The 71461-nt window shown below is 38.9% G+C and overlaps 4 protein-coding genes and 2 long non-coding RNA genes across 8 annotated transcripts in view; 3 read left to right on the top strand and 3 right to left on the bottom strand.

The window, feature by feature from the left end:
• Positions 1-16939: 16939 nt before the first annotated feature.
• Positions 16940-27060, bottom strand: LOC110063227 (uncharacterized). Of its 2 annotated transcripts, XM_020770194.2 has the most exons (6): positions 26723-27060; positions 23815-23973; positions 20844-20902; positions 20687-20749; positions 18219-18299; positions 16940-17642 (listed from the first exon to the last, which is right to left on the bottom strand). In XM_020770194.2, the coding sequence occupies exons 2-6, from the start codon at positions 23961-23963 to the stop codon at positions 17167-17169; spliced, it is 828 nt and encodes a 275-aa protein (XP_020625853.2). In that variant the 5' UTR covers positions 23964-23973; positions 26723-27060; the 3' UTR covers positions 16940-17166. The 2 variants fall into 2 exon arrangements, with proteins under 2 accessions (XP_020625853.2, XP_020625846.2); XM_020770187.2 differs by lacking the exon at positions 26723-27060 and having other exon boundaries at positions 23815-24151.
• A 2239-nt stretch (positions 27061-29299) lies between these two features.
• On the bottom strand, positions 29300-40125 carry LOC110060177 (uncharacterized). 2 transcript variants are annotated; one of them, XM_020766933.2, is made up of 7 exons: positions 35336-40125; positions 34468-34821; positions 33703-33899; positions 33026-33191; positions 31314-31507; positions 30225-30458; positions 29300-29592 (listed from the first exon to the last, which is right to left on the bottom strand). In XM_020766933.2, exons 1-7 carry the CDS (start codon positions 35727-35729, stop codon positions 29554-29556), a joined length of 1578 nt encoding a protein of 525 aa, XP_020622592.2. In that variant the 5' UTR covers positions 35730-40125; the 3' UTR covers positions 29300-29553. The 2 variants fall into 2 exon arrangements, with proteins under 2 accessions (XP_020622592.2, XP_089154092.1); XM_089297966.1 differs by lacking the exon at positions 29300-29592 and having other exon boundaries at positions 29618-30458.
• Positions 40126-40357: 232 nt separating this feature from the next.
• Positions 40358-45283, top strand: LOC110062352 (cytochrome P450 1A1-like). Its single transcript, XM_020769230.2, has 2 exons — positions 40358-40502; positions 43432-45283. Exons 1-2 carry the CDS (start codon positions 40358-40360, stop codon positions 44838-44840), a joined length of 1554 nt encoding a protein of 517 aa, XP_020624889.2. The 3' UTR covers positions 44841-45283.
• A 2680-nt stretch (positions 45284-47963) lies between these two features.
• LOC149106672 (uncharacterized) lies at positions 47964-51346 on the top strand. Its single transcript, XR_016209984.1, has 2 exons — positions 47964-48966; positions 50392-51346. It is a non-coding gene; the product is annotated as an uncharacterized LOC149106672 (long non-coding RNA).
• Positions 51347-52947: 1601 nt separating this feature from the next.
• Positions 52948-58412, bottom strand: LOC149106673 (neurocan core protein-like). The gene is made up of 5 exons (XM_089297374.1): positions 58068-58412; positions 55769-55883; positions 55072-55185; positions 53973-54080; positions 52948-53318 (listed from the first exon to the last, which is right to left on the bottom strand). The coding sequence occupies exons 1-5, from the start codon at positions 58410-58412 to the stop codon at positions 52948-52950; spliced, it is 1053 nt and encodes a 350-aa protein (XP_089153500.1).
• Positions 58413-68821: 10409 nt separating this feature from the next.
• The window catches only part of LOC149106674 (uncharacterized), a 3020-nt gene continuing 380 nt past the window's right edge, over positions 68822-71461 (top strand). Inside the window, exons 1-2 of the long non-coding RNA XR_016209869.1 lie at positions 68822-69268; positions 71443-71461. The exon at positions 71443-71461 is cut by the window's right edge and continues 380 nt beyond it. This is a non-coding gene — a long non-coding RNA (uncharacterized LOC149106674). The remainder of the gene's footprint in view (positions 69269-71442) is intronic.

Below are 71461 nucleotides of genomic sequence, written 5' to 3' on the forward strand. Positions count from 1 at the left end.
ATTCAAAATTCTTATCAAGCGATTACTTTTACAAACAGGCTTTTGTGGTGGAGGGTGTGGAAAGGATTGTTCCAGTTTGGACTCATGTAAAGGGAGTAGGATGGGGGTAGGGGGGGGGGGCAGGGGAACTTGTGGCAAGAAAGCAAGATCTGGGCAGTAAAACAGCGAACACCTACGCTTACTAGGTTCAATTAGATGACTTTGGATGGTTCATTGTTTTTTTTTTTCACAAGCACGTCCTTGCCTAGTAATAAAAAGGATCGGAAAAGGTTTGAACTGCGTGTAATATATTTCTCTTTAAGGTTACGGCCATGAATAGCGTACCTTTATCCTTTTTTCTTCGGCAAGGTCGAAAATTAATGTGCTGCTGTATTAGAGACATCAGTGGACCCCAGTGTATTGAGAAAAGAAAAGGATAGGCTGCTTAGTGGTCAGTCTTCAGATCAAGAGACCAGGATCATGGTCTCTTGATCAGATACAATAGAGTTGGTGTCAGTTAGAAGGTTCTCTGATCAAAGTCAACAAAAAGCTTGGCGGTCAACCACCTCAACCTCGTTCGCACCAGACTGCTCCACCCCCTGGAGCCGGGGGAAGACCCTGGGAACGAGGTTGCTAACCGCGCCGCACGTTACTGGTGGACGCTTCCATCATTTTCGACTTGTAGCTGCTTGCATCAGGTCACTTGGATTGGTGAGTGGTGTAAGCAAGCATCAGGCTGCGCCAGTAAGGACCGCCTCAGAGCGATTCCTGTCAAGATGGCTAAATCCACCGTGGTTAGGATGCTTGTAATTGCAGTCTTGTTATTTATTCTCGTGGAATGACAAGATAAGTGATAACTTGGCACGATGGAATGCGTTCCCCTTTACGTACAAGCGCATGGTATATCATAGTTTTTATGTGTTTTAGTAACTGATTTATGTCTTGACTTGGGTCTGATTAAGGTGATTCCCTAGTAAAAGAACCCGCCATAGATTTCCGATGAAACTTGGTATGCTGTTGTTACAGGACAAGGATAAATCAAAAACGTAGTAAAAAGAGGGGGTCACCGTGCTTGTTTTCACACCACGATTCTGATAAATACGGTTATTTAGGTGACTTTGGTAATCTCCGTGCGCAACAAATAAACTCGATTATTTTTCAATGCAGCGTGTTATATCACAGACTTCGACTTTCTTTGATTGTTTATTCATCTACGTCCCAGAAAAAAATGTCTTCCAATACCCTGCATTTTTTCATTCTTTAAAGGAAACATAATTTGGACATGCGCTGTTGGGCCCGTTATGTCTTCCTCTGTAGTATTTATTTCATTTGCCAAAAAAGTAGCCATAGATTTCTGCTAATTTTTTTTCTCAGTTATTGAGGATATTGTTCTCATTGAAATTATGAAATAAAAAAGGGGGTCACTGTGCTCGTTTAAGAGAAAAGAAGCATTTATTTCGCTATCGAGCTTAGTTTGAGGGAAATCTCTTACGTTTTGTACGCGCACGCGCTTATGTGCGAAAATCGTGCGCAGTAGGGATGCGCAATGCAATACTAAGGAATCACCTTAAGCATCGGTGGTATGCTACAATTTTGCTTTGGTTAAGTACAAGCTATATCGGAACGTATTTTTCCCTGACCCAAGGACTTTTTCATGATCGATCTGAACCGAAATCACGCTACCCTGCGAGGTAGAGATTGCCTTCCGACTTTCTGCTCGACGGTGGATACGAGGGGGAACCTCTGCTCGCATCTGCTGGAATTCCTATCGTGCATGCGCGAATAGGTCACAATGTTGCGTGTGTCGCACTTTGTCATCAATTGTGGCAAGTTACTTGAATCGACTTTTTTACCTTTTATTTCTTAGAAAAACCAATGAAATTTCGCAGAAATCTGCAAATTAACGATCAACAAAGAAAGAGACGAATTAGACCAAAATTGGCTTCATTCAAAACCGCGCGGTCCAGTGCGTGCCTCGCAAACTACAAGCTAGCTGCAGATAAACTACCCTGACAGACAGAGATTCATTTCCGTTTCTGCTTGATGAGAGACGAGAGGGAACCTCTGCTCGCAACCGTCCGATTTCAGTTTATACCATGCATGCGTATTCTAGGTGACAATGTCGCATGTGCCGTGCTTTGTCATGCGAAATGTTTATAGGCAACTGTTGTTATTTTGTTATTTTCGGGTCAATTGTGGCGAATTACTTGAATTTCGACTTTTCCACCGTTCTGAGAAAATTTCCAAAGTTCTGCAAAGCAATCAGTGACAAAGAAATAGACGAATTAGACCAAAATTTACTTCATCCAAAATCACGCTGTCCACCACGGGCTTCGGAAAGTTAATCTGCAAGTTACCTGAAGAAAAACAACCTTTCGCATAGCAAAGCACGACACATCGGACATTGTAACGTAGCGCATGGACAATAGGAATTCTTGCGGATGCGAGTAGAGGTTTCTTTCCTTCTCTCACCGAGCAGAAAGAGCGGTTAATGTCTGTGTCGCAGGGTATATTTAGGCCTATTTTGTTTCAAGCGCACAACAAGGGATAGTTTCACCGAGATCGCGAGATTTTTCTTTCCTCCGCCCCAAGTCAACCAGCTTTTTCTCTGTCATGCCTTTTTGCTTTCATCTTGTGGTTATTTCCTTACCTTTGCTGGGAGCTGGTTATTTGGTTACGTCCGAGTTTCACTCTACTGGTGTAAAAACGATAAAAGAATGAATAAATAAACGGCCACGTCACAAAAGCGTCCAAATTATCTCCAACTCAGTGTCAGCAAACCAAGCTCAGCCAATCCTGCGCGCTAAATAGATCCAGCTTCATAATTCAGATAGCTTAAATGCAGTGTGTAGTTTTGCTGATCGGTGCATTGGTGAGTCATTGGTGGATTCTCGGCATGTTAGCTGGTTTCAAAGATCAAATCCACGAACTGGCAAAATGTTCTCTCAGTAATTATAAGCGTATTTTTGAAGATGTTTCCTAAACAACAAAAACTGCGCAAAAGGACTATAATTGTATTAAAAAAATCCTGCTCGAATAACAACAACAACAACAACAATAATAATAATAATAATAATGACTTTATTATCGTGTCAATTACATCTAGCAGTGGAGAATCCCTATTGCTAGTAGGGGACACCTAACTAGAACTATCTAAAAATAATATACTGAAAAGTCCTATAAGAGAAATTAAAATCATGAGTCACAAAAGATGGCAGCCACTACATCCATCTAGGATGTTGCCTAGATCTAGCCTCCGTACGTGGTTCTTAAACTGCTTGAGATTTATCACCGATCTTTCTTTATTTGTTAGTTTGCTCCATAGTCTTGGGCCTAGATATCGAATTGAATGTTTTCCATACGTAACAGTGTTAAATCTAGGTAAATGTAAATCTCTCTGCCGTAAACTATAAGTGTGGCTATTAGTATAAAACGTGTTTCAAATAGTCCGCGGGCACAAATTAGGTCTAACCTTATACATTAAATTTAACACATTATAAATTAAAATACATTAAATTTAGTCGTAAGAAGGAGCTTTTAGTCAGTGCATCTTGTTTTGATATTCAGCAATGCTTCTTTAAGAATTATATATGAAAAGTACAAAATGTATTTGTGTGATTACTCAATTTACTTTCGTGATCATGAAGCATAACTGAGGTCTGGGCAAAGTACAACATTTTTACAACTTCGCGTGGAATTTGCCAGAAAGGGGTAGTGGGATCGTTATCCAATTGCGTAAGCCGAAGATTTTTAGATTTCTAGAAGAAATTAAACTTGTTTACAAAAACGTTAAAATCTCTCTATGGAAAATACCCCTTTTGTTTGTACGGAAACGACGACAAAACTAATTTGTTAGAAAACGTAGCGATGCTGCTTGACAATACATGCGAAGTTCGAAGTCACGGCAGATTCTTTCAATGGCGCTTTATTAGGATGTGACTCTGCAAGCATCAGTTTAACCTCATATTTCGTTACCTACCAAACAAAGGCGATTGAGACATAATGCAAACCTTAATATATTTACTCTTTATCGAAAACTATATTTAAATTAATAAATTTGTTTTTATGTTAATAAAAACAAAAACAAGGAAAAACAGCAAAAAAAAAAAAAAAAAAAAAAAATTACAATGTACTGCTTGGGTTTTGTCATGATGTGAAAAGCGAATTTTAACGAACGGGTATCTACGCAACATTACAATAAACCAAGAAAAGATCAAGGTAAGAGAGTGATTCCCCCATATAAGCCTTATACCCAAGCTAATCCCTCTTAAGTTATTTTTTTAAGACATTGTACCCAGTTCTTCCGAGACTGTCCTATACTTTCCCGTTACGTCGATGTTTTCACCTGGAGGATTTGTTTATGTTTCGTTTCGTTCATAGAGCGAAGGAAAACCTCCAACGTTGTGAGGATGTCTCCTTTGATGTCTTAATATCAAAGAAACAAAGGAGTTTCGGCCCTCGCTATGTTTTAATACATTTCGAAATTTAAAAAGGAGTTCAAATAAGAGACAGATGTTCTCTGCAAAAACAATAAAAACGGAATGAACGACAGGGAAACTACCATACAAACGAGTATAAAGCAAACAGACCCCCGAACACATCGTAACTGAACAAACAGAAAGTGCAGACAGACGCTCCCCGGCCAAACAACAATAGGCAATTTAAGCAACAACAACAACAACGTTAAGGACAAGGTTGATTAAAAATAGACTTTATATTCAACCCACGAATCTTTCAAGAATTTAGATTCCTTCACTGCTTGTCTATCACTGCTAAAGATATTCCAAACAGATGATGCAAGACAGCGTAGACATTCCAAAAAGAAATTTTAATAATTGGCGTTCGTAGTTCACGTTCTCTAAGCAGAATGTGGCTATTTCACGTTGCTGTTTTGTATAGAACGGCAAAGGAATGAACAGAGGATTATAACGCATGCGTTCACAGCAACTGTTCTCGTTGCCGTTGCCGTCGTGGTTTGCTGTTAAACTCCTTAAAACCGAATGAAAGGTAAAAGAATGAACAGCTAAGCGAGCTCAAAGCAAACAAAAGCTTAGCCCAGCCCAGCCCAGCACAACCCAGACCGCTGAGAATGCAGAGATGTGTGCTATGAAACGTTGAAAATCAAACATATAAAATGACTTTTCACCACGTTTCCAGGCGGCCATTTCGTGGTCATCTGTAGACCTGGCTTCATGCCTGCCCTTTTTAATTCTTTCTAGTTATTTCAGGTAGCCAGTTCTCAAGGAGAAATATAAAACTTGAACCTTGGTCACGAGGTTTGGAAAAATTTATTCTATACGCATTTTTCCCCTCCCTACCCCTGTGCAATGTTGACAAAACACTTTCATCCTGTTCATCCAACACAATTTGCCCAAGGTTGTTGTTCGCTTCGTCTCATAGTTGCGAGAAAGTCGCTTCTGCTGTCCACGCATTGCGCGAGTAACATCCTTGGAAGAACTGGGTACCGTATCTAAAATAACGTTAACTTAGGTGGGATTATCTCGGGTATGAGGCCTATATGGGGATTGACTGTCTTACCTTGATCTTCTGTTGGATAAAATGGTTATGACCCTCATTTTGGGGGCAACTTGAACCGCTGTGTGAAATCTTCGAACAAGGCTAGTAGAGAGCGCCCAATTTTGTTCCTTTGGCTCCTTAAAAATTCTCAATTCCGCTGAGAAGACACAAATGTCTGTCGCGATTTAACAGACTTGGAAAGGCCATGAAGATTTTCCAAAGCGCAGGAAACAGCTTGCAATTCATATAAGCATACTGTTCTAACATAAGACTTTGGGTTGAGTCTCATTCTGTCCCATAAGACTGTAGGTAATCTCTATACTGGAGCATTAGGCACAGCTGCTTTCTATTCTAGATGTCATCAAACTCACGTCCGACACAATTGTAATGCTTGGTTGCAGTCATTTTCTTATCCAATGTTGTGCATTTTGTGAGTTGTGATCCATTTTTGAGTTATTTTTTTGTAAAAAAAATACCTCTTAGTCGGCGCGTCGGGTATGTTATGGACGGGTCAATGGGTGAGTGAGTGAGTGAGTGAGTGAGAGATTTATGTATGTCACACCAATCAGATTGGATCTACTATGAACAGCCAATCAAATTTCTTGTTGTAAAGGTAAATGGTACGTGAGAAACACAAGGTATGTATAAACACAAGGACTTTGGTAATTGAAAAATAAAGAGTGACGTGTATGTTGCCGGTTTGTGATTTTTAGTCCGGTTTGGAGGGGAGTGTGACAGTTGCATACGTACATTGGGTTGTTTTAGAGTGCATAATTTTCAGTGTAATGGTGGCTAGTTATGAACGAGATGAGTCTTGAGTTTTGAAGCAGTTCATGAGTAGTAGGCAAATGGCACTAGATATTTTTATTTTTAATTACAAAGGGTAACTTGATACTTTTGTTTTTCACAAGGAGTTAATTCAATTAGAGGTCACGAATAGTCGGTTCTAGTTCTTAGGACATGTTTTAGAGGAGACGAGACTATTTAGATTTGAAGCAGTTCTAACGTTTACAATAGTAAGTGCAGGTAACGACTGTTTTGTTCTTATTGCATGCAAATATAACGAGATATTTTTATTTTTTAGTTACAATGGGTAATTTGACACTCCTGTTTTTCACAAGGTAGTAAATTCAATTAGAGCTGACGAATCGTCGCGACTTGTTCCCACGAGATGTTTGCTATTTTTACTTTTATTTTACACTTTTGTTTTTCATATGGGAGTAAATTCAATTAGAGCTTACAAGTTATCGGCTATTGTTCCCAGGATATTAAACAAAAAAGAAGCTTTCCTTTCTAGAGTGTTTTTACGTCTCTGCAGGAGCAGTTTAATATTTTTATTTGATGGGCATTTTATGACATTCTTTTCAGCCCGATATTTTTAAAGGTAAAAAGTATGAAAACTGTTCAAATGTTCTTTGAAGACTGTGTGGCACCAAGTTAAAGTGCAATTTAATTAAATCAGACTTTCAACGTGTCAGAGAGGTTTTTTCTCTTTCTTTAAATTTTCGGTGAAGTAGTGTTGTTGCGTTGTGCTGTGAAAAAAGGGTAAACTTACTACTCGTATAAAATGCGAAAAGTTCTCTTAACTTGAGTATTTGTGAGCAAACATTCCTCTTGGGGGCTGGAAGGGCTCCCGAGGGGGTACTCCCAGAAAAATTGGTTGGGGGTGTGCGGCCCGCTTCCCAAAACCCTTACCCTGTTTATGACCAAAATCTGCGATATTCCCTACCCTGTTTATGACCTGACCAAAAATTCGAAACCCTATTTACGACCTGACCCTCAAATCAAAACCCTGTTTCAGACCTGCGTTATAATTAGCTCCCTAGTTCAAACCAATGTTAAATTACTGTAAACATATAAATTTGTGAAGGGCTTTTGTTGATTTTCTTTTCGATAATGATGAAAAAGTGTCTTCTTCTTAAAGCATACCCATATCAAGGCTAGAGTGCAAAAACCGTACCCTATTTATGACCAAAATGGCCAAAATCAGCTAAAATCGATACCCTATTTATGACCAAAACGGTTCAAAAACCATACCCTTCGGGGCCGCACAGACCTATATAGCCCATATAAGGGAGTTCCCCTCCCCCCGGGGAAAGGGCTACGTGATCGGTGAGTGAGGGAGTTATGCATGTGCGCGTGTCAGACCAATCACAGTGTGGGTTGTATCAAAGAACGAATAAAATTGCCTGTTAGAAAATAAGATGGTATCGACATTAATCTGGAGACGTGTCAGATTACTGTAGTTTGTTCAGTCAAACATTTTATGGCTTAGGGCCTGTTCGCACTACGCGAAATTTTGTTTGATTTGCCAAAAAAATCTGTCAACACGCAGCCATTTCTAGTGCGAACGATTTTTTGAACCCACCAAAATTGTTGCAAGCGCAACGAAACTTCAAAGATTCCGTCGACTAGCTTTGGAGGCTGTAAAAATTTTGTCAGGCGAGAAAATCCTTTGTTCCTTGACATCCATCCGTCATTGGGTCATCAAATTTTGCAACATATGGATTACGAAGCGAACGTGACCGTATGATTTCCCGCCATTTTAATTGAGCTAGATGCATCCGCACAGAAGCAACATCGATCCATGGTACTTCGATTATTATGGCTCGCAATGCTGCCAGGATCAAGATCAGGGTGATCAAAGTTATTATGATTCCCAAATTGCTACGCAACAGCAGTACTTCTTACAGTTTCTATCGCAGCCAACTCGAGAGGATTCACAATGCATCATATCCGCTGAACACAGCATTCACATCCGTAACATCTACTGAAGATCAGACGACCACTGCAGCTACTGGAAGCACAGAAAACACGAAAAAGGGAACAAAGAGAAAAAACGCCAAGTATGAAACCTTCCCCTTTACGACATGTCACGACATCTTGATGGTAAATTGATCAAATTACTAACTGACATCCGTCACTTTAAAAAAAATTTCGCATCTTCATGTGCGAACAGGATTACGAAAACACAAAATTGGTGATTACAAAATTTTCATTTTTTTTGCAAACGCTAAACTCAAATTTTCGTCTTAGTGCGAACAGGGCCTTACTATTTAGTTATCTTACCATTACCGATGTAACATCGTATGTACATCATAAACTCCCAGTTTCTTTCTTGCTGTACATCGCAACCAAAAAAACTTGTCAAATCAACCAAATCAGTACTGTGAACAGTTCCATGAATGCTCCTATCTCCGAGACTTATAGTTCACAAAAAAATAACTCTTGCACGCCTTGCGTGCCTATGTTAAAGTTTAGTAGACTTAAATCTGAAAATCGAAAAATCGGCAAGTCTTAAACAATCAACTTTTTTCTTAACAGTTGTCTCGATCAGCTGAATTAAATAAGGAATTCATCGTAAAACTAATTTGAAAAACAAAGGAACACGGCACACCCATATTGTTTACAGTAGGAATCTAGCGACTCCCCGTAATTTTGAGCGGCATTTTTGAACATGAAAATTCCGTAGGTCTTGTTCACCTTTGGCTGCAGTAAAGTAAGCATTCAAAGCAGTACTCCCTCCCTTCTAATCTATCCGGAAGAGTTTCGAATATGTCGCTAACTTCTTCTGGTGCACCAGCGGACTATTGTAACAGTGGTCTGTTGCATGTTTCATCTTTCACATCATGAGTAGCAAGGTTTTACGGCCCCGCAAATGATCCCGGCCCGCAAATGATCCCCAAATTGTACCGCAAATGATCCTGGACCTAAAATGATCCCCAGATTGTACCATAAATGATCCCGGACCGGAAATGGTTGCCTCGCCATAAAATTTGGAAATGTGAGGACTCGGGAATTTGGACAGTGGATTTTAAATTTATGGAATAGCTTTTTTAGCGGAGCTCCGGTGGCCCGAGGGGCCGCCAAGCGGAGCCCCATACTCATATAGAAAAGAAAAGGAAACCCATGAGTTGATTTTCTCATGGTTATCATGGCTAGCGGTATTGTTCGTGGGCGCGTACGTATGACGGCGACGACGACGGAATCGCGCAACATGGCGGCCATACTCCAAATAATAGGTTGACAGAGATTTACATGATTTACCGTGTACTTCTTTGATATTGGACATCCAAGTTATGATCAATTGACACCTGTCAAAACAAGGTAACCGCTGACCAGTATCACGTGACCATATCGTGGGCTCAAGTTCACAGCTCCTCGAAGTCGAGTGTTTTTTAAAGTTGACCGCTGACCAAGTGCTGGTTTTCGATTGGATCGCGAGCTCATCCCAGGTTAACTTGTTGAATACAGAGCAAGATTGTTCGGAAGCCGGTTAACGCTAACCCAGGATTAAAAGTTAGCCGAATTATAGCTTTTTCTTCTATAGCTGGTTTTCACATGACGTCACTAAAATTCGAAGTACAAAACTATTGATCTTCCTGAGATTTTACTTAAATGATGTATAAGAGCAGCTGAAAACTAATATTCATACAAATTTTCGCACCGAATGGGTTCTTGGTTTGTGATACACTACGCTTGAATTTCTAAGCTTTTGCGTGACGCGGCATTTACATGACGGCCTAGCTATAGAGAGCTGTCATGATGGTTAAAAAAAGTGACTTATTTCGGGGAACTTGGCTATCTGAACAGTTCATGTCTTAGAAAAAGTATTATTTTAATGTTTTAGATTCCTCGAGGGATAAATTCACGCTTTTGTAGCAAAACTCAGTGTCAGAGGTTTCTGTTGGTTTCCGGCCGCCATGTTGGTGCCCATACGGATGGGCACCAGCATGGCGTCTCCATACAAATCTCTATAAATTTGGGTAAAAAATTTCTCCGCATATCTAGATCTCGCATAAGAAAAATTGCTGTGACCAGAATTTTGGCGAGAGTCTTTGCATATTTACCTTCTTTCATTTTCCAGATTCTGGACTTTATCTATTGACCGGTTTTGATTTTTATTTTGATCTATTTTGAATTGTATGACACTGAAAAACAGCAATACAAATGTTTTTTGCTGCTTTGTTTTGTGTATATAGTGATTATGCCACGTTCGATATATCAATATTCTAACATCGATCCGAGGCTTTCGGGTCAAAATTGCAATTTTTTTAAGTTTCCTTTGTCTTTCAATTCCCAAAAGAGACTTGGATGAAAAGAAAACACCACCAAACATAGAAGTTTGTCCTGAAAGTCTCGGAGCCATATAAGAATATTGATATATCGAAGGTGGCTTATTACCGCTGGTGTTTGCAGTTTACTTTTCTCACGCTTAACTGGCTTTTTCCTTGTTTCACAATAATAATCCTTAAATATTTCTGGCATTCACGGTTTTCTGCGTTTTCCAGTAATAATACAATATTTTGATACAACAGTTACTATATGAAACGCAAGAGAATGTGCAGTATGAACGATTTGAATGCAAATTTCACAACTTTAAAATGATATTCAACGCCAGGGTAAAAGTTCTAAGCGGTTAATAAGATGGCAGAGGCATCTTCGAAAATTCATGTTGTTTTTTTTTTTTTGCAGTGCGTTTCCTAAACGAAAAATTTATGCAGTCGACACAGTCGTCAGTTTCGTATTTTGGGCAGTATGACAAACTCTTTTTATTGCTGCTTTTATGCCTAAGGTACTTGTCCTTTCTTCACCTAGGATAATTAAGAAAATATGTATCCATCCATAGACTTTTCATGGAGTCCACGCCATTCCAAACTTTTTGTGGTGGAATCAGTTCCGGTCCCGGGATCATTTGCGGTACAATCTGGGGATTATTTACGGTGCGAGGATCATTTGCGGGCCGGGATCATTTGCGGGGCCGTACATCGTACATTTCGAAACGTTTCAACCATTATTTCCCAACGTGGACCGACTGAACCGTTGTCTTCGTGTACGGAGAATGAATTAAAAATGAGATAGAGGTAAGACATTCGCCACTTCACACCAGCAATTGTAGAATTGTACCTTGTAATTAACAAATACAGCGTAGTATGAGCGAAAAATCGGGACTTTGAAAACTGGCCGCTTAATATAGGGTGGTCGCTTAATGCAGGGAATTTATATACAGGTTCGACTGTACTTTCTTCAGGTCAATACTTTCTCTTCTAAAGTTTTCTTTTCAGCATTCTTTGCTTAGGAGGCTCAGTGATGAGATAATCGCATGTTACTGGGATACTATTTCAGCGATTTTTTGTAATTTTGCTTAAAGTGCTACCGCATTTAACTGTGAACCTTCACTTGTACACGGAGCAAAATGAAGATGTGAAGTGAATTGTTAAGGGGCAAGGAAATTATAATTAGTTTTTAGCAATTTTCCCAAGACATAATAATTGAAAAACGTCTGCCAGGGTTTTTCAATTTGCACATGTCATCATAACCTTGTATGTCTATCCTATTAAATCTCTCTTTCAAAAGCTTCAGACATGTATTTTTTCTGACCAATGGAAACTAGACCATTATATGTAGGTTTCCATCAATGAATGTCTTTTAGGTTTTTACCTTTTGTCATCATACTCACGACAGAGCTCCCTTAAGAGAGCTCTTGTGTTTGTTCCTGCTTATCGCGGCGACTTGCTTTGTATGGTGCCAAAGGTAACTCAGGCCCTTTCATGATAGGCGTTAGTGGTAATCCCTTGTTGAAAGGTGAAGTAGGGTGGGGGACGGACTGTAAGCTTCAACACGAGCCACTTTCTGTTGCTTTTTTGGGGATGCACATGCACAAGATGTAATGAGATGGCTAGCTTAAAATATGCCCTTGACATGGAGTAGAGCTTGATCGATCTTAGCAGTTCCTTGATGGTTCCAGTTGGTCTTGAAATGAAATTTTAGTAACCTTAATTTAAAGGAGCTCAGTCACGGTATTTTGAGTTATTTTGGTCTTCAGTCTTCAGCTGAAGATAGAATAACACCAACGAGTCTTATAATAATAAACCATAAAGAAACAAGGATGGAGAAGATTGCACGGATTACAAACGTTTTACAGAGATTACAGAGAGATGAAACTCTTTACGTTACGCCAATTGTCGAATAAAAGAACACTAATAACAGTGGCTAACTCAACCTTTCCTACCCTTAACATCTTCTCCAGGTTTTCGGCAAATTAAACAACAGCTCGTCAGTCAACCCAATGTCAAATTTATGGGTCAACTTATGTCCACATAAATTGTAGTTAATGTAACAAACATGAGCGATCACTGTGGGCTGTGTGACATATGAAGTAATCAGATAAACGATAGGGTTTCACGGTCCAAAGTCTGGTGGTGATTACATGCGTTAGTGAAGCAAACTGTAGGCTGAGCCAATCATAGATCAGGAATGGTTTAACATTTATTTTAGGATTCGTACAAGTACAGGTGCTTAACAATAGGACATAAGTCCCCTACTTGGTTAATACACCCACACCCAACCCTCTAAAAAATATCCCGAAAAAATCCTTCCCTGACCCGACTAAACTACAAATCAAATAATCTAAATAACACAAATACAATCTAAAATATACTAATCAACTTAACAAGTACAGACAAAGAAAATATTAACACGGCGACACTTAGGACAAATTAATTTAAAAGATCGAAAATTGCCACCATCAAAAACATTTTAAAGTCTAGTAAAATAAGATGATTTCTCTTTCAATCAATTCCCAGGCATCAAATGGGAGTCTCGTGTACACTCACCCCTTCCTACTAGCTGGATTGCCTTGTTCTAAGACACTCAGAGTTTACTTAACTTGTTATACGTCAGTGATTTTTCCCTTGTTCTACTTCGCGTTCAGTTCAGTCGTACGCTCGCATTCCTGGGGTAATGTTCTTTCCAATCTGTATCGCGATCCCGAAATGTTTCGGACCGCATAAACCATGCCGCCACGAACCTGTCCTCGGCGGCCGACTTCCCTCAAGGTTCACAGCCAATTGATCCAACCGTATGCGGAGTCCTTCCATTGCTTATTTGCGTTCTCAATGCCTGCCACACCGGATACCGTCGACTGAGGTTCGAAACTTGATATGCTCGAACGCCGGTTTCGGGACTTCAACACCTCATCACTCGGAAACAACATCAAAACAGCAGCCCAAGCTGGTGATGAAACCTGGTCTTGAACAAACGTTCAAAGACATGACTTCACAGACATTCAAATGCAGGCGATACAACGGCTAATCAAAGATACCGTTTAGCAGCTCAGTCTAGTCGAGAGTTGGGCTTGCACTGTATCCACGCTATGGATGGGGATGTCAGTCGGCGGGCATTGCACTTCCCGCAAGGGAGCCCGGCCGTCTACTTTAAACACAAAAAAACAAGGTGGCCGGTGAGTTTTTTTAACTTATTAAAGTTCTCCCTAAGAACCTGCAGCTGTCACTGTACGACCACAAGGATAACCTTGTCGTATCCATAACTATGAATTTAAAGGCTAGAAGGAACAGCAAAACCGACGGCCTCCACTTTAATCACAGATAGTAAGGAGCTTGACCTTTTCGAAGTATCTGTGAAGAGGATTTAGATGAATTTTTTAACAACTATTTGATTTATAGTAAAACAACTAGATTATGAGCTCGAGATTTCTACGAGGTGATAGTTGATGAGGCCGAAAATTTACTTCAAACAACGGCTTCCAATTATTTCTCGACGTATTATTTAACTTAACGTCTTAGAAAGATCGCAGGAATTGAATTGTCATTTAAAATTGAAGTTATGTGCACGCGCACATCAGTATTTCAATAATTTAAACTTTTTTAAAGTCAAGAAACCGTAAATGTCCTTCGTTTAGTCTTCTCACGAATTTAGTTATCCGTTTTGCATTAAAACTTTCCTCCAAATCTTTGGAAATGAAATGAAATGAAAAAAACGTCGCCATTTCGTAGACGACCTCCAGCCACTGCACACTAATGGCTGATAGTGTGCAATGGCTCAGCCAATCAGATTACAGCATTTGCATTAGTATACTAGTAGAATTCTACTAATACGCGATAGAAATCTCGAGGTCATAATCTAACTACTTAATAGAAACAATCGTGAAAGTTTGGGAGAACTCGAAAGTGCTGTGGAAACCACTCGCCTAACGGCTCGTGTTCCCACAGCGTTTCTCGTTCTCCCAAATTCTCGTGATTTGCTTAAGGTCCTTGTTTAGCAGTGGACAGCTGCATTTACAGTGCGGTAGTATGCCAGTTTTGGAAGAAGCGAGAACAATGGATTACGTCACGAACCATAACATGATCACCATGGTGATTACGGCCCCGCAAATGATCCCCGTACCGAAAATGATCCTCAAATTGTTTCGCAAATGATCCCGGGACCGGAACTGATTCCACCGCAAAAAGTTAGGAATGGCATGGACTCCATGAAAAGTCTATGGATGGATACATATTTTCTTAATTATCCTAGGTGAAGAAAAGACAAGTACCTCAGGCATAAAAGCAGTAATAAAAAACGTTTCTCATACTGCGCAAAATACTAAATTGACGACTGTGTCGATTGCATAAATTTTCGTTTAGGAAACGCACTGCAAAAAGGAACGTGAATCTTCGAAGATGCCTCTGCGATCTAATTAGCCGCTTAGAACTTTTCCCTGTACACTTCTTATACTTGCGTCCTAGATAGCCACGGGCTCCCGCAAATTAAGTCTCTAAGATTCCTTCGTGCTAGTTACCGTAGTAACAATGTAGTCAATCCGCTTGGGAATTCTTAGTTGTCTCCAAATTTGAGAATATAGTGAACATCCTGTGTTATCAAACATCTCAGGCCCGGACCCAACAAAGTAATTCAGGGAAGGATCCAGCTAAACTACAAACTTCATACACAGGATTTCGTAACGCGTAATATCATTCTCAATGTTGTGAAATTTGCATTCAAATCGTTCATACTGCACATTTTCTTGCGTTTCATATAGTAACCGTTGAAACAAAATATTGTATTATTACTGTGAAACTCAGAAAACTGTGAATACCAGAAATATTTAAGGATTATTATTGTGAAACAAGGAAAAAGCCAATTAAGCGTGAGAAAACTAAACCGCAAACACCAGCGGTAATAAGCCACGTTCGATATATCAATGTTCTAACATGGCTCCGAGGCTTCAGGACAAACTTCTATGTTTGGTGGTGTTTTCTTTTTATCCAAGTCTCTTTTGGGAATTGAAAGACAAAGGAAACTGAAAAAATTTGCAATTTTGACCCGAAAGCCTCGGATTGATGTTAGAATATTGATATATCGAACGTGGCCTATTGCAATTGGTTGTGGCTTTGAGGTTTTCTCGCGTGTCCTAAACTTTATAGTGATTGGTTCAGTACCAAATTAACCTTCTGGAATCAAATCCAAATGTTCACGGTTTTCTGAGTTTCACAGTCATAAAGAAAAGAAATTGCATAAATTTAAAATCCACTGTCCAATTTCCTGAGTCCTCACATGTCCAAATTTTATGGCGAGGCGACCATTTCCGGTCCGGGATCATTTATGGTACAATCTGGGGATCATCTGTGATACCGGAATCATTTGCGGTGCCATACATCTGTACCCTTTTTTTTTTTTACAAGCTTAAGACCCTCGTGTTTTACCGAGCTCTTAGTTTTTTTCTACAAGTTTACTGTATAGCCATTGGAAAAATCGATGGTTGGTTCTAACCGCGGCTCTATTCTTTGTGGTTCGAGCTTATCTATGACTGAGATAAATTTCTACTCAAACATATATTTGGAATCCTCCTATACAGTACCATATTAGTATCGCGCGTTTCAGTCTCTGATCGAGCCACGAACAACATCAACTGAGATTGTTTGATTAAGATGTATTATGAAAGCTGTTTGGGTGACACAGGTTAAAAAAATTCAAAATTCATTTGATGTTTCGCACCTCGCTTAAACCTCCCGAACGATTTTACGAGTGTCGTGTATCGGAAGTCACGTTCATTGATTATTAGTACTCATGCATGGCAATAGTTCATAAAAGGTGGGGTAGAGGAATTTGTAAAGGAATTATATCAGGCCTAATTTTTCAAACAGCCCTGGCCCGTTAAAGTTAGAGAAGTTGGACTGAAGTAAATCTCAGAGTGTTCATAAATGCCTGATCGTAGGCTCCTAGCATGGTGCCTTCTCTAAGCAAAGCTGCATGTTAATAAGGCAACATGAAATTAAGGACGTCAGGAAAGATTTCCCTACTGAAATGACTTTCTAACCCATCCCTTATGCGATCAGAAAAATGTTTATTGGAAACGAACATCCTAGCGGTCCCTTATTTAGCATCTGTGGTCCACGTACTAAACAGCTTGGCACTAATTAAAACGGCATACAGACTATGTTGATCAATGATGTGCAACCCTAGTGACCTGAACGCTTGTTTGAATTACGAAAATGCTCGTGTATCAGCCTCCGCATTCAAAATTGACCTTGCTCATGAAGTTGATTAGCAATAGCGAGCGTTTTCAATCTAGGAGTAGGTATCAATTGTTGATTTAGCCAATTCTATGAGGAGTTCTTGAGATAGTGAAAACTGAATGGCTGTCAAGCAAAGAAGAAAGCGCTTGAGTGATCTCACTTGAGTTTATTGTTGTTATTTTATTCGCTACGTCCATGAACATCTTTAGTTCTGACTGAATTAAAATGTGAGCTTTATCATGATGTACATGTAAGCCTAGCCTTTGACTAAGAATCTAACACATAACATATTAAATCACAAGAGTCTGCAATCACTGTTCAAGAACTTTTTCTGTAGCGTTAGCTTGGTTTCCACTGTAATGGCAGTCTTCCGTCACTTGGTGCATACAGCGCAGGTCAACTCTCTCCCATTCACGTACGGTTTACACGGAAGTGAGCCACACACCCCTTCCACAGGGTACAGTAATGCACCATCTTTGTTGGCCTTGGTACCAGGGACATACTCCGCATCCTCGTCAACACATATGAAGTCACGTTGATTATTGTGTTTGTAGTATTCAGTCATCAGGTACCCATGATACTCCTCGGTCCAGCCAGATGGACAATCATTTCTCGCGGGCATCATAAGCATTGAGCCTCGTGTCTTAGTGAAGCAAACAGCACACACTGCCTCGTAGTCATGGATGTTTTTAAATGGGTTGAAACCGCCAGCGACTTGATACTCGGCGCCATACACGTATCCAGCAGCTTGATGTCCGTCTTTGTACTTGTCGTACTTTGGATTGAGTGGGAGACAGAGATAATTCGCTCCACCACCTTGGTGAGTGTGATACTCACCACCAATTATACCTAACAGATTAACAAGACGGGAGCATTAATGTACAAAGCCGCAAAACTAGGAGGGTAGGAAATGGTTCATGCGTGATGAGTGATGAGAGCAAATGAAACATTATAGTAAAAGTAACCAAGTTTAGCTAAAAGACAAGCATAATTTGTGGATTTAAGTCTCTTATTAATTCAAACTAAATTTTTAAATGAAACGGGATTTTGACCTCTCCCCCTCTCTTTGCTCCTCTTCCTGAAGCATTATTCTTCCCTTTGTTATCACAGGGAAACGCATTTCTTGATCGAAATACCTTTGGCACCGTTTTGCTTTTCTATGATAGCCGTAAATATATCGAATTCATAATTATTTTTTGTTAAGCTGACGACAGCTCCTCGTCAGCAAATGTGATGTGTGCTGGTCATAATTTGAACGGTTTGTAAGGATACAGTATAACTTATTGCGTCATCAGTGGTTCAGCTGGTGGGTTAAATATTAGACACCTGTCATTCTCGAGATAAAGACAAAACAACTCTTCTTTCCTTTTTGTATGTGGCCATTACAGATTAAAAATTTTAAAGCATTACTGAGCTAATTCCTACCTTTGTAAACAGTTTCAGCACCACTCGGACAGGTGGTCCTTCCCCAGCGCACATACTTCACTCCAGACTTTCCTGATTCTCCTGCAAAATTAATTAAACTAGCTGCTTAATTCGTCACAACATATTTGTCTCTTTAATCATGACAATTACAACTTCCTCAAATGTGATTGGTTCATACACTGCTATATTTTGCTCTAATTAATGTGCAAAGTTGTAATCGGACAGTGTAACCGGACAGTTAGCCGTAATCGGACACCTGTAATCGGACACCTGTAATCGGACACCTGTAATCGGACAGTTACATGAGCCAATCATTTTAAGTCCTCTCCACTAAATCCACCAATCACAGCATTAATTACAATCACTATAGTAACCAATTCAAGAGACTGACTTTCTAAAATGGTGGCGGTTTAGTCTCTGGTGACTGTTTTGAAAGAAACTTAACTGCCATTTTGCAAGCTAGTCTCCACATTTTTAATTATGATATTTAAAAATGACTATTAAAAGCTCTTTTTCAAATAAAACGTTTACTTCTGTGGGAAATTGTAACTGTTATGATTAATTGATAACAGGACATCGTGTCGTTCAATTCAGTCTGTAATCACACTCGTGATTAACAAATCGGACTCCCGCTTCGCGGTTGTCCGAATTTGTTAATCACTCGTGTGATTACAGACTGAATTCCACTCAGTCCTATTACCATTATTAATCGTGGTTCTCCTACGATATTGAATTGTAGTTGGTATCTCAGCGTTTCAGAAAGGTTGTATATAAAATGTACTACTTATGTAACTGGTCTTGTAACTATTTTTTTTATTTGATATGAATTTAGATCACCGGTAGGTGAGAGAGCTTCCTGTAATAAATATTATTATTATTATTATTATTATTATTATTATTATAATATTATCAAAAAACTATGTGTTGAATTTTCCTCCTAAAAAGGGACGGGATGGGCTTTACTCCTCCCAGTCATTCGTTCAGCTAATGTGGAAGACTTCCACCACTTGTTAATTCTTTTGCAACTTTTGCGACTTTTTCACTGCACTACTTTCCTTTTTACTAGTTTTATTAGTTGATGCTAGTTAATCACTGTACATGCATGCACCTATAGAATAATTTTAAAAACTACTATTATTGGAGCGGTTTTCACTTGAGTGACACGTAGGGGCCAAACCACCCCCCTAATGTTTCATGAAGGCTATATTTGCTTGGTTTATATATTTCTGAACCAAGTTTGGCAGACGAGCTTTCTTTGTTCTCCAGTTTATTTTAATTTGGAAGTTGTGACAAAATGTCAGATTATGACGTCATAATTGATGACGTCACCAAAACGTGCTATAATTTTTTGTAAAATCTGATAAAAAGATTATGTCATTGGAAAGGCCTTGACTTGAGGAGTAAAATGCCGGAAACCGTTTTTTGCTATGATGATTATTTTTCGAGATATGGTAAGTTAAATATTTTCCCCCCGGAATTTGCTTAACCATACTGTCCTTCTTAAGTCAGTCTCTCTGGTTTTTTTTTTTTTCAGTTTTATTCTAGGAAGGCTAATAATCTAGAAAAATAGAAAGCTTGATGTTGTCAAAAATCGTATGGTTTTAGAAATTTGATTTTCGGCTTTGTTGGGATGGTATTAACAGTAAAAAACGGGTGACGTCACAGGTTATGACGTAACAAAACTAATTTTAACGCAGTAACACTAGAGGGATAATTTTTTACTCCCATTTTCTTCTTTATTTTTGCTTTAGTCATCTGGCACATCACATGTGCAACATAGCTGCATTTGCTGGAACAAAATTACGGCTCCAATTTGGGGATTTTTCTCAAGGGGGGGACCCCATATTTTGCAGAGTTATTTTTCATCTTTAAAAATGCCATATTTCATTTAATTTTTGTGATATGGACAAAATTTTTTCAGGTTTCAACTCCCCTTGATGTGCTCGTTCGAACACATTGTAAAGAATATGCATATTAAAAACTTCAAAAGTGGCAAAAAACATGACGTCATCACTGTGACGTCACAACTTTGACATTTACTGACATTTTTCACGTAAATATAATTGGCAATAGGTCTCCTGCTCATCTGCCAAGTTTGGTGTAGAAAGAGTCAATACTTTTCAAGTAATGCGAAATAATGTGAAATACCCAAGAACTGACGAAACATTTGGGGGGTGGTTTGGCCCCTACGTGTGAAGTAAACCCAAAGCCTAAGTAATCACTCCGGTCAATCACAAAGAAAGGAAGAACATCTAATGAAACAATAAAAACTACAAATACAGGAAGCCAACGTAAAGCGCAGGAACACCTCTGCCAGAAAGTCTTGATTTCTTTCGGGTTTTTCTCTGATTGGATGAAACATAAAAGCGAGTTTTCTTTTTTTAACAATTAATGAGCGAGGTGATGCAAAACCAAATCCATGGCGAATTACTTTCCACACTCGAGTCATAACAGCTGTGGCAATATACCTTTTGGTCCAGGGGGTCCAGGACGCCCCATCAATCCCAGTCCATAGTTTAGACCGTCCCGTTCTGAAACAGAAAAAAAGAAACAGCGGCTGAAAAATCTAGATGCCAGTCAAATATATAGCAATACATGCTCTGATAGGTTATAAATTGTACGCACCTTGAAAGTACTTGGCCAAGAACTTAAAATTAGTCCTGGGTTGGAGCAATGCTTCCACTCTGCAGAAATGTAATGTAACAAAGAATAAAGACGTTTCTCTGGTTAAAAGAAACTAATAAAATCTAAGAAAGATAATTCTTAAATTCTTGTAGTTAGTGCAAAACTATTAAAACAGTAACAACTAAAATAATTCATTTCCACAAAAAACTCTAACAAATACCCATATCTCACTATAGAACAACGAACTGATGAAAACTACACTTAAGTAAAGCAAACTACACTCACCTGATAAAAAAATACACTCAACTGATACAAACTACTCTCAACTAAAACAAACTACACTCAATTGATACAAACTACACTCAACTGATACAAACTGCACTCAACTGATACAAAGTACTCTCAACTGAAATAAAATAAACTCAATTGATACAAACTACTACAAACTATACTAAACTGATACAAACTACACTCAACTGATACAAACAACGCTCAACTAATACAAACTATACTCAACTAATACAAACTACACTAATACAAACTACACTCAACTGAGTAAAACAACACTCAGCTGACACAAACTACGCTCATCTGATATCAACTATACTCAACTAACACAAACTAAACTGACACAAACTACCCTCAACTAATAAAGCATCAACTCAACTAAAAAACACTACACTCAACTCTGAATACAACCTACACTCAACTAACACAAACTATCACTCATCCAATACAAACTAAGCTCAACTAATACAAACTACACTCAATTGACAAACACTACACTCAACTAACACAAGTAACAGTTGCCTTATCCAAACTACACTAAAATAATACAAACTACACTCCATTACTAAAAATTTCACTCAAATGACTCAAACTACACTTAACTGGTAAAAACTACACACAACCAATAAAAACTATACCCAACTTACACAAACTACACTCAAAAAATAAATTTCAAACTACACTCAACAGACAAAAACTACGATCAGCTGATACAAACTACACTCAACTGATACAAACTACACTCATATGATACAAACTACACATAACCGATACAAACTACACTCAACTGATACAAACTACACTAAACTGATACAAACTACACTCAACTGATACAAACTACACTCAACTGATACCAACTACATTCAGCTGATACAAACTACACTCAACTGATACAAACTACACTCAACTAATACAAACTACACTCAACTGATACCAACTACATTCAGCTGATACAAACTACACTCAACTGATACAAACTACACTCAGCTGATACAAACTACGTCCACTGATACTATTACACTCAACTGATACAAACTACACTCAACTGATACCACTTACATTTAACTGATACAAACTACACTCATCTAACACAAACCACTATTAACTGATTCAAACTAAACGCAACTGATACAAACTACACTAAACCGATACAAACTACACTCAACTGATAAAAACTACACTTAACTGGTACAAACTACACTCAACTGATAAAAATTGCACATAACTGATACAAACTAAATTTAACTGATACAAACTACACTCAGGTGATACAAACTACACTCAACTGATACAAACTACACTCCACTGATACAAACTACACTGAAATGATACAAACTACACTCAACCGATACAAACTACACTTAACTGATACAAAACTACACTCAACTGATACAAACTACACCTAACTGATACAACTTACATTTAACTGATACAAACTACACTCATCTAACACAACCTACTATTAACTGATTCAAACTAAACGCAACTGATAAAAACTAAACTCAACTGTTACAAACTACACTCAATTGATTCAAACTATACTCGACTTATACAAACTACACTCAACTGATACAAACTACACTCCGCTGATACAAAACTACACTAAACTGATAAAAACTACACTCAACTGATACAAGCTACATTCAGCTGTAAAAACTTTGTTCAACTGATACAAACTACACTCAACTGATACAAACTACACTCAACTGATGCAAACTACACTCAACTGATACAAACTACATTAAGCTGATCCAAACTACACTCAGCTGATACAAACTACACTCCAATGATACAAACTAAACTCAAATGATACAAACCTCACTCAGCTGCCACAAAATACACTTAACTGATACAAACTACACTCAACTGATGCAAACTACACTCAACTGATGCAAACTACACTCAACTGATACAAGCTACACTCAGCTGAAAGAAACTACACTCAAATGATACAAACTAAACTCTAACTGGTAGTAACTTCTTTCTTCTAATTTAGAACACATTTTGAAAGTAATGTTGATTCCTGTCTAATTCTTGTGTAAAGGACGGATATACAAGTAGGAATTTTTGTCCTTTTGCCACCCTCTTTGGATTTTTTTTGAATTTTCTTAATCAAATATCTTTTGATAGGGCATCGTGAAGACAAGTATCGACGTTTGGAGATTATCTAAATTGTTTTCACTCTATCTGAGTGAGGGCACATGATGAAACTTAAATTTACCTTTGGTAATCTGCACCCACGTTAATCTTTAGATTTCTGTCTTTTAGAAATTTTTATTGAGTTCTTGTTATAGTCCAAATATCTAGTCAGTATTAATAGAAAATTCTAATTGTTTTTCTGTTTTTTGTTTTTTTTTGTTTTTTTTTTGAATCTGGTCTATCTTTTATGAACGCGCTTTTTCCCTAGCAAGTGTTTTATTTATTAAGTTTGAAACGTACCCAGCTCTTACACACTTAAATCAGCTGTTATTAGTTATTACTACGTTACTCCTTTCGAGTATTAAGAATCAAATTTTAAACAGTAAAATTTCCGCAATTGGTTCATTTTTTTCATTATGAAGGGACTTATCCGTAAAGAGAACAATGTGCGCTTGTGGCAATTAAGAATTTTTTTTGGATTTGTGTTGCGTTGAATTTTTTTTTTCACTTTATCCTTTGAAAATCATAAAACTGATATACTTACTTTTGCTCCAGGTCTTGTAGTCGTTGTAGAATATCCTCCGTCGAATTTCTTTTAACGGCTCTACGTTCTCGTAGTGGCTGGCCGCGTTTCTCAGCAATCTCCATACCACCGATGAAGTTTTGATCTTTTCCTCGACGAGTTTCCTCCATGGCAGAAATGCTGTGAAAGGCAACGGACATCACGAGCAAAGCCGCGAAAAGTACGCCGCCAAGAGATGTGCGGGAAAATGTCATAGCCAAAACTGATATTTCGTAACCTTTGCTTAAAAATGCACCGACTTTCAGTTGCGTTTACCTCAACAAAGCTGAAGTCAAAAAATCAATACCTTCGACGCGATGGGTAATTAGGTAAGAACAATACATTAGGTCATCGGCGAGAAATTTTTCGCGTTCGTTATTACAAGCCAATTACAATGAAAAACAAATTTTCATATTATTATTTAGATAAATTTATAAATATTGTGTTACTTGTACTACATGATTCATAGGACTTCTTTTTTTCGGTTATAAATGAAAAAGCTCAGCTATGTCTCTACATTGTTCCACTATGCTGAGGAACTGTAATACTGAACTAGTCGAGTCCTAAACAGACCACAACCGTTAATGATATCACATTTGAACCGCAATTTGCCTTTCTGGTAGAGACAAATATATAGTCACGTTCCTGTCCAAGGGCTATTTTAACCTAAATTGTAAACATCAATTGACTTGTAATTATCATGTCACATCGGTCAGTGGCAGGTACATCTCTGGAAAGTTACATCATTCAAGTTACCATGGAAACACACTTTGAATGGCGGAAAATTACTCTATCCCATTCAATTAATCAGCCCTGAGTCGATTCTAAGTGGTTAAAGATTGAAATTCTTTCGAGAGTAACACATATCAAGGACGATCTTTGACTACACGATCGGAAAAGGAGAAAACGGTAGTCTAGAAGCGGAAAGAAGCCTCAAAAATGTCAATAAAGTTATGTTGTAGATTACTTCGCGAGTAAGAAAGCACACGTTTTGTTTTTGTTTTGTTTGTGTTTGTTGTTGTTGTTGTTTCTTTTTTTTCTCATAACACCCGGATAACACCAGTTTACAACTAGTCGACAGAATTCCCCGGCAGGAAAAGTCTATTTGATTTTTTTACATATTCACCAAACATCTAGTAAAGGAATTGGGATTTTACCTAGGCTGCTGCTCATCGTTCTAACCCAGGAGGGACGACGGTCACAATCATACAAAACGCAAATATAGCACAATAATACTTAAGATCGATATCAGCCCGCTTCACCATTAAGTTAATTTGATTATCACCACATGCAGGTATACTGATCATCGTTGACACGTAAATTGTAATAGTTGCAAGCTAAAAGTCTAGATCTATTATGTCTCTCAATCAGTTATGATGACACTTTTCACCGAGGGATTCAGAGGATTTTGTCGGGATTCTTTCATATCACAATGAGGCATTTGCGACTCTCCCTTTATTTCATTATCTCATACGCACCTTAAGGAACATTTTGCCCTCGATCACTTGGCGAAGATCTCGAATATTGTCAAGCCTTTTTATAGAATTGAACCTGAAATTGTTCATGGCACATATATGTACACAATTCCGTCAGTGGATACGTTCGATGGCTGTGCACATGCAGTTTCTAATTTTAAGGTGTTTTTTCTCTATCTCTACCACAGCTATACGCCTGGGATGTTGACACAAAAAAATCTGTTTAGAAAATGAAATTATAACCCTTTGCTAGTAGCGATGTATTCATCATTCAGCTTAATTGCATTCGACCTGTGCTAGGCTCGTTTTTTTATCGATCCTAACTTTATGCAATCGCTGATATAAATCGATCGTTTGATTACTTCGCGTTTGTCTTTTCTTAGCCGGCTCAAAAAAGAAATAAATAAATAAGTAAATAAATCAGCGAGAATATGCACCGCAGCGTGTACTTTTAGCTTATTGACGAACTATGTTGTGTTGTTGACAATGCAGCTGAGTGAATGCCAACGGTGTCGACCAAGATTATGTCTACCTCAAAACTGATCAGCCTAAAGCAAAACGAAATATTTATAAAATGTAGTGGAATAATTGCCTTTTTTTATGTACAAATTGGCAACTCCCCCCATTTTACAACTGTTTGAAACTTTTTTCAAACTGTATAGCCTCTAGCGAAACAGAGAGCGTATTCTGTCGGATCTCCATGTTTTTAATATTTTTGATTGAATGAAAAAGCGAGCTACTTCCTTCAAACGTTGAATTAAATCACGAGGATCTTGGTAAAGTGTTTTGATGTGCGATCTTGTAAAGCTAATTTTAACTGCCGAACGTGAAAGAACAACGGCAGAGGGAATTCTGTCCAGCAGTCCCTAAATGAATTAGCTTAAAACATTGGTCTATGATCGTAATGGCATTTCTTGCCGTTGCGTTACCTGACTGAATGAAAACGAGAGACAGAAGTGTCATCAGTTGAGATGAATATCAAATGAGCAATTGATTTTAGCTGTTTCGTCAACTTTTTACTGGCAATAAAATTCTTGCAGTTGTGTTCCATGTTGATTGGTATCCTACTGCTGTGAAAAAACTACTATGACTGTATTATCTGCTGACTGACGGTTTGAAAACTGGCAAGCACTGTTTGTTGGTTTCAAAGGAACGTTCAAACATAAGCATGCCGCAAATGGAAGATACAAAGAACAGTTTAGAGATTCCCCATGATATTATTTTCATCTACTGTCTTGGTACTTTTTTGGCGGAAGCGGTTTCAGGCCTAGGATTCCGATATTTTCGTTTCACTTTCATGGGTTTCATTCATTCTTTCGAATATTTGGATCATTTATTTACTTTTTCGCAGGTGTTAATGAAAAGTAATCGTGTGAAAAAGCGAAAATGGCCAAGAAATAAATCAATTCACGTACCTTAATCATCCTTGGGTTCCATACAGTTCTCCTCCACCCTTGCAGATTGATCTGGAGCTATAATGTCCCTTGTTCAGTGTGCTGCGAAACTCGAGACGCCGCTGTACTGAATGAGTCTGATCCCTCGCTGGTCGCGGAAAAAACTTTCGAATTCTGCTCGAGCTTACTTATTTCGATCGTTCACATTCAAGTTAATAAACATGATTCCAAGTAGAAATCCCACAACGCAGAAGAAGAACAGAAATAATAAGACGAAACGCGAAACGCGGTCATCAAACCGTTTTTCTGAAAGCGCCATAAACACAGTTTGCGCACTGATTCAGCTGATACATTGACTTTTAAGAATAGAAACGAGCTAGTGTGTTTGCTCAATAATGTAAAGCATTTATGCAAAATTACTCACTAGACGGATTAAAAACCTGACACCTATTGTTTGTGTTATGTACCTTTAGATTGAGTGCAAATATTTTTTCTTTTCAGTCTCGATGCCTAAGCTTATTTGATTCTTGTTTGATTCGGTACCATTTGAATGTTATAAGATCAAATAATTTTTGCAACTGGTTGTTTTGAGGAAAACGAAACAACGCTCTTAAAAAATGTGGGTTGAAAATTAGGCCGGGAAACGACGTACTGTTGACAAAAATTTATAGGTCCCTTACTTTAGTTTTTTTATGTATAAAATTTGGAAGGAAAGCGGAGAAGATGAATGTGCGCATGTCCTTTATTTCATTTACTCAAAGGAAAACTAATGGTGTAGCCCTTGAAGTAGATTTCTTTGGCTTTCCCACAAGTTCTGCATATTAGATAGACCATGAAATGAAATAGAACCTATTTGCAGTCTATAGTTTCAGAAAATTAGGATCTATAAGGAAAAAAAAAGACTGGGCTAGTTTTATTTTATTCCGCGAACCAAAAATACGATCTAGAACCTGGCGTTCTCAGCTGGTTGCTTGCAAGTCGAATGTCTTATAATTACATTATTTTTTGAACTTTTTAGGTCTCGTAACTTGACGCTGACGATGTTACAGTGGTCTATCCTGTTTTATCAGAATTCTGCTAGTATACCAATGCGACTGAACTCTTAATATGATTGGTTGAACTGTTCCTACAGTATCATGGCAGCATTTGTGGCTGGAGACCGTCCACACAATGACAGAGGGCAGATTGACCGTCTTGCGACTTTAAAACCTCAAAATTTTGCAATGAACTGAGGAGTTCATAGTTTCAAACTGAACAATTAATCCAGTCCGCGCGATTTTGCTAAAAAATACTGCGTTGAGAAATGATTGGTCATAATTATGAAGGAAATTTACTAGAGTTCTACTTAAAAAAATTGGACTACATTAGACTATTTGCTCGAGAGTTCAGAGTTGTATGATGTGCTGGTCGATTCTTCCTTCGAATTCATCAACTATCACCTCATACAAATCTCGAGCTCATAACAACTACGACCCATAAATATTACAAAAACTAAGCAATTTCTACTTGGTAAGTTCATGTTAACCGTTCTCTGCAAGAACTGAAATACTAGGAAATATAAGGCATTATCTTTTTCTCAAGCATCTGAGCGGGCCAGAATCCTAAATCCTCAAATTTGATTGGCTAATCATACGCACGTGACCGGTCCAGCTTTTTACGATACGGCCCACGGGCCGGATTTTTTCCCCACTGCCTAAATTTCGCTCCTAAAAGTTAGCGGTAACCGTCAATCTTTTGCCTTTTTTACACATCCATCGACGATTAGTCGACGCAAGTTTATCTCTGTTCACTTTAAAATGGCAAGGAAAGTCACTGCAAGTAAATTCAATTGAGTGTTTTGAAGTTGTGAGAGTTTGCTGGGTTGTTTGTAGCTTGGCACTGTAATGGTGCGTAATCCTGTGTTTCTCTCGCCGTAAAATTTGAGTCATTTTCAGTCCAGTTTACCTCTCTGATCGTTGCTGTATTTAGGAGAATTTCTGTGGAATACACTTAACGAATTTCCTCGCTTTCTGCTATTCCATTACGGTAGAAAAATCTGATCTCAAGTAATTTTAAAAGCAACGACTGACAGAAATTGTTTTTGTAGGAAAACTTCAAACTTCACACGAAATTTCACACCGCAAAAACAACTCGGGCTTGAAAATGCCCCAGGCCTCGGGCAGCATTCAAGACCTCGGTCACAGTTTTTCACTATGCCATGCATAAATAAACAATAGCCTCCATTTGGCACGGAAATATTCTAGAATATTTGTCCGCAGACATGATCTGTTCCGAGAAGTGAAAAGTTTTCCGGGAGCGTAGTTCGAGGAAAACTGTGAGCTTTGAGGAGCAAATAATGTCCAAGGACAAATATCCGAGCACATTTTCGCGCCAAATGGAGTCTATTGTGTTTATTATCCTTCAAATTTTTTTCGCAACACGCGCAGTTTTGAAAATTGGGGAATATTTTCTGATATTTTCAGAGAAAGGCCTGCTACGTATGTTCCATAAACTTTAAAGTGTGCTCGTTATCATTGAATGCAAATCAAGATTATTAACGTCAGTCAAAAACCATTGTTATCGATAACTGTTTTGTAGCAAAATTAAATTCACCCAGAGTACTTGTTCTTTATTTATTTTAAACAAAATCTGTGACATAATTTAGCGAGGAGCGTCTTAGGAAAATTACACATTTAAATTAAAGCTTAATACTGAACTCTCAAAACAGCTTACTTCTAGTTCCTATATTTCATAGGCATTCATGATAACCTTGAGTGGCTCTGTCATAAATCATGTGCAAGAACCGCGAGCACAGCATTCCATCTTTAATTTTTTATATAAACATCTTCATGGGACGCCAATGCGTTTGTTTATCAGGAATCCTCATCCTCCATCACATCTTCGAAATATTTCTGATGAAAAAGAAACAAATGATGGCAATCATACGACAATCACGTCTAGTTGACTGCAGTTATCTTTTACGCTACACAAGTAACAATGAAGTGCACAAACTTGAAACCATTCATATAGGAACTTGAAACCAATTGAAACCAGTTGAAACCATTCGTATAGCCAGCCAGTTACTAAGTTTATCTGCAAGTCTAGCGGTCTGCCTGTGGGTCTGTGGGACTATCGGTCGGTCGGTCTGCATGTCCTCTTCCAGTCTGTTAGTTTGCCGGTCTGTGGCTCTGTTGGTCTGTCGGTCTCTTAGTCAGTTAGTCAGTCACTTAAAAAGCTAGGCTAACCAGAAGGTCATACAGTCAAACAGTCAGATAGTCAGTCAATCTATGATCAGATAGTCAGTCAGTCAGTCAGTCAGTCAGTAAGTCCCTTAGTCAGTAAGTCCGTCAGTTAGTCCAGTGGTCTTTTGGTGCATCCGTGCGTCAGTCTGTTAGTCTGTCAGCCTGTCGGTCTGTAAGTTTACCAGTCTGTCAGTTGGTCTGCCAGTCAGTTAATCTGTCAATCCATCATGTCAGTTTCATGTCGGTCTATCAGTCTATCAGTCTGTCAGTGGAGAATTAGATAAATAAGTAAACCATCTTGCCTTCCACACGTCTTCATGAAAACGATCTCTGTACTCAGTGTTAGTTTTCCCCAGATCTCTAATGGGAGACTTGAACAGCTGGTCATCATCCGTAAGGACCCCTGGATCCCGTTTGGCCAGATAATGACGTAGTTGAATAAATACGTCAGCATGAAAGTTGTCCCCGGCACTGTCAGCTAATTCTTTTAACTCATCCATGCATATTCGGATATTTGTCTCATCACAGGTTGATTTCTGTTGAAAACATGAAGAAAATGGTATTTCAAAAATCGGCTTCTGTTTTGTGTTCAGTCATTGCCGCCATGTTTTTAGTATCAACGATCTAGATCAGTTATATCAAAGATTTGACAAGATATAATTATAAGTTTGATTATTGCTTATAAACGTTTGAGCCCATTGTTTCCGGCTTACACGTCATACATAAAGCGGACGCGGTAAGGTAGAAACAATCTTGACACCGGTTGCAAAACCTTCGCCCGCAGTTTAATTTCTTTTTCAATGGTCCTTGACCCCTTCTCTCTTTTCATGGACCACTCTCTTTACAGCTTCTCTTCATTTTATCAAAATACCCAAACCGTTGAACATGTTTTGTTCTTAGATGCGATCGAATTTTCTATTAATTGGAGTGTACATGACCTACAACACCACAATCCCCCTGTAGAGTTAAATCGTAGTAAAAGGATGATGTAAGTTAGAAAATATGACCAAAATAGGCCCATTCTGTAGGACTAAACACATTCTACTTTATCTAGAAATCTTCATTGTGCCTAATTTCTCGCAGAATGGAGCGGATGTCGCGTTACAAGACCAAAGATTCCGGGAAAGGTACGGTCGTCAAAACGCTTGAGCTCCAAACTAATTACGGCGATCCAGTAACATTGATTTTGCGTTTCTGACATGTACATGAGCTGTTCGTTACCTAACTACAGCAAAAGTTAAAACCCGAACAGGAGAGGATTTGCCAATGGGCGCGAACGTCCTTGAGGTAAGCTAATACAATCCCCTTTTATTTGTCAACCTGTAAGAAAATGCACTTTTTGGGAAAAGAATGTAATGGATTTGTCTGGATTTATTATATCTCTGACAGACCTGCATCGCAACCGAGTCATCAATGTTGACATTGCTCCACCACCACCCCGAGGGAATGTAAAGCAACTCCCCCGGTTCCTGTACACATTCCAGCGGTTTGTAATCGTCTTGTAACTCAGGTCTGGTGTAAATCCACCATATAAATGGCTCCGATTGGTGAGAGTCCTGGGTCCGATGATTGTTGTGCGCTGCACCTGTGCGTGTAGAGGATTGGACATCGTCCTTTATATCTTCACATGAACGATTTTATTTTTAACAATAACTGTCTAATTTCTCACGCGCTGATTGGCTCATTTTTATCATCATTAAGAGTACAGACGGATAAAATTTTGATTTATGCAAGCTCTCAAGTTCAACTTTCAGCTGTCGAACTGTCAACTTTTTAACCAAAGAGATTATATTGACTTTTTTAAGTAGCCAATCAAAAAGGGAGAAAAGAATGTTAATGTTCGCGTTATTTTGAATAAAATTCATTTATCTTTGTTTACAGCAAGTTTACGGCGTCTTTTCCCCTCATTTATTCCCGGCATTTGGCCATTTTGGGGTCTTGTTATTGTAAAAGACGCCTCCGGCTCGTGGTTCCACAGCCACTTTGACAATGTTATGACGCAATTTATCATCAATAAGAGGACAGACGCATATCTAATCCCGAATTTAACAATATGAACATGGAAACTGGAGTAGACCAAATGCTACTAAAGCCGGAGCACACTAATTTCAAGGCTTGAAAGTAATTGTTTCTTACAAACGATCCAATGCTTTCCATTTAAGCCTTCAAGGGCCAATCGTGCGTTTTCGTACGCTGCGGGGTCATGCACTTTGTACCACTAGTGACGTCATCAATTAAGGCGTCGATAGGTATTCTTGATTAGCAGATAAGAGAGCTAGAATAGATTTATCCGCACAGCTGTCCGTTTTGGATATCAACTGCATTCTGACATAGCTAATTGAAAAAAACGTGAGCAGTTTTTGACGCAAAATTGCTGGTAAAATGGCCCATTACACCTAAAATCGATCAAGGTTCTATTTCCAGGCCTTCAACGTAATCAACACCGAAAATTTTACGGCTGGCAGAAAGGATATGAAGAGCAAAAGCTAGCAAGGGTAAAAGGGGCGAGAAAAACAAAAGGAAAAGGCCAAGAAAAAAAAGTCTGATCAGGCCAGCAAAAAAAGTCCAATTTTTGGCTCATGCGCATGCTCCAAAGTAAAACATTGTACATTGTGGTACCTAATCCTCAGAAAAATCTTGCTTCTCGGTAAAAAATCGCTTTCTCAACAAAGTTGAGGCCAATTTAGGGTCGTGGCAGCCAAAAAACCGAGTTAACTATTTATTAAGCATACAAATAAACTCCAAACATAAAATAAAAAGGAGGATCACCATGCTTTTTAGGGCGGTATTATCAGTTAAACATACAGTCACCCTTTTCCTGCAAATGTAGAAGGTTGAATGAAGCTTCTTAATATAGGACATCTGTGATATTTTTACTTAAAAGGGTACTTCTAAGACTTCCCTACAAAAGGTGGCTAATTTCGTGGACCATTCTCGAACTAAGAAGTTGAAATGTGGGAGAGGCAAGACGATGTAATACACCGAATCTAAGGTACAACTGGAGAAGGGCTCAGAAACCACAGAGGAGTTTGATCAAATCCCTCACGAAAACAAGACAAAAACAAGCCTTTAAAGTATTAGGATTTCAATATCTCAAACTTACCCGGTATAAAGTAATGATAAGGAGGATAAAGACCCCAGCGTCTCCGTCCATGAATCAAAGCGCTCCACAAAGACGCGTTCAGCGCCTCCACGCGCCAGTGAAATCCGGATCTCTTGGGAGTCATCTCAAAAGACAGCTGGGAAGGACGAATGTCTTCTTCTACGACCTGGAAAAGTCAAGTGAGTAACTGAAGCGAGATTTAAACGTAGCAAATCTGGGGACAAATGATTCAATTCGATTCAATTCTACACAAGTTTATATCTAATACACTTAGTTTTTCACGTGTGACATGAGGAAATTTCGAGGGCGAATCACAACCGAAGATCACATTAATTTGTAGTGATTGTAATCTTTAGTTAATTCCTTTTTGGCGGAAACTGTCAATGACTTGCCATTTGATTTTACAATGGTGTTTATAATATTCCTTTTAAAAGCCGTAGATATAAATATAGATATAACGAACTTGAAATTTAGTAGAGGCATTTTCAAAAGCTTGTCATGAGATGACCATTAACCATCTACTAGACAGATGCGTGGCAATGTGGCTAACTGGTAGACTTAAATGCACGTGTATGCAACTGTCAATAAAAAATTCATAAAATTAACATGGATGACAAGCCGATGTCTAACTGAAAAATGTTGGAGCTGACCTGGAAGGCTGAAACTTGGTCACTAACCTCCAGGTAGTCTTGAGAGAATTCCGGAAAACTCATTGAGTCCATCAGCTCGGGGTAAATTAGATGAAAGTCCTTCATGATCACTTTTGCTGGCTCTCTGTAAATATCAGAAAACCGACTGCGAAATTTATTCCATTGGGAATAGGGAGTGATACCTTCCATGACGTCAACTTTGACACCTTTAGTGAGGATACTTCCTATGACGAAAATCGAAATGTATTTATTATGTAACATGTAACTGTTTTTTGGTCAAATTCATCATCAGTTAAAGCAAGTTGAAGTAAGGTAGTCGCTTTTTCTGGGGGCTGCGTCAACCTCATTCGAACATGAGAACTAGCATACGTCGCAGAAATTCACTGACTGACGGCATGCACACAAGGTATTTGTTTAGTATTTTCTACGTCCTTTCCGTTCGGATTTTGAGTTGTCTTTCTGCGCGCTGGCGACGTTTTCGCCTCGATCCGGTAAAGTTAACATTTTTACCGAAAATTGTAAATAACAGAGAATGAGATCAAGATTTTCTTCTGTTTTAGACTACAGATTCACATGACCCAATCCATCGTGTAAATGATGACGTTACAAGTGGTTCAAACACCATGGTGTGCTCTGTGTGTTCTTTTTTTTGCGCGCTTGAGACTCAAATGGGTAAATTTAGTGTTTGCAGTTTCAAGGTTTGGGCCTAGCCTGCGAATTGTAGAAGATACATAATTGTCATTTTAAATGCCTGTCGTCATACCACAACACTATGACTTTCGCGTCTCTTACCAAGTTGATCAAAGTCCCAGGACTTTGTGGCTTCCCAGCTGTCCATCATTCCCGTTAAAATAGCAGGTTTACGCGGCTTCATGTAACGCTCTAAAAAGGTCTCTCTTGAAGGCCGATGGACACGCTCAATCGTACATTCCCCGTTCTCCTGTTGGTTGATCTGCTCGGTCATGCGTTTGAAGTATAGCTGTTCTCGTTCCACACGCTTTTGCCGGCGCAGCTCATGAGGTAACTCGTGGAGATCAGCGGTCTTCTTTTGGCTCGTTACATTATTAGGAGCAAACTGTCCTGGCATTTGAGTAGACTGCACTGGAGAGAACGCTTCGGAATCATCCTCGTCAACAGAAACGGGCTCTAGTACGTTGAAGGAAACAAGAACATCAACAATAAAACAGCGCCGCGCAATTAACGATTTTTGGATCACAAAATTCGAAGAAAAAAAGTGTCAGTTCAATATTCATCAAGGAATTTGTGCAGCTTTCGCCTTGTTTTGCTTTTCTTTAGTTTGTTTTCTTTTTCTTTTTCTATTATAATAGCTCATGCTAAACAAATTTTACTTAAATGCTTGGCACTGTGAAGCATATAGAGGAGACTACAGTAAACCATATTTTTAAATTTGTGTAGACAGAATGGTTAGAATGATGACTGAAGTCATTATGGAGAAAATGTATAGCAGAAAATTGATTTATATTTTACAAATCTAAGCAATCGAACACTGATCTACATACGGTAAAGCAGGTGGGAAAAGTACGTCATGTAAGCAATAAATGGAACTACAGAAACGGCAAACAAAGCCACAGCTGTGCAAGCGGTAACGACTGAATAGAATCTTTAATCACTTGCCGTTAATTTATTTACATTTTCTCACCGTTGCCATTCCTGATAGTGAATGAACCGCTGTCGCCACAAGTTTCTGGAGCACTGTTTTCGCAAATTTTAATATGATAACTGCCCGATTGAATGGTCTGTGGAACAAGCCAAGAATGCTTCATTATATCATCTTTAAACTCGCTTAAACCTGATGAAATCTCTACCACTTTGTTCTCCTCACTGTCCAGTAGTTCTATGTTCCATTTGAAGCAAAATTTCGACTGAGTCCATGCAATTGGATAAGAGTTATGTCCCGATATCCAAACAGCGCCTCTCTGTGGTTGGCTGATCGTGATTATGTTTCTTGGGTCCCCAGCGCTATCGCATAATCCAGAAAAAAAGAACAGTTCTGCGACGAAAGTCATACGCACAACTAGGTTTTCAAGCATCATTTTAAAAATTCAAAGATTCAGTTGACTTCTATGGTAATCATGATCATTTCATAATGTAAATAAAAGCCGAGATCATTACGGCATGTGACACGTATTGCCCTATGTATCTGACATCATCATAATTTTAAAAAAGATATTCTGATCATGTGATATCCGTGAAACCAGCATGTGTGTCTTTAATAGATGCGAAAAATGTGGATAGTGTTTAAATTTTCCAGGCCGAGAACTTTCGGAAAGTGTTGGCTATTCATTGTGTTTCTGATTCGAAGAGTCGAAATAAAACGAAAACAAAAAGTTAAAGTTGTATTCCCCTGAAAGAGCTCCGGTTGGAAAATAAATGACATCACTTGACCGTCTAAATCCCTGAAATTCGCCACTTTTCTTTTCATAGGTAGTAAGTAGCTTCTGCTTGAGGAATTTAATTTCCACTGACCGTTTTATAAGACAGATTTTGTCTGCTTAAAATGAAAAGATAAAAAGTGATTGTTAGCCTACTTGAGGCATTAGTGTCTATTTCGTACTAACTGCTGCGTCCTTTAGCCTGGAATTTCCCGAAAAACTCCAAACGATAGAGCTTGGTGGTATACTAAATAATTATTGATACAGCATACAGCTCAGAAAACAAATGAATGTGGAGTTGGATGAAACACTAACGCCTACAACTATCTATAATACGAAATTCAATTCAAGTAGCGAACTGATATCGCTGAGAAACTTACGCCAACCTGAAAAAAGAAAAATAAACAGTTGATTTGAAGATAAGTTTCTTTCCGGCCACGGGTTTCCTAAGATCGTAAACCTCAAGACATGTAGGACATTGCACTGACTTCAAGAAAATTAACAATTGGGGTATACACTGCTTTATATCATGCCATATAAAATACAGCCAAAAATCTCTTGCCAATCAGAACACAGGAAAGCCGTTCTATAGTCGACGGTTTTACTCCCGCCTTCCCACCTATGGCATGGTATAAAATAGTCAGTCTGGAATATTCCACTTGTCACTTCTATTTTCAGTGGTATACACTCGCCTAAAGGCTGGTGTGTATATGGAGAAAATACAAGTGACTCTTGGGATATTCCAAGGTGTACCATTTGAAAGAGTTGAAGTACTGGTCTCTCTCTATATTAAACAATTAGATTAAGAGCTCGAGATTTCTATCGCGTGATAGTTGACGAGGGCGCAGCCCGAGTGAACCATCACGCATAGAAATCGAGAGCAAATAATCTAATTGTCTTAGCGTAAATCTACTAGTCGTTAAAACTTTATCTAAATCCTCTTCGCAGACACTCTGAAAACGCCAAGAAGCGGCCGTCATTTCGTTAACAAGGGCACACTGCTATGCTACTCACTATCTATCACAGAATAGATAGTGAGTAGCGTAGCCAGTCAGAGAACGGCATTCGTGATAGAACGCTAGTAGATTTATACTAAATATTTAGTATAAATCTATTAAAGTTCTATCACGAATGCCGTTCTCTGATTTTCGGCGTATTATTGAACTTCGTGCCTCAGAAAGATCACTTGGATTGAATTGTCATTTGAACTTGCAGTTGTGTGCACGCAGGCATCATTTTTTCAGTAATTCCAAGTTTTTAAAGTCTCGAAACCGTAAATGTCCTTCTTTTATTCATCTCAGAAATTTTAATTAGCCATTTGCATCAAAATATATCTTCCTCCAAAACTTTGGGAAAACGAGAAAACGTCACTCGTTCGAAGACGACCTCCAACCACTGCACACTAATGGCTGATAGTGTGCAATGGCTCAGCCAATAGAACAGAATGACGGCCGTTTCTTTTCGTTTTCTAGGTGTTAATGAAGAGGATTTAGACAAAGTTTTGAACGACTAGTAAAACGTAATTAGATTGTTCGCTCTCGATTTCTATGCGTGATAGTTGATTCAGGCTGCGCCCTCGCCAACTATGATAGATAGAAATCTCGAGCTCACAATATAATTGTTAAATACATATATTAATTCCTAGCGTCTGCCCCTAATCTTTACTGCCTCATACCATCCCTTATTCTCCCAGTTATCCCGAACTGACAACCTCTTCAGAGACTTCGGAGGCATTGCAAACAAGACTTGAAAACTGAAAATGAGGCCTCACATAAGAAGTAATTTTTTTGAGTTTACAACGTGTGGAAGCCAGCTTGAATAGACAGAAATCAAGTCGAGTTGATGTCGTGCCGGTGTAATCTTAGTGATCTTAATTCTTTTTTTAAAATTTAATTTAATTTTAGTGTCATACTTCAGTCTGGACATTCTATATCACCGCGATATTGCCTCATTTTTTGCCCAAGCTTTGACAAAAGACTAAGACTAAGACTAAGTGCCTTCGCGACTGTACTAAATGTTCACAGAATGAATTCTCGAAGGAAACCTTTAAAAAGTTTGCGGTGTATTTTGTCTTCGAAGAGGCGACGACAGAATTTGAATAAGTCTACAGAGTGACGTTTTCAACTTGGCATCTTAACCTTCTACCTCATCATAGTCTCTTGCTACTGCATATAGTTACGTAACTCTGACCACCCCGCTTCAGCTGCACTTATTATGTAATAATTCAAGTTTAAGACAGAATTATGCCATTACCGTCAACGTTTCCATTGATGGAAATTAAACATTTCATTTGGATTTTGAATTTTCGAAGTCGTGCTCATGATACTGTCACAGGCCAAAGTTGAACGGTTAGGTTTCTCAATGCGTCTTAGCAGATTTTTTTCTTTCTTTTTTTTTTTAACATCCGGATTCAGCAGTTATCAATTTCAACAATCGGCTAGACACCACCACTGACACCCGGAAAAGGACTGGATTTCTGCGCCCCTATGATAAAAACAACTTTCAACTACACTGCTCTAGAACATTTGGAACATCGATGAGAGTTCCGATTGCTAATACGGCTGTGAGACCTTTCTGAGTATTATCAAGCTATGTAACACCAGTAAAGTATTGCATAAGCTGACGAAAAATAACAATAAAGCAAACTTCAGCAGGCCATGTTGTGGCCAGGGGATATGTCCCTTTACTGGAGTACTAAACTCTGAAATCGGCCATACAACATTGGCGTAGTGTGAATTCAGTTATGAGCAATGTAACAGCGGTATTTGACAAAGAAGCGGCTTTTCATTTACTTTCATGCTGACAATTTTATGAAACTTTCTGGAAGTTTATATAACAGGCTTGACTCCTGCTGTGGACAATTTCGATGATTATACGCGGACAAAAGCTTCTTTTTTGGTATTACCTACAACATGCTGTGATTCAGTGAGCGGGGCCGTTTACAATATGCTCTCGTATAAGTTTCATGGGAAAAAAGCCTATTGCGTAACTTTAATTACGGTTATTAACTTATGTAAACAATGTCCATTTATTTCACGCTCTGGGATAAAGAAACGTTTATAATCAGTGCTGCATGTACAAAAAATGGCGGCAATTGAAGCCTAATTGTATTGCTTGAACGATGAAATAAATTTTACTGCCAAGAACTATATTTTTCCAAGAATGAATGAGTTGTTACCCTCAGTCAGTTTTCGATGCACACGTGAAGTTTTACCCTGGACGAGGCAAAATAGAATTGCCCTGAGGAAGATTTGGAGTACATTTGAGACACATGGATAAATAAATGCATCTTTGCCGTCCATATGAAACCAATTCCACTATCATCTTTTACTTGAAAAATATTTCGGACCTTGGCCTTAAAAATGAATGAACCATTGTAGCCAAAATACTTTACCAGAACCTTATCAGAAAACTGATAAACTCTATCAGATCAGTATTCCCCGCCCGTATCAAGTGCAGACTATTATAGCTTAATTTTGTCCTCACGTTAGATTAATATTTGCTAATTAAACAATCTCTCATGGCTCAATCATGCAGTCATCCATCAACGATGTAGTAACTTAGCTGATACTTCCTCGACTCTATAATTGTGCAGTATGGCGTCAAAAAGATACCCCCGTTTGTGCTCACCGTCGATTCTATAGAGCTCGAGGCTATGTCATCATCTACCGCCTGACGGCAAGTGAGTTACAAAAATAGCACCCATCGTGGGTATCGATATCCGAAAATAGATTTTTATCGCTAAATTTAATAAAGTCAATACAGCGTAACATCGCCCTTTGATCATAACTCAAGTCTCAGATCAGTGACTCAGTTCTCTTTACTCACTCTGTAGTTTTTTGAAATTATCTTGGGAGAATTTACACTTAGTCAAGACCTTCCATCCCGAGATAATAATGTGTGTGTGAATTCACATGACCATTACATTTTTCATTTGCTTTACTAGGCTAACTAAAGTTGGCTGTCATTACTCTTAACAACGTCCCTTTAGAAATAACGTGCGCGCTCAGCCAAGTAGACACAGTTGAATAAAAAGCATCGATTCAAAACGTGGCGAAGTAATTAAAAGTCTCTATTGACACGGAGAGAATGCCGTGATGATTGCCGATAAATAGATAAGAGTTCAATGGGGTGTAAACAATTTGTTCGCATATTTATACCCCAGTTATTCTCTCTTGAGAACATTTGGCCTTGAACGCGCATCAACGCCGAACAAACAAGTTGCAGCACGGAGAGCAATCTCTTGTAACCACCTTGATATTTATTTTAGTAATCGGCGGTTAGTGACCATGAGCTTTTCGTTGGAAGTTTTTTTATCAGCTGGGCAGATTTTAGTCCTCTGCTTTCTGATTTGTGTGTTCCTTACTGGAAAAGCAGTGTGGCAGCAAACTTTTTCCAAGTTGCCTCCAGGACCTTGGGGCATGCCAGTGATTGGTAAGTTAATTGTTTAATCTTTCTGATCACGATTCGATGTTTAGTTTTTACGTTGTAACCTCTGTGATTGTCAAGCCACTCAAGACGTTTTTGCCTGTTTAAAACAGTACTGCTTCATTTGATGTTGAAAGTCCGGTAAGACTATTCAACTAGCCGTGACGAGGCAGAAATTGTTAAAAAAGACTGCGAGATTCAGGTTTACAACATTAATTTTAGTATTGACAACTTGAGGAATCTAACTTACACGAGTTCAGTTTAGTATTGTACATTGTGCTGATTTTTTTCCGTGATTACAACTAAGCATCGTCCGGTTTTTGGAGAACCCTTCACTGTGAGCTTTAAACTTTTACATAGTTTGACTTCAACGACTGAAAAGGGGTAAATGTTCTCTAAATTTCTCTCTGTTTTTTTTTTTTTTCTTTGCTCTAATGAATTTCAACTTTTTCCTTATCAGTTACAATCCTCGTTCTTAAAATCAGCGAGACGATAAAACTGCATAGTGAATGAACAATTAAAGTGCAGTCATACGCCCGTTGCATGACAAGAGCGTCCGAACAACCCGAATATTGCGTGTTCTCAGCCGATAGTGGCGAAGCTTTGTTTATTTTGAGTGTTTCTTTCATAAGAAAAACCAAATAATTCCTGACTCCCGCCTCGTGCAAGATCAACACAAAAGGCCAAGAGAGCGAGGGCATCTATCCTCGCGAAACATAATATTTTAAGTAATCTCTCGCTTTATAGGTCTCACTTATAGTAAGTATTAATCAGTTATCCCGGGTTCAGCTTTTCGAATGCTGTAGTAAACATAGTAAAAGTCTGATTGAAAGCAAATTACTATCAATTATTCCACGATAAAAACTAAATAGATATTAAAAAATAAGATTATTGCAGAGAAATTGTGTCAACCAGCTATGGAATTGCATGTCGAAAACGAAACTTATTAAATATATCGAGCAAAACAATTTGGTTATCCCTAACAAAAGACTTTAAAATTTTCAAATCATGTTTATATTCAAGTTTAGTCGGAACTGTTTTAGCAACCAAAACATTCGTTGCATCTTAAAACAAACGCAATCATAATGGATGATCTTTGGACTAGAATGAGAAGCATGTAGAACAGACTTTGACATCAAGCTGAACATCCACTTTCGTAAAGAATCCATCCATGTTTTGTCTTTTTTTTCATCTCCGCCACCAACCCTGAATTTTGACGATTTCTAATGGCACACTTTCAACCCGAGGAATCCTAAACGCGACAGGGCCCTTATCTAAATGTTACTTTTGAGCACGTGAAGAACATTCCATCAGTCATTTGTTTTAGTGATTTGGTTTTCACTAAAAGTGCAGCACGTGCAAGCCACAAGCCAGTGAACAAAATCCAGTGACCTTTGTTCAAGTAAACTCCAAGCCTTTAAAAAGACAAGTGTCGATTGTTTGTGAAACTGTTTAGTATGCATGTGTCATGATCGCGGCCTGATGTAGGTGGATTCATCGCGTGTCCAAAGCCTTATGTGTGGCGTGATGACTCAGCTTGGAAAATTTGCTTCAACCTATTTCCTGTGACACAAATTACTTGAAATGAGGCCGAAGTGATTCACGTCAGAAACTTGAAGGCCACAACACAATAAGTCAGACTTCTTTATCACCCTGTATTTTATTACTATTAAGTGCCATTTAGTTGAGCCGGAATCGTACATCTCTGTTTTTGAAAACCTCTTAAAAAGTTATTGACGTTTAGTCTGGCTTAAGTGAAAACCGATAATATAGTAAACCTTCACTTCTAATTGAATGTTTCTAAAGAAAACTTCGTAACAGCAATTTACTTAAAGATAACCTCAGTGAAAATCCACTGATAAATTCAAGCCAAATAACACTTGTGACAGCTTTGGAACTGGACGGAACGAATCTTATCTTGTGAATAAATACTTCCTTGTCAGTTTATACAGAACAAAAACAAAAGATCGTGTTTTTCAGCATTCTTTGATTCACAGGAACGTGCACAATGAGTTGCAAAGTCAGTATGCCACGATATTTTACGAAATAGACATTTGTTTACTACTGATAACCTTGGCGCTCCATGCTTTGACTTACACCCGTCGTTTAGACAAAAAAATTCCGCTAGCAAACCATATCCAACGCGAGTGCGTGACTCCTGCCTGAAACGTGCTTGTTCAAACCCCTGCGGGGTAGCTTTATTAATATAATTGATATTTTTTTTTTTCAAGTAATTAGCGGAATACAAAAGCGTTGGTTGACCCGCTGCAAGAGAGTATGGGCACGCGCGCGAACACATGCCACACGTACACATATAGCACGAGGTTGTCACTGTGATTTTAGATTTGATAAGAGCAGTATTAGACTTAAATGTAAGAAGAGCACATTCATCTTTAAATGCATACAAATAGTATTGCCCTAAGACATAGATAGCTGTCGCACTCAGACTCTGAGGGTCTCCCCGGGGAAGTTTAATCTAAATAGCTACTGGCTCTCTGGTGTGGTCGTCAAGGCTTTCATTCTCAAATTTCTCTCGCAAGACGTCTTGTGCGCCGTGTCTCCCCAATGTTTGCAATGGTCTCTGCAACTCCGCTTATTTTTAATGAACTGCCAGCCAGTTAAGGAGACTACCACCAAAATAAACTCATAAACGTGAAAGTAAGCAGATCTTACTAGAGATGAATAGCTTCAAAGATAAGGGAACATCGTGGGCCAATTTAACAAAGTTTGTCTGTTTGAGACTCGAGTTATCTCATGCACAGTACGTTATCTATTCAGCCGATTATAGCCCTGAGGACACGGATATTTTATTGCTTTGTGTTAGCCCTGCGACTTACAGTTTATGCTTCTAGGACGGATTTTACCATGACATTAAGTTACTCTATCCACCCCTGACATGTCTTATTAAGACTTGCGTTTCTTGTTGTTGCAACAGGGGCGTGTTTCCGCCTGGGGGAGAACCCGCATCTTGATCTCACCAAGATGGCACAGAAGTACGGAGACGTGTTCAGCCTGATGCTTGGAAACCGCTTGGTGGTTGTACTCAACGGAGTCGATGCTATACAAGAAGCCATTGTCAAGCAGTCTACAGCCTTTGCTGGCAGACCACAGCTGCACACCTTTAAACTTGCCAATCCACAAGATAACAGTCTAACCGTAGGTGATTATTCACCAAAATGGAGGCTTAGTCGTAAGATGAGCGTCGCTGCGATCCAAAACTTCGCAAAGAATTCAGATGTCTTAGGAGAGAAACTGCTTCGGGAATCACAAAGCTTGGTCCATTACTTCAAGCTACAGAAAGAAAAACCCGTTGATGCTTCGATAACTATTAAGTTCGCCATCGCTAACATCATCCTTAACGCACTCTTTGGCGTCGATCGTTCATACGATGACGAGGGCCTCCGAGGAATTATCCAACTAGTCGAAAGTTATGGACAGGCACTACATGCCAGTAGCCATGTAGACTTCCTTCCATTCTTGAAGTACCTCCCCAATAAAGCGCTGTCAAGGCTTGAACTGGCATTAAACGCTGTGAATGATGTGATTACCAAGATGTTTGTGGAAAACAAGCAAACCTACAATGAAGGGCAAGTTCGCAATATCGCAGATAGTTTTGTCAGCGTCGTTGAGAAAGAAACCTTGAAAGAGAAGGAGAATAGCCCAGCTGGAGAGAAAACCCTTAACATGGCTCCTCTGCTCAGTGATGAACAGATAATTCAGGTCTTGTCGGAACTCTTTGGTGCCGCCATAGACACCTCTTCTGGCGTTATTTACTGGAGCCTGGCATATCTGGTGAAATATCCTGACATCCAACGCCAGCTGCATGAAGAGTTAGATAATGTAATTGGCCAAGGACGATTTCCAACTCTGGCAGACATAACATCACTTCCTCTTTTGCAAGCTACAGTTTACGAGCTCCTGAGGGTGACAAGCCTCGCTCCTCTTTCCATACCTCGCTCCACAACGACCGAGGCAAACATTCGGGACTACACAATCCCAAAAGGCACGATCGTCTTCATTAACCTGTGGTCCGTGCATCGCAATCCAGCAATCTGGAAAGATCCTGAAGTTTTCAACCCCAGGCGTTTTCTGAACGATGCAGGTGAGGTGATCGATCCCAAGGCTCTTGGCGGCTTCCTACCATTCTCAGGGGGCCGTCGAAAGTGTCCTGGTGAACCCCTAGCCCTGAAAACAATATCTGTATTCCTTGGGGCGTTACTTCACAGCTTCCGATTCTCGCAGGATGGATTGCCAGCCGAGTACCAGGGTATAAATTTTCAGGGGAAGTTTGGCCTTACTTTGCAGCCAGAGACATTTTATGTGCGAATAGAGGAACGTTATTGAGGAGCCACCACTGCAATTATCGCCATATGGTTGAATAATTAGACACTTCACATACCTTAGAACTGCTGACTAAATTTACGCAAAGAGCTCTTATTTAACTTTAACATTTAAGATTACTTAGTTTATCTTCTGCTGTACTGAAAGAGAATAAGCCTCATGCGTATCTGAAGTATAGATTTAAGTCTTTATCCCACTGATTTTGTTTTTGTTTTAGTTTTATACAACACAAAAAACTGATGTAGTTTTGTCACAGTTAAGTTAACAGTTAAGTTTGGACGGCGTAACATTTTTAAACCATTTTCGTTTTTGACCGTTATAGTGTAAGAAAAGAGTATTCAGTCGCTTTAGCCCTTCACTTTGAATTTTCCTAGTCGTGTCATTTATTATATTTTTACAAGATACTTAAGTAACATGGTGAAATAAAATGTGTTTAATTTGCTGTATTGACGCTGTTGTGGCGATGTATGTTTTTTTTTTTTCTTTTTTCGTTTCACTTTGCTGGGACTAGAAAGATCTCTATTTGCACGCAGCATACTTGACAGATGCAAAGAAGGTTCAGTTTCAAGCGAACGGTATAATTAAATGGACACGACGAGAACGGCGTGCCATGGTTGTCGCCAGATAAAGGTTCAAATGGCGCGTAAGCAATTTTCTCGCATCGGTGATACCTCAATCTTCCTTTCTTCAGACCACATAACTTTCAACTCTTGCCGACAGCAAAGAAACACGTTGCAAGAAGATAACACGAAGATGTTTTAAGTAATTTCTTCATTAAATTGATCATGACCTTGATTTTAACGGTTGGAAGACTTCCTTCGCATGACAAGAGCGTACGAACGAAGCAAGTATTGCGTGTTGTTAGCCAACGCTTACGAAGCTCTTTTTATTCAGTTCCAAATATTGTTTTGCTCCCACCACGAACAAGAGCCACATAAAAGTTCGACGTGACAAGAAAGGGTTTGAATATCCCTCAAAAAAAAAACATGTTTCATTTTAGAATAATAATCTCCTAATGAAGCGTTATAAGTTTCAAACAGGAGCTCATGATGAGCTCCTGGTTTTAAACTGTAAACATCAAGCAATTGTGGCGGCCGGGTTCGACATTTTGCCCAATTCAGTGTTAGTACGCCCACTGAAGTATGACTGTAAGCACAGGAATCGGCCTTAATGAACGAGTCAGTTTTACGAATACAACAGTAGTAGGCAAAGCATCATCCAAATATTTATTATCAAACAATGTGGACGTTTCGTCTCAGCTGTGTAGAGTTGCCCGCAAGTCGAGCTCGAAAAGTAAGAAATGTGCGCCACGCTCAAAAGCCCGAGGGCGAAGAGCGCGCGGAGGAGACCTGCACAACCAACAACCAAGGACTTTGAGAAAGTTTACTCGAACTTTGAAAGACAAAAATGATTCTTAATAACACAGTACGTCGCTTACAGACTCAAGCAAATACTTTATTGCATGCAATTGTCAACCGAGGTACAAACCTACATCACTTTTCATCCTGTTCACTGTTTCAGAACGTTTTTGTAAACAAAAAGATTCGTAATTCGCGACATTTTGATATGTTCCGATCTCAACTTCACCGTTACTGAACTAAAACTGGGCCTTGAAGCGAAAACACGTATTTTCGCTTCGAGAGCCATGGCTTTTAAGTTAGTTATATATAAACTTGTGTTGAGTATTAGGACCTATTAGGCCTGTGTAATTCAGTTACAACACTAGATTACAATCTTAAACAGAACAACCCCGCTAAATCTTCTAGGGTAGAGGGCCGGGGCTTGGCGCGGTCAGCATGACATTTGATTGATAGTTTTTAGCACATTCCAGTGACCTTCTGTTCTAAATAGCTGCAAATCTTTAAAATGACAAGTGTCCATTGTTTGTAGAACTGTTTCAGTATGCGCATAGCATGATCTCGGCCTGTTGTAGATGGTTCCATTGCGTGTCCAAAGCCTCAGCGGTCATGACTCAGCGTGGGAGGACTCTCGGGAGGCTCGCTTCAATTTTCTTCCGTGATTTCAATTTTGTTAAAATGGAGTTTATGTCAGAACTTGAGCGATATTTCTGTAGAGGAGTTTTACTGCACATACTTATAATTCTTGGTATTAATTATTGCTTTAGTTTCAGTCTTCAGATCAACTAGATTGAGTGAATAACGAATAATTTTTAAAAATGAAAAATAAATTTTAAAAGAGTATTTCAAGGCCATTGCGTGATAAGCGGCGAGTCAGAATCCATTAGACTATCAACCACAGGTCTGACACCAATGAACTGAACTTTATTTAACGGCATTCCATCGGTGCTAAAGCTGAGATCTTGAATTTCTGCAGATGTAACTTTAAAAACTCGTGCTCTTAGATGTTAGCTTCGACTGTGGATGAACAGGCCTTCAAAAAACTGTCAGGAAAGTTCAGCACCTAACACCGAGAACAGCAGACAGCTTTAGAACACCGAAAGAGGCTAGGCTGTCTTCTGAATAAATTATTCCTCGCTATAGATGAAAACTGACTAAAAAAGTTCAAGAATGTTCAGCATACGTTAGTATACTTATAAATTCGGAGGATAACTTGGAAGCCATTCTTTCTAACTGTCGTGTCGTAAAACTATGAGACAATGTACTCACAACAGATATGCTTCAATTTCCGTGTCTTACGCCTCCCGTACAATATTGTTAGCAGAAAGGAACACCAGGGAACGTGACTTCTGCCTCCCGCTGGCTTGGCTGAAACCCCTACGGGGTAGCTTTTCGATTTAAAAAAAGAAATAATACTCGTAGTGGAAGTGATTGAGGAAACGTTCTTTGACCCGTTTCAAACCGCAGATCCGAGATAAATTTGGCAAAAACCTCAGTACCGTGCCTAAAATCCACGGAAATTGCCGAAACCGCACTTAGTAAGCACAGGTCACTGGTCACACCGCAGTAATTCAAGCTAGCTAAATAGCAGATTTTTGAACAAAACAAAACAAAACAAAACAAGCTAAAGATCTTTACAAAGTGGACAAATTCTACAGTTTAGGCATTTAAAGACAAGCTAAAACAATAGGCAGTTAGTTTATTGACCTTATCAGTATTTGCCTGTACGTATTATGTGCAAATACGGAAAGATTTGATTGCGTCATTTAGACCTGTAGGCCAAAGACCTTGTAAGCCTCTCTCTCTCCCTTTTTTTTTTTTTTTTTTTGAAATAGCGAGTCTAATTCCAGAAGCTTGCGACAACCAGTTTCTGATATCGTCACAGAATAACGAACAGTTTGCGTTGAACTGAATTTTTTTTTAAACTTGGAATTTACATGGAAGAGGGTAACACTGCCCATCATAAGTCCTGAATTATTTGTATTAGGCAAACTCAAAAGTGTTCCTGAGAGCAACATTTACTTAGTTATTTCTTCACGACTGAAACAGTCCAGCGGTTCTTGCTGTTTAAACTTCAAATTATGTAGCCGGGTCGTGGGTAACTCCGAAGGGGACCTTTTTGTCTACGCCCCTCCATTTCTAATTGGTCGTTATACCGTGTGAACAACTTGCCCACACGATTGTTAATTTCCAAGTCAGGACGTACGTCTTTCCTCTGCCTCCTAACTCGATGCCAGCCTTTGTCACCAGTTTTATATCTAGCTTCCTTCGCAGGGTAAAGTTATCTTCACCGTTTTCAAAATAACCTACTTTCGTCGGGCTTTTACTTTATCCTATCTAACGTGAATGAACAACCACCATTTGAGGATCAACGATTTTCAAGCCGAGTTAAGAACACTACAGTAATTTTTCAGTCAGAATAGAATGGCGTGATAAACGCCGAAACTTCAAAAAATTTCGTGACAATCGCCGATATAAGTGATGAAACAAGAGGTCAATGGTGTGTTCAAAAGTGTGTTCACCGGCATATAAATTCCTTGATTAATCTTTCCGTGCTTCAAACCCATTTAGCCTGGACCTGCAAAGAGGAGAAGGAAAAAATATTCATACGTTATTCTCTGGTCATATCATGAGCTCTCCGTTTGAAGACTTTTCATCGCTTTTTGGGCAGGTTTTTTTGTTCCATTTTCTTGTTTGTGTGTTCCTGACTGGCGTATATCATAAAACTTTTTCCAAGCTGCTCCTGCCTCGAGGACCGTTTGATTTGACAAGTAAGATAAATTTTTAACTCTACTTTAGTTGTTTAAGCGACGACTGCACTTAATTTTTATCCATCGTCGCCTAACTTATAGCCACATTTTTTAGTGAGGTATTAATATAGTTCCATATCTGTCTAGCCATTCAACTAATAGAGACTGGAGTTCAAAACATTTCAGTATTTACTGTAGTTGCATTGTCTTGAGAAGCCTAATATGGCACTGGTTCTGGAGTTCTCTGGGACTAATTCATGACTTCTCATCGAGCTGAGGTTTGGAAAAGTCGTTGACTTGTGAGGGTGAAAGTTTACTAAATTTAGCTGGGCCAAAAAGCAATATTTCAAAATAGCCTGAAAAGGAAATGTTCTTTGTTAAAAAAAAAAAAAAAAAAAGACGCCGGTAAATATTCAATGGAAAGCCGTAAATAGTGACTGAAGGGCAATCAGAATACTATTGCATGACAAAAGCCGGTGCGAACTAGGAACTATATTGCGCGTTCTCAACCAAACTGAAGAATGTTGACGAATCTTTGTGCATTTTTGGACTGAGGGGGCTTTTATCATGAAAAGAAAACGACAAAACAATGCCTTATTTACCAAAGTTGAAAGGCGACAAATTTACCGGCCCGTGCACACAATAAAGTCCATAAATCAACTGTAGTGGTCTTGTTAGGGACAAATTAAAGAGATGATCATTTAAGAGTTTCTTTATCCCTCACATTTGCGGAGTTTATTGCAAATCTAATACTCGTTAATTACTGTTGATTAAAGACAAAATCTAAGACACAACACCGTTAGGTTAGCAAATACGCATTACACTTTTTTTTTTCTATATTTAAACAATTGACTTTTTTTTTTTCTTGAGTGAAGCATGAAGCGTGAGCATTACGAAGGAAAAGCAAAGCACAACAGATATTCAACAGACGACGATCATCGTCTCTTGAGATTGTACAATGTATTTCCATGTACAAATCCAGCACATTGTTTGAATTAAGTTCAAGTGTCAATTGTATTTCGGGCAATTTAATATGGATATGCCACGATTATAGCCCACTGTAGGAACGAACATTGCGTGCTCCCAGCGGAGGTCGTTATCAATAAACATAGCAACCGAGTTTACCTCCTTAAAAAAACATCCTTGACTTCGACGTCACGGACGTATTCAAGTTCTCTTGTCCGTTACAATTAAAAGACGTCCTTGACGTAGACGTCACGGACGTATTCCGGCTAAGTACGCATTCTGTTTTAATTAAAGATATTTATGGCTTTTTCTAAACACGGTGTAGCATGAGTGTTGGGAATTACAAATGATCAGAACCACTGGAATTGTGTATTGATTTCAGTATTTACAAGTAAGGTGCGTAAATGTGAAAATAAGATGAATCTTCAAATGTCGTCTTGACTGTGTGCATGTTGCTGACGTTTCTTGTCCTGTCAACAGGGTCTTGCTTGTATCAGCTGGGAGGGATTCCACATCTTAACCACACTAAGATAACACAGCAATACGGATGTGTGATGAACCTGCCGCCTGAAAGTCACTCTACAGTGGTGCTGAACGTAGTTAACGTTATTCAAGAAGGAGTATCATGTGTGATCCATCGAATTTGGATTCGACTTGAAGTAATTCGTATTGGCCTTCAAGTTAAACTTCGAGTCACTGGACTACGTGTTTTAAGACTTCGAGTTAGACTTCGTGCAAAAATAGCAAAATGATTGTTTATTACGCACGTTGAATATGAAGAAACGGCCGAAAACTACTCTTCAAATAATGTTATAAGTTTTAATATAAATATGAACTGTAACCGCTTCGAATGGAGCTGTCTAATATTTTTAGTTTTTTGGACATTCGTACCATGACTAGCATACTAGATGGAAAGGCGGACGGTAGCTCATGTTTCGGAACACGGTAAGACCCCTTGTGATAATAAGGGGCTTTAGGTTTGAGCAAGAGTATAAGATCGAGTTCGAGAACGAATCTTCTATTCCATTTTACAAGCTTTACGTTAACACGTCATCACATACCAATCTCATCACATGAGCTACCCTCTCCAGTTCAAACCAATATGAAGAGCAAGGGCTCTGGAAACGTCACCGATTTGAAATTCGAAAATTGTACTCATATTCAATTTCGTACTCGTAGTCCAGTCTTATTGTCTCTGATAATCAAGACTCGCGAACGTTACAAGTTCTAACAAGGAAGTAGAAGAATCACATGAGCAACAATACCAACCAGTAAGACTCCATCACTCAGTGTCTTAATTGTCGCGGTGCTTTATTAAAATTGTGGATGAGAAATTTTTAAAATCCATGACTATATGATAGAAGCTAAGTAACAACGTTGAAGACCACAACATTTGCGAAGAGAAATACAATCAAGTGCAGTGATAGTTTTACAATTTTGTCACTTTGTCCAGTTGCTTTTGCTATATCTATCGAAGCATCTACTCGAAAAAGCGATGAAAATGGCTTACACTCACAGTCAGCGTAAAACGCAGAGTGTGGACTGCAGATCGCAGAATGCAGACCAGGGATAAAGTGCAGACTGAGGGTAAAACTTGGTCTACAGGCCAGGGCTAAATTGCAGACTGATGGCAAAATGCAGACTGAAAACCAGGGGCAAAATGCAGACCGCAGACTGCATGCACACTTTTTAACTATCTGTTGTGTTATTTCCATTATCGAATGCTAATACCGTAAAATCACAATTCATTGATCACCGAAAATAAATTCTAGTTAGTCATACAACTCTTGTTTAAGTTTTGAACTTTGCCCAGTGATCTACAATACACGATCTATCTCAAATGCTAGTGAGAGTCCCAGGAACTCCTTTGTCTTTGTTGTCCAATCAAATGGCATCTGGCGTTTTGCTGCCAAGCATGTGTTCAGCGATTGGGTGAGTCTGCACTCCAGTAATACTGAATAACACCCCGGGTAGCCTGAACATCACTCAGGTTAGCCTGATTAACGCTCTAGTTAATCAATGTACGGTTGGTTCTGAAGAGTGGAAATGGTAACACGATTCAGTTAAAAAGTCTGCAGTCTGCAGTCTACAGTCTGCATTTTACCCTGTCCGCAGTCTGCATTTTACCCTTAGTCTGCATTTACCCACGGTCCGGAGTCCGAAGTTCGCAGTCTGCGTTTAACTCTGACCACTTGCACTCATTGCTTATCAAGCCCTTCTTCAAGGTTAAACCTAGGACTTGACAAACTCATAAACCTAAGTAAGTGCAAGCGCAGAGAGGGGAAACCCTTCCTCTGAGTTTTCGCTGTACTAAAAATCGTTTTGCCTCTTATAAATGAATAGATCCCTTGGTTTGCACCGCAAAAGAAGATATTTTTTGCTGTTCATGACGTCATGGATGTCACATGACGTCATCGAGTCCGCCATTTTTGATTCGCCTTCTTTCCTCATTTTGAATTTCACTAATTTCTCAGAAAGTCAGGACAAAAGGTGAATTGACGGGAAATTTCTCCAAAATATATATCGTGGAATGTAGAATAATACAAATTCTGCAATGCTACTTAAGAAAGGTAGAAAAACGACGAATTATGTCCAAAAGACCAAACTCGGCTTGACTCGGCATGTCAAAGTACGTGCGGCTCCCATGGCAATAACGGTGACAAGGACAACTGACCAACTGACGCATCCAAAGTTTGGTGAGGGATACTGATGAAGATCTCCTGGAAGTTTGAGCATCACAGTTATATCCTCTTTTCAAGATTCTGATTAAACCTTCGGGGAGTGACACCCACCTCTCCCCCTTCCCAGTCTCTTTCTCTCTTTCACTCTCCCATTGTACGCACGAAGGTGTACGTCCCGAAGTTGTATTCCCAAGGGTTAAACAAAGTAAAGGAGGAGACGCAAAGATCTTATTTTAGTAAGAAAGCGAAAAAGCATTTTTAACACGCCCCTTTGTGAATGTAAACTTATCTCAACTGGTTAAACGGGTTAACCGTTCAATTCACCGGTATAGGTGAAGTGAACAATACTCACTCTTCACTTCTTGCAAACATGGGGTCTTAAATCAGTACAAGGAAGATCGTTCCAGTTGCCGCTTGCATAAGTCATCACGGCGCAATCCTCACTGTTGCTACTATCGTTAGGCTCACCAAACCGCCAAGAAGTAAATCCGCCCAAGTCGTCTCCGTCTTCCCAAACCCAGGATCCCTCTGAAACAATGTCGTTCCCTCCAAGCCATGACTCTTTGGGGATGAGTGAGAAGACAAAGTTGTTTTCTTCTCCGGAATGAATGGATACTAATGTGGATCCGAGGCCCTCGCAGTTTGATTTGGCCGCAGACCAAGTTGTTTCATCCGGGAAATACTTGTAGCAGTGGTTGTTGAGCTGCGACCATCCAACGTTGCATGCTATACAGAAAGATCAAACTAAGTTTATTGCGCTAACTAATCTTTGTATCAGTGCATATTTCGATTAATCGACACGATCCAGATAAACGCGAGCGTAAAAGTATTTACAGTGAAGCTCCTGCAAAAGAGGAAAATTGTGTGAAAAGTCGGTTCAAAAATTAAAATATTCGAAATTCTCAGGAAGGGGAAGGGGAAATAGGCGTAGAACGGACTCGAGTGAGTGGTAGAAATCGAGCCTAAGGGGAAATCACAACTAAGAACTATTGGAGGTGATTATCGTACCTTTTGGAAGTTTAGTTAAAACTCGTGAATTAGAACCTCTTAGCTAGAGCGTGTTTAGATCTGACATGATTATAACCACGTTAAGGCATTAAGCGAGGAGACATTTTAGCCACTTAGCTGGCGTTGTTTCTCGATAGACCCCAGTTCAACTCCTTTAGCTACTCAGTCATGCTCACGTAATTAGCCAGCTGGTCTACCTCCAGCTAGTTGGGACTTTTAAGATGCTTAGTTGCTATGTATGTTTCTTTCAGTTTAAGTGGCATGCCTGTGAACTAACTAGGTGTAATAAAGCGTATGCATTGACCACTATAAACAACATTTGAAGAATATAAACTTAAAGCACAGGGTAAAATCTGGTTTGTGAAAACTTACTGCAGTTCTTTCCTTCAAATCCATTTTCACAAACACACGTGTAATCATTCACTCCATCAATGCAGCTTCCATCATTTTCACACGGATTAGGAATACAGTAATCAATATCTGTGTAAATAGAGCATATTAGTTATGTGTCGCACGTGTTACATGCCTGATGCATAAAACAAGAGACCCTATCAGTATACAGCATAGAATTCTACCAAACGTGCACCACGCTTTAACAAGATGTCAGCGACTTCTTCTTCTTCAATACTAACAAGCCAAAAACTGCAATGATCCGTGTTTGCATATAGACGACCACACAACAAGTAATAGGGAATCATACATCTTGAAAATTTTAACCTTAACTGATTTTGAGGTTTGTAATCCGTATTAATCTTCTCCATCCTTTACCATCCTTGTCCCTTTATAGTTTATTATGATCCCTTTAGTGTTTTTCTATCTTGGTAAACTATTACTCTGTGTATTATTTTTAGGTTTTCTTCACTGAAAAGGTACTTTTGTACATGGCCGCAAAATAAGTATAAAAACACACCCGTGACTGAGTATCGTTAACATGGTGGCAACCAGCTCGAAAGCCAGTTGCTACTCTAGTCGGGGTACCACGCATACACCTTTTTAGTCTTTTCCCTAACCATATGCAACAAATATCTGAAATATTTTTTTTTATATTTATAATACTCAACAATATCAACACCGTAAATCTTGAACAATAAGGAAGTTGAGTTGAGTTGGGTTAAGGTTTTTGTGCGAAAAACACGAGTTGTAAATTTTGGAGTTCTAGTTTTGTCTTTAGCTTTCAATAGCGCAACCAGGACCGTAGTAAACATAGATTGTGACTGAGGAAAAACTATGCCAGAGGCAATGTCCATGTTTAAATTCTCTTCTTAGGTATACTATTTAGGATGTTTATGATGATTATAAACCACAAAACAAAAACAAATGACTGAAACAAGTATCTCGGTTTGCCTGTTGCAAGCTACGGCCCTGAAAACGATCACGATTTGCCTCTTTCTCATGCAAGACAACTAATAAACTTAATGCTTTTGTTTGATTATTCGCCTTTGTCTAAATATCCAGATGTGCCAGATCTCACCGATGTCGCAGTTCTTTCCCTCAAATCCATCTACACAGGCACACGTGTAATCATCTACCCCATCAATGCAGCTTCCATCATTTGTACACGGATTAGAAGCACAGTCATCAATATCTGGAGAAAGATAAAACAAAATTGCACATAACTACTCTAGAAAATATTACAATCAGCTGAGAAGCCAGGTAGAACAGTCCATTGCTATCCGAGAACACTGAAAGTGCTTACGCCTGCGCTTATCAGAATTTTAACGAAACATTGTCGCAAAGCACACTTTCGACATCGTTCACTTTTTTTCACCGAGGTGAAGAGGAAGAGGAGGGGGGGAGGCTGCATGATTTTCTTTTGAACCGGGGGGCTCTCGCTTTAAATGATAGTTAGTCTACTGGTGTATATAGTGCATGACGGTGAAATCCGAGGGTGACAAATCATGACTCCGACTGATTCAGAAGTATTTTTGTCCTTATTTATGCTGCACATCATTCTTTCAAATTCACCTGCTCAAGTGCTCCCTACACGGTAACATTTCTTGAAAATAGTGACGGGATCATTTTCGAATCCTCCTTAATGGTAGGTAGTTTTGTAAACCTTCTTTTAAACATTATCATCTTTCCTTTGAAAACCTAATGAGGTCATTTAAAAATGGACACTGGTCATCCAAAGCTGTAAAGATAAAACATTATATCCGCGGTTGACTCACTTGTTTGACAATTTTTCCCAGTAAATCCAGCTTCACAAAGGCATCTGTGTGTATCATCGTCATAGTTTGCAACACATGAACCTCCGTGTTTACAAGGTTTCTCCAAGCAAGGCGACTGAAACAGTAACGGCAAGAGTAAGATACATCAAATAAACCAACCAGGTGCAGGTCAGGGAATGTAAGGTTAGGACGGTATCCCATTCACTTTGAAGAAATTGATATAGAGGAAGTTGATTTCCTCCAGGTAGTCTGTATCCGAGCTTACGTAATACCCTATCAGATCAGCGGCTATCTCCAGCTTCTCTAATATGAGGAGACTGAAAGTTTTTGTTCTCCCCCTCCACACATGGGATATCATTGCATTGTAGGGGTACCCCCAACATTAAATCTTAAAACGTATGGTGAAAGGGCTTTTTCCGTGGCGGCACCAAGGCTCTGGAACAAACTACCCCTCCAGATCAGACTTTCATCATCAGAGGCAGTTTTTAAGCTTAAGGCTAATCTTAAGACTTATCTTTTTAAGCGTACATTTGATTTGTAGTTTTTACTTTCTATTTGTAGCCTAATTGTATTATATAGCGTATTTAATTCTTAGGATTTTAACTTTTAGGGTTTAGGATTTGGGGTTTTTTAAAGGATTAGGATTTTAATTTTAGGATTTTAAACTTAGAACTTTAATTTTAAAGTATTGTAAAACGCCATGGACAATTAGTGGGAAATGGCGCTATATAAATGTATACTTATTTATTTAGTTAGTTAGTTATTTATTTATAAATGTACAGCAACCCAATTTACTGTGGGGGTAAACTTTCTTGCCCAAGAACACAACGCAATGACCCGGCTCGATCTGGAGTACGTAAATCGACGGATTCCACTTGTCTGAGGCTGGAATCTGAAATAGCTGGGTCTGTTGTAAAAAGGATAACGTATGTAGATCGTTAGTTTCCTATCGGTTCGCGTAAAAGGTATCAATAGATCTTCGCGTTCGGACTACCGAATTATTCAGCTGCTGTGGTCGCTAAAACCTTGAAAAAAAAAGTTATTGTTAATGGCCAAAGTAACCGATCATTACATGTAATAAATTTTTGTGAAGCTAAATCAACCTCAGTTTAACCTCGCCCTCAGCATGGCTGCTGAACCTTGATTCAGTTAGTTCGCCGAGACAGTCTGACCGTAACAACATAATCGGACTGGCAATTGCAAAAATAAACTTGTTTATACGGCTATTTATTAGACATTAGAAAAATAAGTTTAAAAAACGAAGACCGTGATCGTCATCCGAGTCACTGAAAGCAAACTACAACAATATTCTTTACACATTACAACATTAAACGTGTTTTTAGTTTTCTTGGAAATTATAGTCGTTCTTATTTTAAAGTTGCCAACAATAAAGAATATAAGAGAATTAAAATCCACGGTTGATGGGTGATCAAAGTGTTTCTGTTTGTTTGTTTGTTTGTTTGCTTGTTTGTTTGTTTTTTCCGATAAGCAGTGATCAGATAAAAGGAATTTTTGTTAGTTTTCAGAGAAACAAATATTGTTAACTCGCTCTCAGCATGGCTGCTGAACCATAATTTAAATAGTTCACAAACTGAAGACAGTCACGGTTGCCGTAGCAATATAATCGGACTGGCAATTGCAAAAATAAACTTGTTTATAAGGCTATTTATTAGACATTAAAAAAATAAGTTTAAACGAAGACCGTGATCATCATTTGAGTCACTGAAAACAAACTACAACAATATTATTTACCGATTACAACATGAAACGTGTTTTCAGTTTGGTTGGAAATTATAATCGTTCATAGTTTAAAGTTGGCAACAACAAAGAATATAAGAGAATTAAAATCCATGGTTGCTGGGCGATTAAACTGTTTTTGTTTGTTTGTTTGTTTGTTTGTTTGTTTTGTTTTTTTGTGTGTTTTTTCCGATAAGCAGTGATCAAATAAAAGGAATTTTTGTTAGCTTTCAGAGAAATAAATCTTGTTAACTCTAACGATCAAGAATTCAGGAACGTGACCTAGACCGGCTTAATAAACGGTTCGTTCTTCGGTCGACGATGGTACGAAAGTCGAGAGAGGCCAGTGAAAATATTCTTAAAAGATTGATGATATGATTAAATAGGACTCTGGAAAATTCTGGATCATGATTCAAATGAGGCGTCCTTTTTCATCACTAGTGCGTTAAAAAATCAATTTAGCTGAGAGCGGATCAAACGTTTTTCAGACCGTAATGCTGTCATGCATGGTACCAAAAATTCTCATTATCTCAGTAAAATCAATATAGACTTGGAGACTTACCCATTTACAAAAATGGTGCGAAGTTGCATTCTCTCTGAAGTTTTCCGAATTGTTGAACAAGTCAGAAAGCAGCAACTGGCACCAAAACCTGTTTTCCTGGTCTCTGGAAGACGCGAAATTCAGCGAAATGCAAGATGACATTTTCAAGCATTCTAAGGCACAGTCGTCAAATTCTTGAACCCTAGTTTCTGAATACTTCGATACTTCAAGATAGTGACACTTGTGTTCTACAAAGTTCTCAAATCGAATTGACGAAAGAGGAGCAAAATGAATATCTTTCGCTTCATTGAGGACGATCAAATGGAAGCATGAGCAACAACTTAGAAGGCTCGGTAAGTTAAACATGTCTTCACTGGCTCGTTTCAATCCATTTAGCTTAATCTAAGCTAGGTCAGTCTCGAAGTTGTAAAGTTAAGAAGTGCCTTCTCATCGGAAAACTAATGAACGTAAAATGGTACCCTGCGAGGATTCGTTCATTGTCATAATTATTTTTTGCCAATATATAATTTATGTTGTTGATAAAGCCGGTGGCTTTGGCGTATTCCATTATATTAGTTGAAAATGGTGCATTCTACAGGACGTCGGCGTTGTTGTAATCAGTTTCTGGTTTATGAAAAGCAATATACCTTTCATATCAACTGACTAGGTAAACATGAAGGACATTTTGTGTGGCTAAGCCATAGTTAATAGAGGAATGGTTATGAAACCCAACTGAGTTCTTCGTTGTATGTTTTTGTTCGCTTTTTATTAGCCTTGAACATGCACAAAATTCAACAGTTGTTTACTTCTGACCAAGGAAAACTGGGGGAACAAACCAATAGAAACGTTTCTGTTTACGTAATTCATACAAAGTGTATGAATGAAAAACAAAAAATTGTGCACGGTCGTGGAACTTCCAACATAAATCTTGGCATCTTTGTTTGCTCTTTTGAAGTTTGCCGGGCTTCATAACCATTCCCCTCTTTAACTATGGCTTGGCGTAAGAGGACAACTTAGCTGGTCATACAGAACCTAACAGCTATCCAACATTCACTTGAATTGTTAATGTACACCCTCTTTATTATTTATAAGGTGCTTTTAATTTTGTCATGCACTCGGAGATTTGACGTGTACATTTAGTAAATTAGCTGTAGTAGCTGTTGAAGAACGAAATTTTTAACGGTTTGTGTTGATCGATTATACTAATCGAGGAGTTTAGGGATTCATTTTAACTGAATCTAGGAGACCAGTAATTGCAAGTTCCATTATTGTTGTGTTTACAATTTGCTTCCAAAACGGTAACAATAGTTTTTTTTAACAATAGTTTTTTAACAATAGCAAAAACTTAGAAGAAGATATGCTATTGCCCAGAATGTTGTTATCTTCCGCGGCATGTGTTAGGTTTGTCGACGAGTGGCATAATAATTTCAAAACCCATTACCCGCTGATAATTTCAGTACATCAGTAAAGAATATATAAAGGTTAATCAAGTTGCCCCTGTTTGACTTAAAGTGAGGACAACAAAAACTTTTTGTGGCTGATAAATGGGGAAGTGGGTGACAAAGTGCTCGCTGATTATTTTAGCCTCGTGAATCCCTGGAGTGTAAACAAACAAAACCTACAGCCCGGGGGAATGCAACCAATAGATGGAGAAGAGGGATTTGGCCTTCTCTCAGGGCCACTGTGAGCTTTCCTGGGTAAAGAGGAGGGAGTTGGGCCTTCTCTCTGATTGGAGGGAGTAGGCCTCCACTAACCTGACTCCATGGGTTAGAGATTGGAGGGAATTGGGACTCCAAAAATCGAGTCTAAGGGGGCAAAAGTGTGATGAGAGGAGCACTTCATCCCCAAAAATGCAAAGCATTCCCTCATTGACGAGCCACAGAGAAAAAGCTAGTGATCCGAAAACTGCACAGTTCATGTGCAGAAATAAATAGCATGCTCTCCATAGGAAGGTATGAGTGATATGATACAGCTAATTATTACAGACAAACTAGCCTATGGGAAGCCTGTGTCAGAACAGAGGGTGGGGTTTACACGTATCGCTCAAAGCAGTCAGATGACCAACCATCCAGGACCTTAATGAGCCAGTGAGGGTAAGTTCACTGAAGCAGCGGTTGTAGCTGCACCTCTCCGAAAGCTATGCCCAGCAAATTCACTAGACTCGAGACCTCTTCTCCAGTAGGAGCCTTGTTTCCCTTGTTAGCTTTTCCCGAGTTAGGAATACACCAGATTCATAGGTGAAAAGGAGGCCCGTATCTAGAGGGAAGGACCTGGAATTCAAATGTGCTTTCATTGCAGAAATGGGGCACAATTTTGAATGAGTCTTCCCAATAACAATTGTCTGTCCCTACCTAAAAGGGTCTGATTTTGATACCCTCAAACGCACTTACATATATTTAGGTCAGTGAATACCTAGGCATGAAAATTATATCACCTTTTGTGAGATGATGTGCGGGAGTAAAAATTAAATGTGCGTTACATGTGAGTACATAAGTCAGTACATAAACGATATATAAAGGTTAATCCGAGTAACTGCATTGTGACTATGTTCAAAACCAGTCCGCTGTGTTTGGTCTATGTAGTAAGCTTTGCGCTGTACCAGAGTCTCTTAAGAGACAATCAGTACGAACCGTTCAGAGACAAACACTCTAAACCATTCATTAATTCATTCTGTTTGTTTTGCCTTTTTACTTAATGTACAGTATTTATAAATATTTTAATGTGAGGCGAGGTGACCTCTAGAAACCATCAGGCTTTTAGTTGAGGCCACCTCGTGCGTAACAATACGGTTACATAAATAGTGCAACAGTGTGCGACTTCATCAGTTCAGTAATTATTTTACTAAAAACTCTTGCAGTTTTTTCTTAAAATTGGGAAAGCTTGACAATGAAGTGATTGCAACAGGAAGAGAATTCCAGATCTTTGGACCTTGGTAAAGAATTGTGAATTTTTTTTACATTAGTCCGGCAATGATGTACGCGATAACCAGGTGTGACTGGGGTGTGTTCAAGTGCGACTGTGTCCGGGTGGGAGGCAAAATGAGATGGATATAGTAGAAGAATTTCATACTTGACAAGAAGTAAATTTCTTTTGTCTTCGGAAATATTTTATTTAACCAATCTCGCTCAACAGGTAGAAATTCTTCTCGTGTACTAAAATTCAATTACAGGATGAAAGAAGATCCGCAGTATGTTCACAGTGTCAGAATATTTCGGACAAAAGTAAAATCTCGGTAAGAACTGTACAATCATCAGACTAAAAGATAGTCTTGCAAAATGAAATGTGTCTTCTTCTTTCCGATACATACAAGGCAGGTCTTTTAATAGCGTGCTAATGTTAATACATTGAAAGAACTAACCAAAATGACTACTAGCAGCATGAGAAAAGACAAAGCTCTCCTCTTCTTTTTCTCTTGAGTATCCCTGTTTAGGGGTGGCGAATGGTAAATGCGAGACTTTTCGAGACAACGAGATTAGCGTTTTTCTTTGCGAGCCCGAGACATTTTGATTTCTTCAATTGCAAGACCGAGATTTTAAAGTGTTTTAAATGCGAACTCCGACAAGACGTTCAGGTTCTAAGATGTTGTGATGTCGTTAAACTTTACAAAAAAAAAAATAAACAAATCGGTACTTCGCGACTTTCTTAGCCTTGGAAAAAATCAAGACTGCGAGACGCCCATAACCGCTCAAAAAACGAGACTGCGAGACCCGTGAAATTCGGCAAAAATCTTGCGAGACCCATGGTTTTTGAAGGACCATTCGCCACCCCTCTGTTTGCCTCGTCTCCGTCATCATTGTCATTGTCTGCAAGTTTTCCCAGTTCAATTCTCATGACTGAGTGAAGCTATATTTTGCTGATTTGCTTTTTAAGCGTGCGTTTGGCAAGAAGCCTGTCCGCGTTCTCTTTCTTCTTCAGTAAATTTAATTGTTACAGGGACTTATAGAAGTTCTAGATTGCCACACAGCTCTTCGAGACGAAAAACTTACACTACGGAGAACATTTATTTAAAAAAAAAAAAAACGGGGGTGGGTCGAAGGAATTGAAGGGACTTAAATGTTTTACCTACCCAGGGAGAAAGGGAGGGCCACCATAAATTTCACACAAAATAGAGAGAGGTCACTTCAATTTTTTAATATATTACAGGTTGATATAAAATAGTGATCTATAAACTCATGACATTACGGAGCTAGTTTAGATAAGCTTTGTGCCACTGAACTGAATGAAGCTCACGCCTGCATTTTTAAATGTAGACTTGACTATTAAAATAGTCTTAATAGGGGAATCCTTGTTTGCAACATTTGTCTCATTAGCATAAGCAATTCAGTTTCTGATGGAGCTACAAATAAATCAGTTCTGAATACTTAAAGGTCATAGTAAGATTATCTCTGCCAATAAATATGAGCCTGATGTATTAAATGAATACGTTTTGTGCAACACTCCAAATTTTATAAAAAATGTATGAGCTCATTAGTGCTTTTGCCTCCCAGAAATTTTAGAGTTTTTGAAAGACAATATCTCCTTGAATATTACACCCAAAAAGCTAAAAACTTCACCATGTATTAAGTTTCACTAGCTCTTGAGCTGCCTGGATTCGATTTATATCTAGCATGTTTCCTTCTGTACGCAAAGCCGCATGCAAATGAGCAAAAATGTAAACAGTGACGACGACAGTATTAGTGAATCCCCCTATAGACACAACCTTTAAAATACCAACTGAATTCGTTTTTAGATCCCATTTAAACGTGACACAAAATACAACAACAACAGCTTCTAATAGCGAAAAGAAACTGTTAAAGGAAAGAGTTTGGTTAATGCAGACTGGCTATTAAATGTCACAGTCAATAATCAGTATCAGTCACTGACCAGAGTCAGAGTCACTGAGGTTCTCACTATCGGACAAAGCAAAGGCTCGGTTTCGTTTAATACCTTTCCTTTTGGTTTGCTTCCTCTTTTGAGCCTTGGAGGTAGATGGCTTGTAGCCCAATCCCCTGAATGTGCTTTGTAACTCATGACCTCAGCTGAGACTGTTACAAAATCCCATGACTACAAACCATTTTTGCCCGGAAGCTACTTTTCAGGGGTGGCTCACATCTTTTAACACAAAAATATAACGGAGGGGCAGGGGATTTTATATTCATGCTCATAGCGATTCCTCTGGCCTACCCTCATCTCCCCCCCCCCCCCCCCCGACCCCCGTTTTTAAAACAAATGCCCCCAAAAGATCACTTGGTCTCGAATCATAACATGACTACTTTAGACCTTCCTTTTTGCAAACATAGTGCTTTTTGTTGCTGCAGGAAGAATCATTCCATTCGCCAGTTAAATCGTACCTCATAAGCAAGCATTGTTCAACATTGCGGTACTTCCGTTTTTTTTTTTTTTGTTTGTTTTTTTTGTTTTCAAGTTGTTTTTATCTTTATTAAAATTAAAATGATAATTCTATTTCCAGAATGGGAATAAGGTCTCCATTCAGTAAGCTTTTGGTTAAGTAACATTCTTTTTGCGTCATGATTATTAATATACCGTCATAAGTTGGTCTCGACGTTATTAAACTGCGACACAGAGCTTTGTTATACATTATGGAAGCTCATTATTTTTCCTGAACGTTTTTAGCTTAAGGACCTTTAACTAATACATGTGATAATTATTTATGTCGTTACTAAGATGTTCATCCAAGGCAGGATAAAACACTTCAGTCTGACAGTCAATCAAGTAGCCTTTCATGGTAAATACGGTGTCCATCGACATTAATGTTTTACTCCTTCTTGTGTAAAAACTCCCTGAAAGTCTAAGCCACTTACATTTCCGAAAATAGCCGAGTAGCGTATGACAGCCGGTAACAAAAGTTCTCCTTCGAACGTTCAAACAACTCGTGGCCCCCACCGTGGTACAAGACGGGGTAATTCAAATAAAACTCGGGTTTTCGTTTTAAGAAACGTGTCAAGATTGTTTTGCGTTTGGTAGATATCCCTTAGTTTTCACTATAAGATGAGTTATTTTTTAACTGGCATGATGTCATAAGATGTCCGCATGACGTCAAGACCGCCATCTTAGATCCACTACCTTGGATTTCGGCATTTTTAAGAGAGTCAGAAATCTGATTGAAAAATGAAACCACAATGATGATTTTAGTGTCAAAGTTCTAAAGAGTTAAGGGGTGCCTTCTTCGAGGATCTATTCATTGTCGAAATTATTTTTGCCAATACATAATTTACGTTGTTGATAGAGCCGTTGGTCTTGGCGTATTCTATTTTAGAAGTTGTTGGGTAGCATGTCTACAGGACGGTGTCTTAATCAACTGCTGGTTTATAAAGAGCACTATAATTTTCATATCAACTTAACACTAGGTAGAAATGAATGGCAATTTGAGTCGCTATGCGTAAGATAACACCTTAGTAGGTAACACAAAGTCTAACAGCTATCCATGCAGTTCACTTGAATTATTAATGTCTCCCTTCTTTATTTTAGAACTGCTGTTTTCAAAATTTGTCGTGTACTCAGAGATTTGATGTGCACATTTACGACTATCTAGTAACTTAGATGGTAACTGTTGAGGAACACAACTTTTACTAGTTTGTGTTGATCGGTTATAGTAATCGAGGAGTTTGAGTTTTTCAACTGAAAATAAGAAACAAGTTATTGTACGTTTCATTATTGTTGAGTTTAACTGAAACTTGCTTCAAAAACGGTAACAGTAGCAACAACGTAGTAGAAGGTTAGGAAAAGAAAGCTATTGCCCAGAATGCTGTTGCCTTCCGAGACAAGTACGTATAGTGTTGAGATTTTCGACGAGGGACATTTGCATGTCCAGAACCAGTCCGCTCTGTTGGTCTACAGAGCTAGCTTTAGGAATACCCGAGTCTCTTTAGAGATTTCAGCTGTGCGTGTGCTTGACAATGCAATCAACAATCAGTACGCACCGTTCAGAGACAAACACTCTAAACTGTGATTGTTTCTCCTGGTGGAGACGGGAGGGAAGGGGGAGGGGGGCAGAATGAGATGTACAGAAATTTCACACTTGGCAAGAACGATCTTTCTTTTGTCTCTGGGCTGAATATTTTACTGACTTAACTATTCTCACTGAACAGCTACAAAGTTCTTTCCTTGTACTAAAATTCAATTAAAGGATGAAAGATGATCCGCCGTAAGTGCATTGTGATTTATCATGATATTATCATGCATGATCTGAACTGATTGAAACGAGTGAAGACATGTTTACCTTCCCGAACATTCTAAGTTGTTGTTTATGCTTCCATTTGATTAAAGGATAAAAGATGATCCACAGTAGATGCATTGTGTCAGAATACATGTATCTGGACCACAAATGACAGAACCAAGGTGAAATAGTAAATTTCGGTAAGAACCCTACAGTCATCGGACTAAGAATTCTTGCAAAATCAAATGTGTCGTCTTCTCTCTAATTCATGTCACCTTCTTTCTAGTACATACGGGATAGGTCTGAATAGTGTGTTAATGTTAATAACGATGGCATGAAGAAAGGAAACAAAAGTGAACACTAGCTCAGAAAACTCTCTTCTCCTTTTCTCTTGAGTAGGCCTGTTTGTTTTGTCTCTTCATCAAGTTTTCTCAATTCAGTTCTCATGACTAAGTGAAGCTATATTTTGCTGATCTGTTTTCAAAGAGTTTGGCAAGAAACCTATCTGCCTTCTCTTTCTTCTTAAATTTAATAATTTCCATTGGCTTATAGAAGTTCTAGAGTGCAACACACCGGGGGGGCTACTCCCTTATATGGGCTATATAGGTGTGCGGCCCCAAAGGGTATGGTTTTTCAGCCGTTTTGGTCATATAAATAGGGTATCGATTTTGGCCATTTCGGTCATAAATAGGGTATGGCTTTTGGATGCGCTGTAGTCTTGAATTGGGTATTTTATTTTAGAAGAAGTTTCTTCTTCATCATTATCGATAGGTCCATCAACAAAAGCCCTTCATAAATTATGTTTAGTGCAACTGTGCCAGCAGCAATGGTCATGAATAGAGTATCGAATTTTTGTTCAGTTCATAAATAGGGTAAAGAAAATCACAGATTTTGGTCATAATACTCATAAATAGGGTAAGGGTTTTGGGAAGCGGGCCGCACACCCCCACCTATTTTTTCTGGGAGTACCCCCGCACACAGACCTTCGAGATGAAAAACGTACGCTAAAAGGTTACTTGGTCCCGAATCATGACATGACTCGACTTTAGACCTCACTTTTTACAAACATGGTGCATTACGCTGCTGCATGATTCGTCATTCCATTAACCAGTTAAATTGTCCCTCATTTGCAAGCATTGTTCATTGTCACCTCCATTAGGCTCACCCGAATACCATGAGATAAACGCGCCCCATTCTACACCGTCCTCCCAGACCCAGGTTCCGTCTAAGACAATGTCGTTTGCTCCAAGCCATGCATAGCTGGGGATGAGTGTGCGCACAAAGTCGTTTTCTTCACGTGAGTGGATAGATGCCAATAAGGATCCCAGGCTCGCGCAGTGTGTTTTCGCTGCTGACCAAGTCATTACATCGAATAGTTTGTAACAGTGGTTGTTGAACGGAATCCATCCATCTACAACGTCGCAACCTGAAAGTGAAAATTAAGTCACTTTATTTTGAATTAGCTGGACTATGATAGTTTCTCAAGAAAGAACCCGAGACCAAGTATGAGATGAACTGGTCGAAGGAACTACTTCAGAGATTGCAGAGGGCATACATCGATCAAAAATGTACCCAAAACATTGCAAGTTCGCAGTTCATCATCTTACTAAATTACTTCCCAGTTTTGAACGGTCATGCAATACGCGGACTTACCACCAAACCGAGGCAATGCTCCAAAGGATTTTTATATAGCTCAACATAATACCACAGCCCTGAAAACAATAGAGGAAGGCTTTTTAACGGATAAACTGGACCAGTGGTTGCAGACTGGTAGTGGCATACAACGAAACATTAATGTGGTTTCATTTACCCTATCAGGCTTCATATAAGCTAAGCGTGCGTTGGATTTGATATGATAAATAGCCAACGAGGTTCGTGTCGCAGAGCAGGCTATAATCATCACATATCCATGAAGCGAAATAATTGTTTTATTATAAACAACCCCAAAATATTGAAAACTAAAGTAAAATAATAGTAAAACGCCCCAAAAAGTTATTGGCACGCTTACCATATTTGTAGAGAACGGTATAATGGCTCATTTAACATGATGGCTAAGCCAAGGAAAACTCTTTACTGCCGGCATTATCTAATGATCCGGTTTTTGATAAATCCACGTTATACGTTAATTTATTTTTCTACTTATATACCTGGATGATGTATTCGAAACTCCCTGGGCTGACTCATCAATCATTTTATCTTTATGAAAAACTACAACACAGAAGGTGCCTCTTTGTACATGTATAAGGCAGGTGCTGGAAGTCAAAAACTGAAAAATAATAAATCAATCTTTGTTTGTACACGGTCACGATAAGGGGCGAGCAAGCCCAGTTTACTTAACACCCTGAAGGCGATTCGTCACACTCAGTATTGATCAAAATGTCAAGAATTTCGCCGCTGGGCTAGGCCAATTTTATTTTATTTTATTTTTTTTTTTAGGCTTCAGTAACCAATGTCTTGGGCTTTTTAGTCTGCATTTCGGTAGTATTAGGTTGCTTCCATTATGCCAAAAAGGAAACTCGTAAGTCAAATGGAAAGGTCCGTTTCGGTTCGATCGAGCGGAATATTCGGGACCGCCTCTAGAGGTAGTCTACTCCGACCAGCTCATTGCCCTACTTCTCTTAGATTTCACTTACTGTAGGGAATAATCCGGTAAAGGAATAAAATAATGGGTAAGAGCCATTCCTCTAGATATCGGTTGGCACAGTTTGATCAGAAAATGTCTTTCCATTTTTCCTCGGCTCGTCCCACTGGTCTGTGCCCGGTCGGTCTGGCATAATAAAAGCACCCTTAGACTCAGGAGGAGACGGTTGAAATTCACGTTAGGACTTGTCAGAATTTACGGAGATAAGAGGGTTTGGATATCGATGCCTCGCGAGCAGGGTGATGGAATCTTGGTCATCAGCCAGTTGAGTTTTCGACGATTTCTCAGCTATCAGTTCAAATTTCAGTACTATACATTTCTCAGCTTTCGTCCCCGGAGAAACGAAAAGCGGCCAGTGATAAGAACAGGCTAACCGGCAGCATTCAGTTAAGTCGACAATCTGAGTGTTGTTGAAAAGGGCTATTTCCGAGTTACCTTGTGCCTCGGTTGACCCTCTGTTTCAAAACGAGTCCTTGAGCAAACTTTTTTTTAATGAAAATGAATTTGATTTGCGTGAAAATAAACCTGTAAGCTGAAAACATCTTCATATGAATGGTTTCGCATGCCCGTAAACTCGTTTTGACACACTTGGACCGAGGCCCGGTCCACACTACGCCGGAGAAACTTGAAACTTGAAACTCTCGCAGGGAAGTTACATCAAGACTGTCCCGAGATCATCGTTTGCGAAAAGCTTCGTTTCCGTTTTTTTTTTTTTTTTTCGGAACAGTTAATACCCTCCGATCCATGATTCAGCTAAAATTCCTTGCGCCAGATTTCGTGCGCACTCCGGGCATCGCCGAAAGGTTGTCTCGGGTTACCGAACAAGTATTTAGTTACGTCAGTGCTTCTCTGCATCATTAATTAGCATAAACAAGGCATATTTGACAGCCTGTCAGTAAATTAGTCATCAATGATTATGCATACAAATATCCTGTCCTGAGATTGGACTGATGACATTTGTGATTAATTTTAAAAGCCAAAAGAGAATCTTTCTCGCACGACCTAACGAATACTAACCGCGGCAACCAAACGGCAATGCCTAGCTACATCCGTTATCAGCAGAGAAATAAGTTAAGGGACAAGTCTTCGCTGTTTTTTCTCTGCTCCTTTATTCTTGTGGTTGTTTACACAAGTGTTATTGGTTTTGTGCTCGTTCACGTGCTTAAAATAACGAAAAATGTTCAAGATAGCAACGACGGACTACTGGAAACCAACAAAAAGCTCGAGGACAAGCTGGAGCTGCTCGTCTCTCGTCTTGAGAAACTCGAAGAAAAAACCTTGGTGAATTCAAGCGCTATGGCTTATGTAAATATCATACCTCGCGTGAAGCAGCTGAAAACCATAACAAGAGGAAATATAGATGGCGAATCGAACAAAGAGACGGGAAAACACAAAAACGATGAAAGTCAAAGTGGCGCGAGATAGGTAAGGGAGATTAATGAGTTCAAGCGAGAAATGGGGTCTGTAGTAACTACAAGTTCATAACGGCAGTCTTCCATTTTATTTTGACGCGGCAATCCTGGTCTTATCCGGCATGATCTTCGGTCGGTAGAAGTTTTTACGACCAATATTTACTCGGCGTAAAGAGCAAAAATGGTTCATATCCCCGAAATATAAGAAGCAAAAGGTTCCCGTTATTCAAAGCCTTTTTTTATTTTTCAAAGTTGTACAGACCTAAAACGTAACAAAATAGCATGAGACCAACCTTGTACTTTTTTTTTTACTTTTAGCACGCCACTAATTGTCAATTCATCGCTGGTATAATTACCGAGATGATATGATCTCCAAAATTAAGCTGCTAGGAATAAGTCTGCGAGAAAAACAAAATGCAAATCCACATTAACCACAATAGTATTTTGAAGCCTCTTGGCGCTTTTCTGCACTAACAATTTGCATGTTAGGGTTTTGAGGAAATGACTTAGAATAAACGACTTATCGACGTTTTTAATTTGTTTTAGACATTTTCAAATTTCTTCGCATAGAATCCTTTTCTAAACTAGATTGAAGAACAAGTGAAATTTTGAAATATCATTTTTCATCGTTTGAGCGGGTTTGTGACAAACGACACGAGAAAAAAGAATTACAATGGCTCCCGGCTGGCTGTATATGTTAAAAAGAAAATAACGAGCTATGTATTTATCTTTAAAACAAACAGAGAAACATTCCGAAGTCACCCGCGCCCTAGGCATTTTTTACGCTGTGTTTTAGACTCAAGACCATTAATATTGCTTGACTTCTGCAAAATCCTTCGTCAAAAAACGGAAATGGTGATTAAAGATCACATGTAAGCTAATGCCGGAGAAAAGAAAGACATTATGAGTAAATTGATTCAAAATGGCGTGAGTTTAGCCTATACTGCTTCCGTATAGTCGAAACAGACAAAGCTATAAGCTTTATAGGCACTATTTGTTTTCATTTCTCTTCGAAGGATGCGAAAGTCAATAGGTCACAATAACTTGGCTTCGATAACAGCTTCCTAAATGGTCAGAGTAATACCAGACTTTTTTCGATTATTCATCGCGAAAGAATTATTTGAAATGAGTGCACATACTTTTAACCTGTGTTTGAAGTCGCAAACGGAGAAAGTGAATTGAGTGTTCATCTCAATTACGATATAAGTCCTTGAGTATCATCTTATATGGAACTGCCTCGATTTTCTCATCTACGTCCGATCAATGACATACCGAATTGTTTCCTCGTTGAAGCACTGCCAAGATGGCATTTCGATAATTTAAGCAATTGGCGAAAGGCTTTAGAAAAACGTAACGGATCCTCGATTGGTTGGCAACGATTCAAGATGGCGGACTTGAAGGGAATTTAAATGCTTTCTGTTTCTTTTCTCGCTTTTCTAATTGCTGAGCTAAAACGCCAAGAAATCCGCTCACTTTCAATTTAACAAAGTCAGGGTAATTAAGGGTTATATGATTCTATTTTACATATATATATATTTAAATCATATGATTCCATGTTCTAAACAAGAAAAGATAACCAGGTTGGCAAAGACAAGAAGTTAAAAACCGCGGAAGTATCTTCCACATGAGTGAGGTGCATGCACTGATACGTGATCAGAACGATTTTTATCTACCATCTATATCGATGCCCTGTTTTTCGTATGCTGTGAGCCAAAAACTTGAATGTTTGGGTGAATGAATCTGCTACCAGCCCCGGATACCTCAGTCAGCTATTCACAATTACCTTGTGGTGAGTGAAAAATGTTTTTCAGTTTAAGTGAAACTCAGTACTAACAGATGCTGACTGCCAGGGGACAAGACGAAAAGCAACTAGACATGCAAGTTACAAAGAGGCCCGTTAGTTCAGGTCATGTTCATAACTTCTAAAGCGTGTTTTAAGTCACTCTCCACATAAGACGGTTGTTTGGAGCTCATTGCTAGAGCAGATACTCACCTCAAAAGAACTACAGTATTTTGAAGTTTACCGAAAAGGTTTAGGTCCTTAAATATTGAACTTTAATCCAGATTTTCTTAATCCTGAAAAAGGGTTCTCGGCTACGAAATTTGCTGATTGGCAAATTTATTCTGGGTATTTTATTGGGTATTTTTATTCTTCCTAACTTCTTAATTTATTTTTTTGTTTTCTAGATTCATTGTCACAAACATG

Source organism: Orbicella faveolata, unplaced genomic scaffold (genome assembly GCF_042242905.1).
Source record: "Orbicella faveolata isolate gen_17 unplaced genomic scaffold, um_ofav_v1 contig_3, whole genome shotgun sequence".
NCBI classification, from domain to species: domain Eukaryota; kingdom Metazoa; phylum Cnidaria; class Anthozoa; order Scleractinia; family Merulinidae; genus Orbicella; species Orbicella faveolata.

What these genes read in the sequence shown, in the direction of transcription:
- LOC110063227 (XM_020770187.2), bottom strand. Translation starts at nt 24,047, where the DNA reads ATGACATTTTCCCGCACATCTCTTGGCGGCGTACTTTTCGCGGCTTTG. An exon ending in TGGACCCCCTGGACCAAAAG is followed by an intron (nt 18,300 to 20,686) that starts GTATATTGCCAC and finishes TTAATTTTGCAG; the next exon opens with GAGAATCAGGAAAGTCTGGA. An exon ending in TGCTGAAACTGTTTACAAAG is followed by an intron (nt 17,643 to 18,218) that starts GTAGGAATTAGC and finishes TTAATCTGTTAG; the next exon opens with GTATAATTGGTGGTGAGTAT.
- LOC110060177 (XM_089297966.1), bottom strand. Translation starts at nt 35,729, where the DNA reads ATGATGCTTGAAAACCTAGTTGTGCGTATGACTTTCGTCGCAGAACTG. An exon ending in CTGGGACTTTGATCAACTTG is followed by an intron (nt 33,900 to 34,467) that starts GTAAGAGACGCG and finishes TTTTCGTCATAG; the next exon opens with GAAGTATCCTCACTAAAGGT. An exon ending in TTATCATTACTTTATACCGG is followed by an intron (nt 31,508 to 33,025) that starts GTAAGTTTGAGA and finishes CTACACGCACAG; the next exon opens with GTGCAGCGCACAACAATCAT.
- LOC110062352 (XM_020769230.2), top strand. Translation starts at nt 40,358, where the DNA reads ATGAGCTTTTCGTTGGAAGTTTTTTTATCAGCTGGGCAGATTTTAGTC. An exon ending in TTGGGGCATGCCAGTGATTG is followed by an intron (nt 40,503 to 43,431) that starts GTAAGTTAATTG and finishes TTGTTGCAACAG; the next exon opens with GGGCGTGTTTCCGCCTGGGG.
- LOC149106673 (XM_089297374.1), bottom strand. Translation starts at nt 58,412, where the DNA reads ATGTTTAACTTACCGAGCCTTCTAAGTTGTTGCTCATGCTTCCATTTG. An exon ending in GGGAAAGAACTGCGACATCG is followed by an intron (nt 54,081 to 55,071) that starts GTGAGATCTGGC and finishes CTATTTACACAG; the next exon opens with ATATTGATTACTGTATTCCT. An exon ending in ATTTGAAGGAAAGAACTGCA is followed by an intron (nt 53,319 to 53,972) that starts GTAAGTTTTCAC and finishes CTTTCTGTATAG; the next exon opens with CATGCAACGTTGGATGGTCG.